The sequence below is a fragment of the Lemur catta genome, chromosome 6 (genome assembly GCF_020740605.2).
Source record: "Lemur catta isolate mLemCat1 chromosome 6, mLemCat1.pri, whole genome shotgun sequence".
In the NCBI taxonomy this organism is placed as follows: Eukaryota; Metazoa; Chordata; class Mammalia; order Primates; family Lemuridae; genus Lemur; species Lemur catta.
Genome location: NC_059133.1, coordinates 54,587,818 through 54,658,626, shown reverse-complemented (window position 1 = coordinate 54,658,626; position 70,809 = coordinate 54,587,818). Strand labels below are relative to the sequence as shown.

At 51.8% G+C, this 70,809-nt stretch overlaps 2 long non-coding RNA genes across 2 annotated transcripts; one reads left to right on the top strand and one right to left on the bottom strand.

Annotated features, from left to right (window-relative positions):
• Positions 1–28,442: 28,442 nt before the first annotated feature.
• Positions 28,443–33,059, bottom strand: LOC123639741. Its single transcript, XR_006735795.1, has 2 exons — positions 32,905–33,059; positions 28,443–28,619 (listed from the first exon to the last, which is right to left on the bottom strand). It is a non-coding gene; the product is annotated as an uncharacterized LOC123639741 (long non-coding RNA).
• Positions 33,060–33,649: 590 nt separating this feature from the next.
• LOC123639742 lies at positions 33,650–47,764 on the top strand. The gene is made up of 3 exons (XR_006735796.1): positions 33,650–33,752; positions 46,114–46,228; positions 47,637–47,764. It is a non-coding gene; the product is annotated as an uncharacterized LOC123639742 (long non-coding RNA).
• Positions 47,765–70,809: the final 23,045 nt, after the last annotated feature.

Here is a 70,809-nt window from a genome sequence, read left to right as displayed (position 1 = left end):
TGTCTCTGGAGAGAGCAGGGAAAGCCCCGCTGGGCCCTAACCCGCAGGCTCTGCGCGTCCCCAACGCCCAGTGAGCTGAGCGCGCCTGGGAGGCAGGCGCTAGCGAGGGAGGGACTCCCCGGCTCGCCAAACAGCGGGGCCTCGGGCGAGAGCGTCGCCAGCGCGTCCTCATTCTGCGATTACTGTCAGGGGACCATCCATCAGCGCCGCCGGGACGCTCGGGCCAGACTGCCCGCCGCCCGCTCGGGTCTCTCCAGATCGCATTAGCGTGGGGCGAGGGCGCAGGGCGGCACCGGCTGCTGAGGCACAGGCGGCTGGCCCCTCTCGGCGGGGGGCGGTGGGGACGTGGGGCTGGGCCGCCGCGGTGAGGCCACTGCAGGGGCAGGGGAGAGGACCCTCCTCCTCTTCTTCCAGTCTCACCCTTCTGGGGTCTAAGGTTGATGAAGGGGAAACTGCGGGGGGCAGGGGGAGGCGCCGCACAGAAGGTACCGGCTGGCGGCCACCAGGGTAGTGGCGGGAGGTGTCACCACAAGCAAGAGAGGAAGAAGCACCTGGAAGGGGAAAGCAAGAGAAAATTGGCTGAGGAGGGGAGAGGCTGAAAAGGGGGTTCAGAGATTGGGGGCTAAGTGGGAGAGGAGGACTTAAAGGGGAAGAAAAAGAGAAGCCGTAGAGGGAAAGAGAATCAGAGAGGGACAGATGAGAGAACAGGGAAACAGAAAACCACAGGTTGTCAGGGGTGGAAAAAACTTTAAAGACAGTCCACTGCAACCCCCTCATTTTACAGATGAAGAAAGGAGGCTCGGAGAGAGGAGTCACTTATTGAAGAAGACCCATTCCAGCTGCTGGCTGGGCCCAGAGACTTATTTATTCATTCAGCTCGTGTATTTTGGGTGTCTGCTCTGTGCTGGGCACCGGGCAGCCGAGATGGTGCAGTATCTCTTCCTGCCCTCCAGAAGCTGCAGTTTTCTTCTCTGACTCCCAGCCGGGAGGCGCTCCCTGAACCCCACCTCTCCTGGCCACTGACCCCCCTTACCCTCTGCTAACCTGCTTGGATCCTCATGGAGTGTGGCAGTTCCATGGGAGGACCTCCCTGCCCTACTTCCCACCGGACTGCCTAGGAGCTGAGACAGGCACTTGAGAGTTTGGCCAACCAACTTGTTCTGCCTCCCACAGACAACATAGGAAAGCAAGCCCCCTTATTTCCTTATCTCCTGCTCAGTTTTTCCTCTAGGGACAGATAAAATCCCACAGGTTGCAGTGAGATCAAATTGTGGTAAGTAGGATTGAGGCTGGACATGAAGAAGTACTTCCAGGTACCACAGTTTGGAACCTTTTTTTTTTTTTTTTGCTGGGGCTTTAAAGCAGCTGTCCTTCCCGGAGCATAGCATTGGCACCATCTTCCAGGGGAGGACTTGTCCTCCTCAGTCACATTCTCCAGTTGGCTGTGGATGAGGCATTGTGTTGGGCATGCTGGGCGTTATTGATACCTGGTCTCTGTCCCTGGGGTTTGTGCTCTAGACGTGGATGAACTGACATCTCCCTGCCTTCCTCCCCAGTCACTGCCAGCTCTGCAACATCATGGAATCCCCGAATCCTTTGGAACTCCCAGATCATCTCATCTTTCCTGCCTTCTCTGGGAGGACCATGTCTGAGTAGTTCCATCTATCCCCTCCCCTTAAACCTGTTTCCTGACAATCAGGAGGTGTCTGCTTATGTCTAGATTTGAACTTTTCTTGCTGCCATGGTCTCTCAGCAGCACCTTGACTTGAGATTGTGTCATGACCAGTACTGAAGCAGCGTGTTTTTTCTACAGACACCCCTCCTTCTGAGTGACGCTCACCTGATCCTCAGTGGTCATGCAGAGAGTAGGGACAACATTCTGCCAAGAACTCTGGAAATATCTCTTTCCTCAATCTGAAACAAGCTCCTGTATACACTGAGGCGGTGGTGTTTGTTCTGATGAAGGCCCTGTCTTTCCACCAGTTTACATTTGGAGGGAGGCAAATCTTAGCCTTTGTACCCATCCCCAAAGAGGCATGGCACTCGGGAAAGGAGAGACGTGAGCAGATTCCATTTCCTGTCCTCTTGTCCCAGTCCCAACTCCCAGGGACAAGGCCCACAGAGGGCAAGAGAGGTAGACACACCTGAAGTCCTAGACTAAAGATCCACAAACAAATAGCATTACTCCTTCTTGCCAGCAAATGGATGCCTCAGGACCTAACCAAACGGAAAAGCCTGGGAAATAGACTATTTCTGCAGCCCTGGCCAATTCCTCCAGAGGAGGATGTCAGCTTCACCTCAGGAGCAGTGCTAGAAGTTGACAGGTTGGGAGTAGACTGTGAAGCAGTTCCTCCAAGGACATGCCAGATAAGGGGGTTGGAGCACCCAGCCTGGAAAAGCATCCAGTGAAGAAGGCCTTGGCAATAACTCTCTGTGTCTCTGCACTAACTTCACATACATTGTATCCTGTGATCCTCGGTGCCAAGTTCAATGCCAGGTACAGAATGCATGCTGGTTATACCAATGGATGAATGAAGAGCCATGAGAGAATGGTCAGGATCCCCAATTATAAATGAAGAAACAGAGGCACAGAAAGTTAAATGACTTGCTGAAGGTCACATGTCTCATCCGGGGCAGGGCCAAGTTTCAGTGGAGAGCCACTTTGGTAGTACAGGGTGGTAGAAAGGAGGGAGACAGGAAGTGGGGGGGGGATAAACTATCAGACATCACATCAGGGGACAGAGGAGAGCTCTGTAAAGTGACTCTCCCTGGGAAAGATGTTATTTAAGACTTTTAAAATAACTCACTGAAGTTTGATTTGTAGCATATACACAGTTCTGCCCATAATATGGAAAGATCAATGGGCAGACCAGGCCATTGAAGACCAGAACAGAAACACTGTGAGTCTGGACAACTAACCCCCAGAACTTTGCTAGTCTTAAATGCTGTGTGACATCAGGCCAACCATGCCCCTCTCTGAGCCCCTAGAAAATGGAGATACCAGATAAGGACGAGGGTGCACTTGGGCAAGAATCACTGGGCAAGGATCATTGTCCTTAGGGTAACAGTCGGAGGCATCAAGTTCCCACTTCCCTAGATCTATCTTTGTTGTTGTTACTTTTGTCAGACTTTAATTATTTTATTTTATTTTTGAATGTACACGGTTCAAAACTCAAAAGGCATCAAAATTTATTCAATGACAAGTAAGTGTCCCCCCATCCACAGGACTCCCAGGCCACCTGGGTCCTCACTCCATTATAACCACAGTAACCACTGTCTTCTACAAACCTCCAAAGATACTTTCTGCTTCTCCTGACTTGTACCCTGAAGTCACCACAAAGCTGAGCTGAGCACTGATATTTTGGGGAGAGGTGGTAAAAAGTGTTTTGGCTTGGACTGAAGGGGCCTTGGAGTACTAATGACTCTCAATTTACCCTTCCCAGCCTGATAAGGTACGGAGATACTAAGGCAGGAGAGAGGGCTTCTGCTGCACCCCCAAAGAGCTCAGAAGCCTTGCAGGTGAGAGGGTGGAGTCAGGAGGCAGGCAGAGGCAAGAACCCCCTCTAGAGCTCTAGTCCCACACACTCTCACCCTAGAGCCTCGAAGGACCCATAGGGCCCTCCTTATTAGCCTGGCTGAGGTGTGCACCCAGTTGGATCATGCTTGAGTTTTCCAGGGAACGAGTCTGCATGCCTGTTCTCTACCACCTGTTGCATTGTTGTGAGGCCTTTCTTGATGTCTAATTCCTGTTCCTTCGAATTTAGGTGTAGCCCATGGCTTTTTATTCTGCCCTCAGTGGAGATGGAACATCTTTGAGATGATAGCTTCCAATGACTTGGTTTCCTCCTCCCACTTGCATACACAGTCTGCCTTCAGGTCCTATAATTCCACCTCAATCTTTTTTTTCAGACTTAGAAGACACACACCTGCTCGTTCAGCTACCCTCCCCCCACCTTGAAGGCTTCTGAATTCTCAGTCTACCCCTGTTTCCAGCCACCTCATTCTTGCCCTGCACATTCCTTTGGTATTATTATTATCCCAAACTATACTTTGGTCATGAAGATAGTGAAATCCCAACCTAAAGCCAAGTCTTCCACCAGATCCAGGAAGTACATCCTGTCTAGTCCTTTCACAAACTGAATCCCCCTATTGTCAGTGATGCCCCAGCCCAACTCTTGTACTTGTGCCCCATACTCTGACTCCCAGATCTTCACACAGGGCCTACTGTGAGACAAGGCACAAGCTAACCCCAAGCCTGGATGGCCTCCCTCTATCCTCCCCTCCAAACCCTGCCATGGTTAACTTCATCCTTTGCATTCGCTAGTTTAAGCAATTCTTATTGAGCACTATTCCAGGTTCTTGGAATACATTGTGATCAAAACAGAGAAAGACCCCTGCCTATGTGGAGTTTACATTCTAACAGGTAAAGACAGATAATGAACAATATACTTACTAAATAAATAAGTTATATTGTATACTAGAAAGTGATGATTGTTACAGAAAAGAAAGAGATCAAGGAAAGAGGAATCAGGACGGGGGCGGGGAAGTCTGAGATTTTAAATATGGTAGTCAAGGAAGTCTCACTGAGAGTACGATATGTCAACAAAGACTTAGAGGTGAGAGAGTAAGCAAGCCCCACAGGTATCTCCCCAAGAGTATTCCAAGAAGAGGAATAGCTGGTGCAAAGGCCCCAAGGCAAGAACATGCCCGGCAAGTTCCTGGGGCCTGAGGCCAGTGTGGCTGTTAGGGAGTGAGCAAGAAGCGTGGGAGGGGGTGACATCAGAGAGGTAATGAGGGGCCAGATGATACAGGGCCTTGGAGGCTAATTTAAAGACTTCACTTTTTACTCTGAGTGAAGTGGGGAGGGAAGACATGATTAGACTTCAGTTTTTAAATCATCCTCTTGTCTTTTGTATTAACAATAGATTGCAGGGGAGCAAGGGAAGATGCAGGGAGGCCTGTTGAAAGGTTCTTGCACTAATCCAGGTGACAGATGAGTGGCTTGGATGGTGTGACAGTAGTGGATGTGGTGAGAGGGGCCCAGGTTCTGGATTTGGTGACAGTTTCCTCTTCCTTGACTTCCATCCTTTTGCTCACTTCACTTTCTCTCTTCTTTTGTAGGTTGTGTGTTCTCTTTCCTCGAAGGCAGAGAGAGCTCTCTGAGGCTGGGGCTCAATCCCTGTCCCGGGGATCTGCCCCAGCATCCAGGGCAGGGCCCCGTGCAAAGGGCAGACAGGCCCCGTGCTGCCTAGGAATAGCTGACAGGCAGCACAGTTCACAGCTTTCCCCAGTCCCAGGCTCCCGGAGCAGAGGGGAGGAGGCTGTTGTCTCTAAAGAGGGTGTGATGGACAGTTATTGAAGGCGCTCAGCTGGGGGCCCCACTCTAGTCTTAATCTGAGCCGCCCTCAAGGAAATCATAACCAGCTCTTAAAAACATGTTAAGACCAAAGCTGGCGTGTGTGTTTGAGCAGAGCTTCAGACAGCTACTTAACACTGGGGGCCTCTGGGCCTCTGATTCCTCGGCTCCTCGCCTTGCCCTCTCCCCCCATCTGGCTGGTGTTTATCGGCCAAGACGTTGTTTAAATCACACTCATTTCCTATAAACATTTCACTTGAAATGCCATCCATGGCTCCAGAAATTCATCTATCACCACCCTGGGGGTGTACTTGAGGAGCCCCGGGGTGATCGTGCCCCATCTCTCTCCCCTGTCCCCAGCCATCCCTCCTCCCCGACCCATATTCTCAAGTTTCATGCTGTAAGAACTAGTTCCCCTCAGTGTAACAGGGCACTTAGTGCCAGGATTATTTATAACGCTGAGATGGCAACAGGCTATGGGGAGCAGCCCAGCCCATGGACACTTTCTCTTTCAAAGCTCAATAAATAGACCTGGATCACTGTTCACCACTTGGTGGCTTGGCCTCCTCTCGTTTCTTGCTGGCTTCAGGGGGACATGGGGGCATGGGGGAACAGGAGTCTGGACCAGGTCAAGGCTGTCCTCAGAGTTTAAGGTGCTTATAAGCCAGGCCCTAAATCAAGTCCCCCCTTCACTGTACCACTATCCCCTGGTCAGGCACTTCCCTGCCTCAGGCAAGCTCTCTCCTTGAAAATGAACTGCTCTTGGGGCTTGTTCTCAGAGAGCCTGCTGCCTCCCCAGGAAAGCTGGCATTGTGCTCCTGTCACAGTGGCAGAGCTAGACCCCGAGCTGAGAAAGTCATCTGGAATGAAGTGGGGGTGCAGGAGATTCTGGGAGGTTCTTCCTAGGAAAGGTTTGAAATGGTTCAACCCAGTCTAGAGTGGAGACAGAAGGATGGAGGAATTCACTTCCTGAGGGCTAAAAACCTTCTTACCATCCTCCTTCTCCCCAGCCACAGCCAATTAATCACCTGTTGTCCTAATTTGAAGGCTCTGCTGGTATCTGGACTGAAGGCTATTAGTCCATTTCCTAGCTCCTCTCATCTCATTTCTTCGGCCAGTGTCACACTAAGGAAAGGCATTGCCAGACCTCCTAGTCTTCCCCAAAGGTCTGATCCAACTCCTCCCCAGACACTGAGGCATCTCCACCTCCTTCCCTCTATACCTGTGCCACTCACCATGCCGAGGAGTCTCCTAGGTGAGTTCTGGAGAAAGCCCAGGTGAGAGACTATAGGAAGGGAGGGAGGGCTCAGAGTCGAACCCAAGGTAGGACAGGCAGGGGAGGCAGTCCTGGTCTTTGGGGGTCAAGTAATGCCCCTTTACAAGCCAAATGAAGAAAAAAAGTTCTAAGGGGAGCATATGACTCCATAAAATAAAGGGACATAATTGGGAGCGATATCTAATTTATCTATTGAATGCCTCCTACGTACTCTTTTATCACTTAGATGGACAGAATATAATTGGTGTGCTGAATGCCATCAATCTCAGGGCCTGGGCTTCCTGTGCTGGCTACACCTATTACTGTCAGATTATGACACTGTAATACCAAGATCAATGACATTTTAAATGTGCTCCAGTTATGGGCAATTGCTGACAATAAAAACAGTGACAAATTGATGAAACTTGGGCAGCGATGATCTGATGTCAAAAATAAACCATAAATAATCTGCTTTCCAAACTGAGGGAGGTGCCTGGGACACCAGCTTAGGGGGGGAAGGCCCAGGGAGAGGAGAGCCTGTCCCACCCAGGCTGTCGTGGACACTAAGGAGCCCACCTGCTTTGGAAAACTCCCTCCAGGCTGGCGTGCAAGGCCCCTATAGGAAGATGGAGAGGCGGTCTTTGGTCAAGCCCGGGGTCCCTTTAGAGAGAATCCCCATCACTGAGACTTTGAAGTATCTGTGGGTGGCTGCCAAGATGGGAGCCACCCAAGTTCACCGAAACACTGGCGGATGATCTTTCATGTCCTGCCCACACTGAGGAATTAGGGCAGACTGGTTGAGTCACAGAATAGGACTTAGCCAACGTTAAAGCTGAGAGAGACCTTGAGAGTTTGTCTTCGTGGAGGGTCAGGCTCTGTCCTCCAAACTGGCTCAGCAGAGGACCTGGAGGATCTGGATCTTCCCTACTTCCACCTCCAGCTGCCTCAGACTATTTCTCCAGGCCGATCCCCCTCCCCACTGGTTGAAGGGAACTCCAAGTCTTCAACCAGCCGAACTATTTTGGTGTACATTAAGGTAGGCCTTCTTCAGCTCCTTATTTTATTTATTTAATTTTTTTGAAACAGGGTCTTGCTCTGTTGCCTGGGCTGGAGTGCACTGGCGTCATTATAGCTCACAGCAGCCTCAAACTCTCAGGCTCAAGAGATCCTCCTGCCTCAGCCTCCTGAGTAGCTGGGACTACAATCACGTGACACCACACCTGGCTTATATTTCTATTTTTGGTAGAGACGAGGTCTCTCTATGTTTCTCAGGCTGGTCTCAAACTCCTGGCCTCAAATGGTCCTCCCACCTCGGCCTCCCAAAATGCTGAGATTACAGGCGTGAGCCACTGTGCCTGGCCCAGCTCCTTATTTTTAAGGGATTGCCTTGCTTTGTAGCATGGCTCTCATAGATTTCTCTCATTTTAATAATCATAATTTTTTAATATGGGTACTATTGCTAATACTACTATCACAAGGGTTACTTCTGTTGGGAAGCATTTATTGAGCAACTACTATGTGTTGAACTCAGTTCCAGGTGTTTCACATATATTGTGTTTAATCTCTAGAGCAGCCTTGTGAAGTGGGTATTATTTTTGACATTTTGGAAGTGAGGAAACCAGGGCTTAGAGCCTTAGCAACTTGCCCAGGGTGGTACAGCTGGTGAGCAGCAGGTCCAGAGAGGAACCTGGGACGTGACTCAACACTCATCTTTTTTCCATTGTCCCTTTCACAGACCTCTTTCATCTCATTTCATAGATGAGGCTAACGGGCTCCCTCAAGTACCTATTGCTAGTCCAGGGCAGAGCTAGACCTAACCTAGCTTTTCTGATGCTTCTTTTATTATACTCATGCTCTTTCTAGATGTGCCCCAACAGTCCTTCCCCAGGAGGTCACTGCTCGCTGGACCAGGTGCTCCAGCCTTGGCCTCCACGAGGCAGCAGGGGCTGCAGTCTGCTTTGGTGCCAAGCAGACAGGTGTTTGCATCCTCACTCTGCCTTTCTACAGCTGTGTGGCCTCAGGCAGGTGATTGTGAGAATTTAAATGATATAACCTAGGATAGTGGCAGGGGAGTTTAACAAATTAAAAAAAAAAATCAGACTGAGAAGAAACTCCTGGAGGGGGAACAGTCTGTAGAAACTCTCACCTGGGTGCAAGTGCTGCAGGGCCACACTGCAGTGGCTGCATGCCCGGGGTGTCACAGGATACATAAGGAGCCTCTCTGAGGACCACAGAGGTTTTCTGATGGCAAATAGTTTAAAACATCATGTATACATTAAAATGCACAAAATATATTATGTAATACAATGTAAAGTTTGCATAATTTTAAAGCTAAAACTTAATGCCTTAAAAGAATCTGCTTCTATTTTCTTATTAATAAAAAAACCTAGTTTTATATCATGTAAATAATAAGTATGAAGCATCCTACTCTCTTTAATTAAACATGTCTTTTTAAAAAAGAAAGAAAGAATTGACTCTTTCTGATGGCCCTTCAAGCTAAGTCCCCAGACTGCTGGGGTCCAAGTTCATGCTCCTCTCCCTAATATCAAACGGACTTTTCCAGAAAAGTTTTAGAATCCCTAAGTCAGGGACAGAGCCTGGACAACAGCCAGCATTTCTGACTTCTTCATCCTTTAAAAGAGCAAAACAAACAAATAACAACACTGTTGTTGCTATCTTCCCACTGTTTCACCTTCAAGTTTAGCATTAAGAACATGAAGCATCTCATTTAAATTTATGATTCTTATTTCAGATTCCTTCCTATTTAATAATTACCAGCTGAATGAATCACTAATCATCAACCGAGTGCACAGTCACATTTTATAGAAGGTTGCAAAGGAGAACACTTGAGATTAGTTGGATTCTTAAAAAAAAAAACCCAAAGGCCACCTGTGATTTAGATGCTTTTACATTTTATGACTGAGACAGGAATTTGACCGTCCAGGCCCTGCTTCTGCTGGGGACCCCCACTCTAATCCTCTACAAGTGCCATCTGTTGGTAGAGCCTTGGGGCTGCCCAGGACTCAAGGCTTCCCTGTTTTTAAAGGGCCCTGCAGTGGCCCTTGACCCTTAGACCCTCCACAAGACACACACCTAGCTGGGGCACTGTTACCTAGCTCAGCAGCATGCACCACCATGGCCCTCCAAAGTTACATTCCTAACTCCTGGTCTTTCTAAGGTTTTATTTTCTTCTTAATAGTACGTGTAGACCTGGTGTCATGGCTCATGCCTGTAATCCTAGCACTCTGGGAGGCCAAGGCAGGAGGATCGTTTGAGCTCAAGAGCTCGATACCAGCCTGAGCAAGAACGAGACCCCGTCTCTACTAAAAATAGAAAGAAATTAGCTGGACAACTAAAAATATATAGAAAAAATTAGCCAGGCATGGTGGCGCATGCCTGTAGTCCCAGCTACTCTGGAGGCCGAGGCAGGAGGATCGCCTGAGCCCAGGAGTTTGAGGCTGCTGTGAGCTAGGCTGATGCCACGGCACTCTACCCCAGGCAACAGAGTGAGACTCTGTCTTAAAAAAAAAAAAAGTACATGTAATACACATTCATATACATTCATTGTAGAGAAATTTAACAATTCAGATAGGTAAAAAGAAGAAAGAAAAGAAGTCCTAGCAGTTTCCCCATTGAGGAAGAACCAGGTTAGCTGGGCAAGTCACATGACTTTTGAGATCATATTGTGTCTACACCTGTTTAAGGTGAACGTCTATGTAGCCTGATTCTCTGGGTTAGAGCTCTGCTCAGCATGGGGTTCAGGGAGGTGGTAAGCTACAGTGTGTATTGCTCTGCTAAAAATTAGAAGCCTGCCCAAGTTCAAGATGCGAGGGACTGGTCACAACCTGGTTTTAGGATCATTAGGTCAGTCCTTTGGTGACTCTAGAAATTGGATCCAGAGGACCAGGGCCTTTCCAATGGATCCCAACACACCTTCAAATAACAGAATCATGGTAAGGTGATTCCAAGATTTTCTCCATTTACTCCATTGTTTTACAATATTTAAAATTGCTTGAATAAAGAACAAGTCTGAATTGCAGGTACTCCTAAGAAAGGGAGCCAAGTGACTTAGATCCATGATAGCTCCATTTCTGAGAGAAGGGCATGCCTTACTCTGCTAGATCCAACAAAACTAAAGTGACACCTCTGCTCCCTCCAGAGAGAGGATGAACAAAAGCATTTCTGCCCCAGAACCCAGGGATAAAATAGGGAAATGTCACTTAGCCATAGCCAGGACCCAAACAGCTCTGAGACCAAGCTATCCAAGGCTCAAGTGAAGGGCTGGAAAGAGGGATAGAGATAGAGAAGGACAGAACTGTGAGCAGCCAGACTTTGCTCATAAATCAGTGCCAGGGATGAAAGGAAGGATTGGGCAGGCTCCCAGGGGGAGTGAGTCAGAGAAGGAGAAGAACAAGGCCAAGTGGGGATGCAAGACAGGAGGCCAGTTATAGGTAAATTAGCATCAGATGATGGGCAGTGGCTAGGCCTGGGGCAGGGGTGGCCGTGGCTTGGAGGGAGCTCTAACTGGGGTAGCCTCTCAAGGCGAAGGGCCAGAGCTCTGGGTCTTAAGAGTTGGAGGGCAGGTTATTTTTCACATCCTTCCCTGAACAGAGAGGTTGGATTGGGTCAAGAACAAGTCCCTAAGAAGCAGTTGGGATCACCCCGTCTGTCCATTTTGTTGATGAATGTGGAATGCGAGCAAAGTTGAAAGTGTGGGCATATGACAAGGTCTTTATGATTCTAGATTCACTTATTACACCTTCTTCCTCCTCTGCCTTGGCTAATGGGCTGCAGGTACCCACCGCACAAAGGGCTGCGGCTAATGCAGGAGCTGGGCCCCACCATCCTGGCCTTTGGAGGAAACTGCTTTTTATATTTTATTCATTTTTCAACTATACCTTTGCCCTCAGCAGGACTGAGCCTTTCCACCTTGCAATCTCTGGGTCCCTTCAAATCCTTCATGACCTTCAACAACTACCTGAGAACGGAAGTATCACCCGCTCCCTACCATCCGTCCCTCTCACACAGCCTAGCCTCATTTGCTCTGGACCAGAAAGATGGTATCTGGATTCATCTTTCCCTGAGATCCAGTTTCTCCTCCTGCGACCCTCGTCTTGAAGACCGGGACCATCGTCCAGGCAGTCATATTGGGCCAGGAACCTGGCAGTCATCCTGGATCCCCCGCCCCCAATCAACTTCTCTCAGTCAACAAACATTCATCAGCCATCTTCAACAAACAACCAGGCCCACTCACGGTGCTGAAGAATGTCGTGTGCAAAACAAATCCCTGACCTCACAGGCTTGCCACCAGTGACCCCTGGTGTGGCTTCTGAGACTCTATTACCTCCGTCTCCTCCTTCCCACTGTCCTCCCCTGCCACCTGGAATCCTCTGCTTGGTAGCCAGCGCGGTCTTATGAATCCAATGATACCCTTGTCAGCACTTTGCCAAAAATCTCAAATAAAGACTTTTTTAAAATGTGGCATGAGAAAATAAGGTTATAAATTATAACAGTTGGATAGCTTTAAAAATGCACTGAAGCAATAGAATATGTTATTCGTGGATATATGTATGTGGTCAAACATGGACTGGAAGAACCACCCAGATTTATGACCGTGGTGCCTCTGGAAGGGAGGGGAGTGGGACTGGGGAAGGGGACAGAGGGAGCTGCAACTTTATCTTTAATAGCCTATTTATTTTATTTTGAAAACTCAAGAGCAAAACTGACAAAAGTTAATAGTAGTTTAACAAAATGTTTAGTCTGGGCTGGGCGCAGGGCTCACGCCTGTAATCCTAGCACCCTGGGAGGCCGAGGTGGGTAGATTGTTTGAGCTCAGGAGTTTGAGACCAGCCTGAGCAAGAGCAAGACCCCATCTCTACTAAAAATAGAAAGAAATTATATGGACAACTAAAAATATATATAGAAAAATTAGCCAGGCATGGTGGCGCATGCCTGTAGTCCCAGCTACTCGGGAGGCTGAGGCAGAAGGATCGCTTGAGCCCAGGAGTTTGAGGTTGCTGTGAGCTAGGCTGACACCATTGTACTCTAGCCTGGGCAACAGAGTGAGACTCTGTCTCAAAAAAAAAAAAAAAATGAAACAAACAAACGAACAAACAAAACCCTTTAGTCTGCATAGTGGGTTACACTATTCTATTGTCTATATTGTGGAAAAACTTGTCACAATTTAAACCATAAATCCTCGGGTGTCCCTCCCTGTCCCCACCCCCTTAGACTGGCATACTGGGCCCTTCATGAGCTTGTGCCAACCTCCTCTACAGACACGTCTCTACACTGAGGGACCTGCAGATTCCCTAGTGCTCTGGCCTCAGGGCCTTTGTCTGTGCTGTTCTGGTCTCCTGAGTGCCCTTTTCATTTTGCTGCTTTGCTCCTGCCCTGCTAGATTCGGCTCCAGGGAGGCAGTGGAGGTGGAGGTGGAATGGCTGGTGTAGGGAGCTGGTTAGGACCCAGAAGATAGAAACATTTTGGGGGCAGACAATTGTTTCTTGTCCTGGTTTGTATTTAGCTGCAACTAGAGAGACAGATCACCTGTTTCTTTTTATTTAAAATCTGGTTTGTTTCAAAACTGTTATCAGTGAGAGGAGGGTGGAAAGAGTAAGACCCTCCACAGTGCCCGCCCAGCCCCCAGCCTCCCCAAACAGCCCAGCCCCGAGGCAGAAGCTTCCTAGCAGAATAAGGACGACTGATAACCTCATTCCCTGGCCTGGCTCTGTTAGGATAATCGTCTGGTTTTCCCTGCTGGTGTGGGAAGAGCTGCATTAGTGCGGGCCAGTGCCATCCCGTGACCAGAGGGAAGAAGCTTGGCCTGGGCCTGATTTGGCCACAAGCTCCTGGTGGGATGCTGCACAGGCACACAAACTCTAAGCTCGTGACACCCGCCCCGTGCCGTCCCATACCTGATTTCCGTGCATCCTCTGAGCAGATCAGATTTGGTGTTGCCTCCTCCACATCATCCTTGCGTCCCCTTTCACAGACTAGGACAAATGCCACTCATGTGCCCACTCCATGGCAGCTGTCCTTTCACCTTCGCAGCACATGTCACCCTGAATTACAATGTCTGCTTATGTACCTGTCTTCTGGTCTCTGATAGGACAGGGATCGGGTCTATCTTGTTCACAGCTGCACTCTAGTGCCTGCAACTCTGACTGGCTCATAGTTAAGTGCTCCATGCTTTTTTGTTTGTTTGTTTTGATCAAATGATAGAATGAATGAGTGAACTATCTCCTTCAGTAGACTATGATAACCTTATTGACAGGGACTATGCCCTGATCATCTCTGGATTCTTAGTGCCTATAGAGTGCTTGCCACATAGTAGGTGCTCAATACATACTTACTGATTTGAGTAAATGGACTTCAGTTTCTCCCCTGACAATCTGGGTAAAAGGGAAAGAATCTTTGCTTCTCTCTCCCTCCTCCCCCAACAGTATCAGTTTTGGTGGTTGATGCAGTGGGGCCCTTCCTGCCTTCAATGACCTACATCCAAATCTAATGGTACGACAGAAAGTGGTGGCCAAATCCCCGAGTCCAGGTATCCCTCCCATAGCCCACAGCCAACCAGGGGAGGACTCTGGCGGAAGGGGTGTTTCAGGGTGGCTCACCATCCACTTTAACCTCCAGCATTATCAGAGGTCCCCCTGCCTACCTGAATTCTTCCTGCTATCACACAGTCTTATTTCATCTTTACTCTAGTGTCAGGGAAAATATGTTGTAACCTGAAGTAAAATATAGAATCTGTCCCACTTTGGAAGCAGTGTTTCCCCATATGGAACTTTCTTTTCAAGCTCATATCACCATTCTACTTCCAGATCCAGTCTCCCCTCCTCCAGGAAGTCCTCCTTGATGAAGCCAAATATGAGTGATTTTAAATCATTCATATTTAATTTTAATTTAATTTTCATGTCTTCTCCTATTCTACATCCCAAAAGCACTTACAGCTTGTACTTGTTCTCTAGACTATTTAAGTGTGTATTCTGCCTTCCTAATCATAGAATGCATTATTTTAAGCAGGCTTGATAGATGATTATCATAAATTGACAAGAAGAAAAAATATACACCAAAAAGACAGTAGAGGCCAGGTGCGGTGGCCCTGTAATGCCAGCACTTTTGAAGGCTGAGACAGGAAGATCACTTGAGGCCAGGAGTTTGAGACCAGGCTGGACAGCATAGTTAGACCATATCTCTAAAAACAAATTTTTTGGGGGGTGTGGTGTTGGTACATGCATGTAGTCCCAGCTACTGAGGAGGCTGAGGCAGGAGGATCCCTTGAGGCCAGGAGTTTAAGGTTGCAGTAAGCTATGATGACACCACTGCACTCTATCCCTAGACAGAGCAAGACCTCGTCTCAAAAGAAAAAAGTTGGAGGATTTTTTTCTTTTTCTGCTTTGACATAGAATTTGTCATCTTGGTGCTTGCAAGCTCTGTAGCAGGAGAAGAGAATTTGATCTCTGTAAAACGTTCGGGAGGCATAAAGTATCTGTAAATACCCAGGAATAAAGACCATGTCTTTTATTTGTATTATTTTTCTAATTTCTCCACTCTATACAGTTTGTCCAAAGGCCTTAGTTTAAATCCTGAGTGTAAGTTGGCTGACTCAGCTTTGGATTGTGGTCCACTGAGATCTCTGGATCCTTTTAAGACAAAGAGTTATGCCCTGCCATGCAGATGTAGGTAGAGGAAGGACTTCTCCGTGAGACCCTTGAGATGAGTGGTTCTCCTGGGCTTCAGGCCCCAGGCTGTATGCAGATGGAGGAGAGGGGAGGGAGGAGACGTAAGTATACATTGAGCTGGCAGTTAGGGGCCGGGTTGGGGGAGTGGGGAGAGGGGAAGAGAGGAGTCTGGGCCAAGGCCAGAGGTGTCTCCCTGGGGAGTCCTCAGAGTGGGCAGCCGGACGTCGCTCCATCCTTCCCGCCTGACGGATGGGTCTGCTGCTCAGGCACAAGCTGTCGGGCCAGGCCGCTGCCAAGGCAGAACAGTGGCGCTTCTGTGCGTGCTACTCCCGGAGAATGGGGCCCGCTGGGCCGGGAAGCCAAGGAAGTGATGGAGAAAGCAGACGTCCCGGAACAGGAGCCCGTGAGGGGCGGGGACCTCGAGCCGCTGGGTGACAGGAAGCACGTCTGCCTCCCCGAAACAAGGGCCACAGGATGCCTGCAAAGGGGACTCGGTGGAGAACCGCGTGGGGCGAGGGGGCGGAAGGGGCGCGGGGGAGCGTCGCGGGGAGCTGTTGGCGGCAACAAGAGAAGCAGAAGGACGGACGCTGAAGGGGCGTTGGGATGAAGAGCTCAGTGTCCTTTAGCCAAAAGCCCCCTCCCCTTCAATAACAATAGCCATCTGCACTAGGCGACACGGGGTTCGTTTCCTGGGCAGACGCTCAGGAACCTTCCAACCACTTCCTCCACCCCTCCTCCTCGCCCATCTCTGCTGACACCCTCGGCGGCCGCACGAGGACCGCCACGGTGCGCCTCTGCCGGGCTGCCCGCCGGGATCCCAGCGGCTCGCCTCGGGACCCGCGATCCGGCAGGCTGAGATCCGTCCCTGGCCCGGCTCCGACCCCGCCCGCAGCCGCCTCCCCCTCAGCGTTAATTAAAACTTGCGAGATGGAGAGGCTGGCGCGGGCGGCTCCGTTTTATTTGCAGCATCTTTCATGCTGCTGACGATCGTAAAGGGCTTTAATATTGAAATATGGGCCATTTTCCCAGCTCCAGCCCTCGCCGCGCGCTCCCCGCACCCCCACACCCAGCCACCCCGCGCTTGATGAAAGAGCCCCTGCAAATCCATTAAGGAGAGATAATTGAAAACTCCGGGGTAATATTTAAGGCCGCGCGCCGACGCAGGGCTGAGGACCCGACTGCGCCCGCTGTGCCCGTCAGTGCCCGAGCCTGCCGGTGCCGAGTGTCCCAGGCCCACCGAGGCCCCGCCAAGGCCTGCAGCCTTTGCCCGGCCTCCTCACTCCCTACTCTCGAAGGGCCGGCTCTGTGCAGCCTTGGCGGTGCAGAAGACCTGCCTGGAGACTCCTAGTTCCAAAAAGGGCGACAAAGCACACTGCCTGAAAGATGGCCCAGGGGCCAGCATGCACAGTGGCCAAAGCATCTTGCCCCACTCCTCCCGGTGGGATTCGGTGCAAAGCAGCAGGCACCGTTTGCGCCTCTGGGCACAGCATTCCCCTCTGCCTGCAAGCGTCTCCCTCCAGCGCTTGTCCACTTGGGGAACCGCAGTTCCTCCCTCAAAACCAAACCAGCCGGCTGGTCGGCTGGTCGAGGGCCTGTAATCCCATCCTCTCCCATCCTCGCACTCTGGGAGGCCGAGGCAGGAAGATGCTTGAGGTCAGGAGTTCAAGACCAGCCTCAGCAAGAGTGAGACCCCCCCTTAACGCCCCTCCCCCAATTAAAAGAAAGTAGAAATTAGCTGGGGATGTGGTAGTCCCAGCTACTCTGGAGGCTGAGGCGGGAGGATCCCTTCTGCCCAGGAGTTTGAGGTTGCTATGAGCTAGGCTGACACGAGGGCACTTTAGCCCTGGCAACAGAGTGAGATTCTGTATCAAGAAAACAAAACAAAACAACAAAACACCAAACCAGCAACATCCGAAGTAATGGTGGGGTGTGGAGAGTGGTGGGATCATAGACACCCACAGGCCAAGATCGACCTGGGGTGAACATGTTGCAGCTGTGTGGTGAAGACATAGGGGTTTATTATACTGTTCTGTTTTTGTACATGTTTTTAACCTTCCACAACAAAAATTTTTAGAAAGCAGCTCAAGGATCTTCTTTTATGCCTCCCTCTCCCGCAAATATGGGCTCCCTGTTATGCTGTACATTAATGTCCCTTAGCACATCGTGTTGTCATTATCTGTTTAAAGTCTTTCTGCCTACTAGGCTGTGACAATTCAAGGACAGGAATCAAATCTAATTTCCCTCCTTAGCCCTTGCTTCTGACCTGGTGCCAGGCACATAATATGTGCTCAGTAAACATCATTGAACAGGCTGCTCTCTGGGTCCCTCTCCAGGGTTTCAAGATTAGGAGCCAGCACCTAGGGAGGTGGGGGGCAGAGTGTGGAAGAGGGGTGGGATCGTGGGGCTGTGCTGAGGGTGATGTTTGTCTCTCACAGTGACTGGCATCAGAATGTTCCCAGAATGGACAGGGCAGAGGCCCCTGATCTACACTGTGGTTTAGGAATCCTTAGGTCGCTACCTGGGCACTTTGTGGGTGTTTTTCTACTGCACTTGGCTCACTCTCCCAACCAAGGCAGACTCCAGGGACATGTTGGGGTGGGGGACGGTATGTACACACACACACACAAATATATATATATATATATCTTTTAGGCTGGGGAGAGGGAGGAAGAGGAAAGCAGAAGACATTATGTGAAGATCCACCTATGCAAAAGTGAATAGTTCAGGCATTTCCATTGATACCCAGCTGGCCCCTTCCTCCTCCCCCAGGCCTTTGCTGATCACCCCTCTTGCCCAACTTCCTCAATACTGTGCCCAACACCCAGCCAGGGGTTGTACTTACAGGATGGCATCATTGAAGGAGGGAGGGGCTGTTCTGACTCGGGTTCCCGTCCCCACATTGGTCCCTGAGGTCACAGTTGCAACGGTGGCCTCTGTATGGCCAGGATGAAGCCCACACCCTTCCAACTCTCCACTTCCAACCCAAGGACTCCTCTCACAAGCACGAAACAGCAGAGCTGGAGGGGGCTGAAAGAACACTGCACCCAGCCCCTCTTGGCATCTATGGGGCAGTTGAGGCCTAGAAAGGATCTGTGATGTGCCCCAGGTCACAAAGCCACTGGTGACAGAGCTGATGCTAGAATCCCAGCAAGTTAGTGGCAGAGCTGGAATTAGAACCCCAATCTCTTGACCCATTTAAATACACACAATTGGTGTTCTAAGTGCCATTCACACACATTGTCCGATTTAATTCTCGTACACCTGTGAGATGGTATTACAATTCCCATCTACAGATAAGGAAAACCAGGCTCAGGGAGATTAGTGACTTGTCCAGTGTCGCATACTGGTAAATGGCACATCCAGAATTTGAACCCAGTTTGACTCCAGTTCCAGTGTCTTACCTGATCTCCCGCCCTAGCCAAGCCGGGCCCTTTTCCTAGACAATCAAGGTTCATCCCTGAGACATCTAGAGCCAGAGATCTTTTTTCTCCTCAGCCCACCTCCCTCAACCCAGGGCAGGGCTCTTTGCTCCAAATTCAGAGAGGGGCAGTAGTCCCACTGCAGTCCGGGGCACGGGCCTCCATGAACTGAAGCCGCGCACAGCCTGGCCTCCTGCACACAGCCCTACTCCTGTTCGTGGCCATGGAGGCCTCAGCCATAAATCCCCAGGTCTCAGCTCATAACCATTAGCAAGCGATTGGGCTCATCAGGACGCCTTTATGAGACTCAGGTCAAATAAATGGATTGCCGGAGGTCAGGAACAAGGGATTCTTCGCCTTGCCTTGCTTTAGAGATGTCTCTACCACCCAGAGGCAGATTCCGTTTGACTCGCAGCTGTAGGTGAAAGTAGGGGCATTGTCACAGTGGGGTAAAGACCTACAGTATGCCCTGGTAATCCACCCCCGTGAAAGGAAAATGGCCCAAAGATGCACAGCCTCAGCTAGCCCACAGTCATCAGGGCTGGAGACACACACACAGAGGCACGTGCACACCCAGACTCCACATCTGATTCAAATCCAAACTCTTCAGCAACCAACCCCATCCACCTCAGGTCCCCTGATGTCCTCAGACTCTGTTCTACCTGTGAGATGTTTTCTAGAACAGTGCTTTTCAAATGCCATCATGCATACAAATGACCTGGGGGTCTGGCTAAAATGTGGATCCTGATTCAGTAGCTCCGGGTGGCACCTGAGATTGTGTTTTTCTAACCAGCTCCCAGGTGGGACTGATGCTGCTGCTTCAAGGATTGCAGAGGATGGTCCTCCCACATTGGAGGGTAGGAGTTTTCAGAATGTGGAAGAGATGGGAGTATGTAGTTTGGAAAAATCTCCTCCCCCCTGCCCCTGCCTGGGAGATTCTGCTATGCACACCCAGGTGACTGAGCCACTTCTAGAATGCTCAGTCCAGATGGAAAGATGTTATCCCATCTTTCACATGGCTCCTTAACCTTCAAATCTCAGCCCAAATGTCACTTCCGCAGAGAAACCTTCTTTGACCACCCAGTTTTATGGGTCCCTACTCCACCCTGTCTGTGATTTCCCTCTTCATAACGGGTGTCACAATTGCACCTTTTGCAAAATGTACCTTTTGTTTGCTTGCCTGTTCCTTTTGTCTGTCTTACCCCTGACATGCAGGGTCCTTGAGTTCAGGGATCATGCCTGTTCTGTTCATTCACAAGTTCTCAACACCCTGCACCTAGCACATAGTAGATACTCAGTAAATATTGCTGAATGAATGAAGCACTTCCATGCTGAGAGAAGTGGTGGAGGAAAGAGTATCCATATCAGGGACTGAGCCCACAGGTAATCTGAGAAAGCTTCTTAAAGGAAGGAAAATGTGCGGAAAAGAACATTGGGTGGAGGACTTGAGAGAGGTGACCCAAGGAAGGGGGGAGGGTATCTGGGTAACAGGATGGCCCCATTGGTCCCCGGTTGATATGACAGGGGTGAGGAAGGGGTCCTGGAGGGAGAGGGCCTGGGGGACCACAGGGTCTTGAAAACCATGGCAAGCAATAGGAAGGTACATGGTCTTCCCTCAAGCTCATGGACAAGGACTTTCATTTATTGATTCTTTCCTACACTTGAAAAATTCTTATTGAGCCTCTATGAGGTGCCAGGCACTGTGCTGGGTGCTGAATATATGGGGATGTTATGCAGTGGGTCTGATTCCTGCCCTCATAGAGCGTACAGTCTATCAGGAGAGACTGACATTAAACAAACTGATTTGTTACAGTTGGGCCAAGTCTACAGAGGGCAGTGTATGCTAACGGGTGTGATGGGTGGTGGAGAAGTTTCCCCAGGGAGCGACCTTTGCCCAGGGTTCTGATGGGTGAGCCAGCCCCCTGCCAGCTTTCATTCTGGACACTCCTGCAGGCCTCTGCACTGCCCCTTTAAGAGGAGCATCTCTTCCCTGAGCAAAGGAGGTTCCGGGCACACAGCCTGAGCCTGCCAAGGTTGTGGGCTATAAATCAACGCTGGCACTCCCTTGGCAGTGGGCTCTCCTCTGAGCTGCCCAGATGGCGGGCAGGCCTGGAGCCCCAGGGGCAGCCAGGCACTCAGGAGGGGGGAGGTGGGCAAGGTGGGGACACAGCTGGGCCTCGGACCCCCAGTGGCAGCTGCCCACCTCTGTCTAAGGACCTTGGGCCAGGGAAAATGCCAAAGTCCTTCTAGTCACAGGGACCTTCTGACTCCTGAGTCACAGGCTGGCATAGGGCTTTTGGAGTCACTGTCCCCACCCCTGCCAGTGATCCAGGCCTCACAGGCATCCTCTGAGATCAAGGATCATGGATGACCGCTTGAGGTCACAGTTTACTCTAGCATCCAACCTGAAAGTTCTGCCTATGGTTTGACCCTCTTCCCTCTTGCTGTAGCTAAAGTGTGTTCTTTTACATTCCATGAAAGACAGTCGCTCCCCATTTAGTGGGGGCTTTGGGGCTGTGGTGCCCCCTCTGCCTTCACTTTAAGCCTCCCAGAAAAGCTGGATAAAAAGATTTCTCAAGGTCGGCTGGAGAGGTGGAACTCTGCCCTCTTGGGGGTTGCCATCCCTCAGCCTCCTTCACAGGTGCTGCAACAGAGGGAACATATGTTGCTCCCCCCCCCAGGGGACAGTGACAACACCGCAGCAGCCACAGCTCAGCAGGCCCTGGCGGAACTGGAAAGGCAGCCTTTCTCCTGGGCCCGGCCAGGTCTGGGCTGTGTGTGGAGAGGTGGGAGCAAAGCCTGTAGACCCCTCCCACAAAGGAAGAGACGGGTTTGGCTGCTTCCCCCACCCTGACTTCCAAACAGCTCACAATGCTTCTAGAACAGTAGAAAATGCATGGGTTAGAGAACAATAGAGATTTCCTGGGCTATCCTTGTCCTCAAATTCTCCTGTGAAAAGTCAGAGCTCACAGGTTCTTAGAAATTCTTTCTCACACATGCATCATACAGATGAGGAAACTGGGACCCAGAGACAGGAACCCGGGTCTTTTAGCATTCAGGCTGCTTCCACTATGCTGCATTTGCCTGCTGAACAGAAACCCCCTGAGCCACCACTAAGCAGGATGTATTAAGCTCTGAGTGTAATAAAGTAGATGGAGGTTAGACAACAAGTAGAACTTTCTCAGAATAGTAGGTCACAGAAGAGGATGAGAGACCAAGTAAAGAAAGTGCTTCCTCCAAAACAGTGAGCTGGGGGTGGGGATGGGGAGGGATGGTGCCAGAAATTCAGCTGGAATTTTGTACAAAGATAGGAACATGGGAGAAGGGGGCTAGCATGGAGCCCAGAGCAAGGCAGCTGGGATGTGGGGCTTCTGGGGTTCTTTATTCAGGACCCCCAACTGTCACCTGCTCCAGGCTTCTGGGTAGCTCTAGTAGTTTAAATTCAAGCCTTATCTCAGCTGATTCTCTTGCTTATTCCTTGTTTTCCTGGGATGGCTTATCTGGCTGCCAGAGTCATTTGCCGTCTCTAATTTGTGTTTAAATTAAAGTTCCCACAAACAGGGGCTTAATGTGCTGTTAAGAGAGCTCCCGGGCCCCCTGCAGCTCTGAGAAGTTGAGACGGCTGAAGAGGCCATTTTGCAAACATCAAGGCTGCTCCCGCTGGCCATCGAGACCTGCAGTGGACGACCCAGCTAGGTGTCTCTGTCCGGATGGCGGCGCCTGGGGGAGGGCAAGGCAAGGCAGGCTCACAGGGGCTTCGAGATCAACATACTTGTTAAGGGGCTCCTGGGTGGCTGTTCGCCCTTTTTCAGGACCTTGGGAGGAAGGCAGGGGAGGTTGGCAATGAGAACAGGGCAGTGGGTGGAAAATAGAGCGAGGGCAGGAGGCTCCAAGTTTTCACATGTCTGTGTAATGCTCGCTGTGCACCAGCGCTGTCCTGAGCACCTCCAAACCATGAACTCAACCTTCTCTACAACCCTGTGAAGCAGGTGTCATTAATATCAGCCCTATTTTTATGGATGGGGAAGCAGGCACAGAGAGGTCAAGTAACATGCCCAAGATCACACAACCAGTAAAAGGTGGATCCAGGAGTCAAGCCGATACAGTCTGGCTCCAGATTCCCAGGGCTCTGCTGACACCTAAGCCAAGATTTGTCTGTCACCCTCCCAATCCCTTGATCACCAGGTGGGACTTCTCTTTGCTGGGCAGCCGAGACAGAGCGAAGCTCCTGTCCTACTCCGGGGTCTTTACCTCTCTGGGCCACAGTCTTCTCATCTGTAAAATGAGGATAAGGTAGTGGAGGGACTGAGGGGCTGGGAAGATTTAATGAGACAGCTTGTCAGTGACCAACACAGGGTAAGTCCTCAGCAGTGGCCGGTTTCCTTTCCTTTGGTCCAACCACGAGACTTCCTGCTGCACCTTATTGCGCTGCCTCTTGGTTCTGCTCAGGGAAGAGTTGTCTTTCATTCATTTGTCCAAATCCTCCCTCTTCCTCTGGGGAACCCCAAAGACGACAGATGTTAAGGCCAAGCTGGAGCCCCAGACTGCTCTGTCCAACCTCCCCTACACCCAGGCGAGCCAGTCAGGGTGCCAACAGGCAACAAATGACACATTCCAAAGGGCTTCACTGAAGAGTTTAAGGACGTGACAATTTTTTAAGGGGTAGGCGGGACTAAGGGAACTGATAAGGGCTGATGCAGGCACCAGGAAGCCCTAAAGAGGCAAGAGATGGAAACAGTACTACGAAAGCCTGATGCGAGCTGGGCTCACGGAGAGGGCTGCTGAGCAACGCTGCGGCCATGGAGGAACCACAACCACTGGCAGGACTTCAGGCAGCAGGGAGGGAGGCAGGCAGGGGACCGGAAACAATGCCCTGACTCCTCTCTCTCCGTCCCCTGCCAGGACTTCTGTTGGCCAAACCCCACTGGAAGCAAGAGGTCAGGGAGCCCTGGCCATACCGTCCACAGAGGTCAGCTCCCAGGGCAGAGCCGCACAGAGAACACAGGGAGGCAAACAGGAAATAACCCCATCCCACCCCACCCCAGGACCCCCTGCTCCCCACCCCACCAAAGCCTCATCTCTACTGCTGTGCTGCCACCTCTGTCACTGCCTGCGGCCAGTGACTAACAGGGAAGGAGATTCAAGACTCCTTCTTTGACACAAATGATCCAGCTCACAAGGAAGGTGGAATTCAGGCAGAAAGCGGCTTGAGGGAAGAGGGCCGCTCTGGCTATGTCTGAATTACACCTGGGCACAGGGCTGCTTGCTCCCTGCACGGAGAGAAAAAGAGAAGGACAGCATCGGGGGTGAGGATGTCAACGGCGACAGTAAATGGCTCTCCTGCCTCAGCATGTGATACAAATCACTGTGAATCTTCCTTCTGCCTCCCCTCTATCTGCCGAGAGCCCCTGTGGGCAGGGATTTTGTCTTGCTCATCCTCAACACTGAACACGGTGCCTCTTAGGGGCACAATCAGAATTTCTTGAATAAGTGAGTAAGCAGATAAGTAAACAAATGGACCAGCTCATGTGCACACCTCTGGGCCTAGGTCAGGGAGCACCAGGAGGGTTGTGTGTTGAATGAATGACACACAACACTCCTACAGAAGTTTTATTCCACTCATCGACCACCTCAGATTTTCCTTGCAGCCATTCAGTCCTGGCCACGCAGTCCGCATTTGTCCCCAGACTGGCCGGAGGCTGTGCTTTGGTAGCGCCCATTCAAATGTGCCGTGACTTCATCTGGCTCCTCTGGAAGGGGGAAGACGGGGAATGGCAGTGAGTGCATTTCTCACAGCAGCCTTCCTGCAAGCTTTCTCTGGAGAAATGTTGATCTATGGCAAACCGTCTGTGGTATTCCCGGCTGGAGCCTTTGGCAAGAGATGGGAGGAGAGAATGACAGTGCCAAGGAGACAGCTGAAGGATCGTCACCGTGGGAGCCACAGCTCCAGCTTGCTTTTTCCAATGGGCCGTAAAGGCTGAGGGAGGCGGCGGGGAAGGGAGGGGCGGCACCAGACAAACAGAGTTCCCAAGTATAGTCCCCGTGCCAGGCCCACCTGGAGAAGCGATTACGCAGCCTCTGGGGCCAGGTGGCTGGGTTCATAATCCCCACTCTATGACTTTGGGCGAGATACTTGATTACTATGCTTCAGTTTCCTCATCTTAAACAATGTGGGTAACACCAATGCCTACTTCATATGGTGATGGAAAAGAGTAGAGAGCCGGGTGTGGTGGTGCACTTGTAGTCCCAGCTACTCAGGAGGCTGAGGCAGGAGGATTGCTTGAGCCCAGGAGTTTGAGGCCAGCCTGGGCAACATAGTAAGACTTTGTCTCTAAAAAAATAAAATAAAAAGATTATGCAATATTTAGCAGAGGACATGGTCCATAGTAAGCCCTACCTAAATTTTATTACATAAAATTAAGTAGGATGTTTGGGTTCCAGCCCCAGAAACTTCCTTTTTCTGTAATAGCCCCAGCTTTGGTTACCTCTCATGTTTATTGTGAGAAGTGAACTAATGCATGTGAAAATTATAACCTGTTACAGTTTGTTATTTCTCACCAAGATCATGTAACACGGCTGATTTAGCAAGGGGTGAAGGGCCACTAAAGGCCTGTCAGTCGTCAGCCTGTGATTATCTGCCTTGTTGAGGTCCTCTTCTTGTCAACATCACCAGCTCTTTGGCTTGTTCAAGTCTTCCGTTGACAACATCCAGGCCTCTCCTGGTCCCTCCCACACACAACGGGCAGCTCAGCAAGGGCTGGGAGGAAAAGGCAAAACGGGCTCTTCCCTTCCTTAGTCATGAAGCGGAATAGCCACTGGACAGCAAGCTGCAAGACAGGAGCCTGGCACCTCACCTCCGTCTGCTTTACCTCTGGGCAGGAGGGGAGGGCTGTCAGCTCCGTCTGTGCTGGGGCCTCAGGAAGAGATGTCAGTGTTTGTCAGGAAGGACTAGAAATGAAAACAAACACATAGCCCGGAGTCCAGTGTCAATGTTCTGCCACTTACTGTTAGGGTATGATTTCAGGTAGCCGCTTCTCTGAGTCTCAGTTTTTCTCATCTTCAAAATGGAAAAAATCAAAGAGGATATAGCTCAGGGATAGAGCATTTGACTGCAAAATGGGAAAAAATTATGCCTACTTCAAAGGGTGAAAATCAATGAGATATATAAATCCTTTGGTATATGGCTGGCCCAATAAATGGTAGCTCTTGTTAGCTAATATTTTGCACTAGCTGCACACTATCTCCTCCAAGGAATACAGAAGAAATGATAACTTCCAGACTGGAAACGGTGGTGGTAGCAGAAAATGATTTATAACTGATTTTTTTCACATTTTCTTTCCAGAGCACATAGTAAGTACTCATTCATTCATTCATTCATTCAACAAGCGTTTACAGAGCTTGTAGAATTTGCCACTATTTTGTTCACTTGTATTTACCTTACTCTCACCACTGGAGCTGCAAGGTTCGTGGGGGCAGAGGCGGTGACTGTTGCTAGGTGAGTGAGTGGGCTGAGTTCAAAGTGGGTCTGCAGACTGAAATGGGCCAGGCAAGGAGAAGGGGGAGGAGGCCTGGATTCTGGGCTCAGTGGCTCCACCAAGAACATAACTTGACCCTGGAGCCTCTGCAGGCCTTCCTCCTGCTGTGAGACACTGGAGCGTCTTCCGAGGCCAGACTCAGGGAACCCTTCCCCAGTGGGAAGGCATCCACTCATCCACTCAGTGTCTCTGAAGCCCCAAGAAAAGGGCTTGCATCCCCCAGTCTGAGGAGTGCAGCAAGTAACCAAAATAGCAATAATGATAGAGAAAAGGAGGGGTAGCCCCACCTCAGTAATGTAGCAGAGGGAGGAAAATTCCAGCTCAGCACATGTACGTAGCACAAAAGAAGGCATGTGCCTAGACCCTGCTTTCAGGGTTGTTGGGTGCTTCTGCGTATAAGACATGCCTGTTTTTGCCCACAGACCTCCTTCTATATGATCCAGGCTGTCTAGTGACATAAGAAGAAAGGAGGGATCATAATATCCAAAAAGCAGAAACAACCCAAGTGTCCATCAACTGACGAATGAATAAACAACATGTGGTATATCCATACAATGGAATATTATTCAGCCATTAAAAGGAAGTACTGATAAAGGCTACAATATGGATGCACATTGAAAACATCACGCTAAATGAAAGCAGCCAATCAAAGATGGTGTATGATGCCATTCATATGGAAGTCCAGAGGAGGGAAATCTGTAGAGACAGAAAGTGAATTGGTGATTGTTTAGGGCAGGAAGGAATATGGGGGGATATAGAGGTGATGAGGTTTCTTTTTGAGGTGATGAAAATGTTCTAAAGTTGACCATGGTGATAGCTGTGCATATCTGTGAATATACTAAAACCACTGAATTGTACATTTCAAGTGGTGAATATGATATGTGAATCCTACCTCAAGAAAGTTGTTTTAAAAAGAGAGTAAAGGGGAAAGGGCGGTTGAGACAAAGCAGGAAGGCTGTGATCAGAAACAAAGCCCAGGCACTGGCTGTCCTGGCTGCCCCCCAAGTCAAAGCCTGCAGCTCACACAGTGTTATGGTAGCCCCGAAGCCCCGACTTGGGAAGATAAATTGACCCCAGAAGGTACGGGGCTGGGTCCCTTCTCCCCTGACAGCTCCCTTTCTGTGTTTTTTCTGGCACAAGAAACATTCTGTCTTCTTGTATAAATAGGAGAAATTTATGACAGTTTTCCCCTTCTCCTCCCTGGTGGGCTACTAGGAAGGGACTAGGGGGAGGAGGGAGCCTTGGATTCCAAATATAAATGTGGAAAGACTAGCAGGAGTTGGAGGATCTCTTTGCCTGCTTTGGCTCTGGCCCCAGCTCTCCTTGCCTTAGCATTTGTGACTGTCTGGGTGATGAGGAGGGTGGAGAAAGGTGCAGCCCATTCTTTCCGCAGGCCCATGTCGGACGGGAGGAGCACAGGGAAATCGAGGAAATGAGGCGTGGCTATCCCAAGGCACTACTGGAGGAAACACAGACCACCACCCCCCACCTGGATTTGGTTATGTTTGTACCTCCCTGTTTGTTGAGGCAGGCTGATATAGTAACAAGAGAACACGTCTTAAAATTGACAGAAAAACTAAGTGTGTGACATTATGCAAGTCACATCCTCTCTGTGGGCCTCATATGTTAAAAAAAGAAAAGTGGTGGGGCAGGGGATAGAACTTAGCGGGTTTTCAACGTGATTTGGGGTCCTTTCTCCAGACAAAATCTTATGTAGCGACCCATGTAACGTGAGTGGCCTGCTGAGCTTCCTGGAGGTGGGAAGGGAGGTCCTGGGGCCCCTATAGTGACCGTCGGGGGCTTGGCCAAGCACAGGGTGAGGTCCACAGTCCCTCCAGCTCTTCCTGAGGAGGGAATTTGCCCCTCGGTGAAGCATGTGGCTCTGCACACTCACTCTACCACCTCCTGTGTGTCCTTTGGCACATCACTTATCTTCTCTGGGCCTCAGTTTCCTCATTTGTAAACTGGAATCGTAGTAACATATCCCAGAGGATTGTCATGAGGATCACACTAAATAACATGCTTCAGAGTCCTTAGCACACTCTCTGGCTCAGTAAGTGTTATTATTGTAGTTATCCCATGATCTGATGTAATCCTTTCCATGGGTTTGAAATGACAAATCTGGTGTGAGAAGGTGTATTAGGAAGGATGATGGCAAAACCGCTACAATAAAAAGGCCCCCAAACACAGTAGCATCTAGAAAACAGAAGTTTATTTCTCACATAGTAGGCTGGAAGGAAGCAGTCACAGACACAGGCAGCTCTGCTCCTCCCGGTCAGCCGCAGACAGGGGTTTCTTCCATGTCTTTTCTTTGTCCTCTCTTAGGGATTGCCCCTCAATGGCCTGGTCAAACCTCAGTCTCAGGCACATCTGTCCAGTTTATGAAAAAGAGAACACAAAGGAGAATTACCCAACGTCCTCAGGCTTTGGTGACATCACTCAGCTCACATTCCCTGGTGGCCACACCTGGCAACAAGGGCGGCTGGGAAATGGAGTGAGCAGCTGGCGGCTCTCTGCTCTCATGCAACAAGGAGAGAAGGGATCCAGGTTCAAACCACACCTGAGCCATCATCCTTTTCCTCTTCTTTTCCCAGAGAAAGGGAAATAGAGTCTATAGCCCAGAAAACAATAGGACCCCCATTAGGTCCCTGCCATTCATCCCAAGATCAGCAGTCCCAGGAAAGTGACTTGAAAGCCTCTCTCTAGAGAGAGCTGCTTTCTATCTGGATGTGAGAAAAGTTTTTGTCCCCACTGCCCACCTGCCACTCCCTCTCTCAGTCTCACCCCACTCCGTAACTCCTGTTCCCAGTCACCAGGTGTGACTACAAATGTGGGGGACAGGACAACCTGAACCAGTGATGGACGACAAGACGGGGACAGGCAGGCCATGCCCGCAAACCCAGCTACCACCTGTGGACCTAAAGTGGGGATTAAGCTCACTGAGCTTAACTGACTGTTTTTGGAAATAGGAATAAGAAACCCACCTGTCAGGATTGTTATGAGCATCAAATGAGATAACATGTACCTGGCACATAGTATGCCCTGAGTAAATGGTAACTAATTTTACTTGCTATCAGCAAGGCAAACCCAAGGCAAATCTATTCATGCCCCCTGCTCTCATCCAGCCTTTGCACAGGTCCTTTTGTCCTCTCCTTCCTTGCCAATGCATGACTCCTTCCCTCTTCCTATCCTTATTCCCTTCCCATCTGAACCTTGATCTATAAGCACCTCTTCCAGGAAGTCTTCCCTGATTGAAAAATTCCCCACTTGGCCTCTTTCCCCTACTCTCTACCCCTCCCCCCATCTCTCATCTGCCCCATGGTTCTGGCCCCATCTTTGTTCCAAGTGTATGTGTGCCCCACCTCTCCCTTCAGAAAGTCCCACCCCCTCCTTCAGAAAGTCCAGCAATGGAAGGGCAGTAAGTTTGTCATCAGGCAGATCAGAGTTCAGATTCCAACTTTGCCACTTTCTAGCTTTACGATTTTGTCAGGTTACTTCATTTCTTTGGAGCTCTGTTTTCCACCACCCTCTCAAATGAGGTCAGGTGTGTGGGGGCTGGCACATAGAGGGTATTTAGCCTCCTCTGCTCTAACCAACCTCCCCCAACCCACACTGCTAGGACTAACTCTCTACCAAAGGGAGATATTAGACCAAGAAATTAATTTAGCCATTAGCAACCCCCACCCCAGGGGAAAAAGTGATTTCCCCTTGAAGTCTGAGGGCACTGGGAGGCAACCACCAACCTGAGAGCCAGAGCAGAGGCCAGGAAAGAACTTGGGCATCCCAGTTTCCAGGGTTACAGGATCTCTCCCAAGCCCTCACCTTATGCAGCCCCAGTTGCAGGACTAGATTCAGGGATGGGGTGAAAGGGTTGACCTGATCATAATCTTAGAGAATCCATGGGCCTCTCAAGCTGTGACAGGTGGCTCATCGTGCCTCCACTTCCAATCTTCCTAGATCAGAAGAGCAACAATATCGATGATTACTAATGCTTATATGGTGTTTCCAATGGGACAGGCATTGTTCCAGGCACTTTACACATCTTGACTCACTTAATTTTCACAACAGCCTTTGAGCTAGATCCTATTAACTTCATTTTACAGGCAAGGAAACTAATGATCAAACAGTTAAGTAACTTGCCCAGGTCATACAACTAGTATAAGGCAGGACTGAGATTCAAAACCAGGCAGTCTGGCCCCAGAATCCATGCTCTTAACCACTATACCACAAAGACAGCTGACATTTATTGACAGTTTCTATGTGCCAAGCAGAGAACACATTACATGTATTTCATCTAATCCCCAACAACCCCCTGAGATAAATTCTATTATTCTTATTCCTGTTTTGCAGGTCAAGAAACTAAGGCAGAGAGAAAAGTTAAGCAACTTACCTAAAGTCACACAGCTAGATGGCTTCAGAACTCCTAGCTGTTTTGCCTCAAATCCCCCCTATGCCCAGCCCCTAGTTTCTCTGGGTAGGTTTTTGAGTTACTAGCACTGTTCACAAATCTGCTTTAGCCCCAGCCTATAACTGTTGTTCTCCAAAACTCCTGCTCCCCTGTGTCCCTTTCCCTTCCTACTTTTCCCTAGTCCCTCCTCTCCTCTACAACGTCTCCCAGGCCCTTCAGTCCCTCTCCATCTGCTCCCCTCTGCCCTCCCCCACAGCTCCTGCAGAAACAGATGAATTTCACCAAAAAAGACTATCAGACTTTCCCCAATCAGGCCCCCACTGTGCCTCATCACAGCCCCTCAGGGGAGGCAATGCAGCGACCAAGCTGGAGAGCCAGAAATAAAATCCTCATTCTACTCCCCGCCCCCTCTTCCCATCACTCATCTGGGAATCCAGGGCTGAGAAGGGAGCTAAAGTGCAGAGCATTCATTTAATATTAACAAATTGAAATGAATTCTTTTAATGCCAATTAACTTGGAGCGGCCCCTTATTAATAGTAATTTAGATTCATACTTGGGAGAAGCAGGGACAGAGGTGGGGGGGGCGGGGAGCTGGGTCAAATGTGCCCAGAATGTCAATGTGACTAAGGGGCTGGAAAACCCAGAGGGGAGGAGCAGCAGTTTTACTTCTGCCCAGTTGGGTTCTGTTTCCCTAAGAGGAGCAGACAGAGTCACAGGAGGTAGATCTTCAGGAAACATGAATTACTGTTGTAATTTTATTTTTGTAGCTGCAATGAATCTGAATAGGTTGAAACCATGTCACATCATTTTAATAGTTTACTGTCACAGTAATGCTAAAATGAAAAATTTTCTCAGAGCTGGGATTTACCCCAAACTCTCTCTCTCCTGAGCCAAACCTTGCTGACCAGAAGATCCCAGGCCAGCTTTCCCTATTGCTTTGTCCAAAGCCAGAGCCACAGATCAAAATGGGGTCCCCCAATCCCTGCCACCTCCACCTTCACCAAAAGTGAAAGAGGGAATAAATATTGCCTGTCTCTCTGAGAATCCTCTACCAGGAGATAAAAGACCTCAAGAGGCTGACCCTGAGCTAACAGCTTACATTTAGCAGAGAAAAAAGAAAATCTGCTTGCATTTTCGTTAGAATTTAGGAGAAAGACAAGAATTAAAAATTTGACTTTATGTATCAGAGAGTCACCCAGAATAGAGCCAAGTGGAAAGAACACAGTCCCAAGCAAAAAAGTTGGACAGAAATTCTGCTCTCCCTGGTTTTGCTGGCTTGGAAGTCAGACTGGAGGTGCCCAGAAGAAGGAACTGAGCATAGATTCTGACCCAAGGAGGACATTTGCTACTTCCCAGCATCCCTCCTGGCTGCCAGGAGAGGGGAGGATGAGTCAGATCTAAGCTGAGCATTGTGGAAGTTGGGATGGGGATTCAGAGATGCAGGAGGCAGAAGTGTAAAAGCAGGTTGGGGAAAGCTAAATAAATCTACAAAATGGGGAATTTTATAAAATAAAAACTTTAAAATGGTTTAACATACAAAAGATTAAATTTAAAGAAGAGGTCAGGTTTTAAAAAGCGGTAAAATCATCAAAATTAAGATAAAAATTTGAAAAATGCATAAAACATTTCAAGCAAGTTGTTCTTCAAAGGAGAAGTTGGAGTTAATCAAAAGAGACCTTGTTCACATCCCCATAGAGTTCCCCAAACAATAAATTCATTTACAATACAAAAAGAAGAATCCACACAAAACTAAACCTCAGTGCACACAGAGAGACAAAAATTGTGGAGATTCTGTAATAGCTGAAAAACTAGTGAGGGAGGAGAAAAACGAATAAACTTGAAATCCGTTAAGTGATATTTATAAATAGTGAAAGTGGAGGATGGGATGGAGGAAGGAGGTGAACTTGGCAGCATTAAAGAAGTAAAACTTGCAAAAACATAAGGTGTAACTCATCCCCAAAGAAAAGTAAACTCTCCATGAGTAGAATGCTCCTCCCCAAGAGAAGGGAGTATAAAATTTATCAAAAAAAAGAAAAGTATCACTCACCCCCCACCAAGAAAAGCATATTAATCTGAACTTAATTTTTCCCCAAATCCGAGATGAATTATGCAAAAGAATACAAAACGATTTTTTCTTTCAACCAAGAGAAAAAATTGTCTAACGGGATAGGAAGGGAGGTGTTGTTTGCAGGTTAGAAGGGGGTGCGCAGGAAGAGTGTTTGAGGGGTGGAGGACCAGTTTCTTACCTTGCTCTGGAGCCGCGGCGGCAGGACCGGAGTGGGCGAGGGATCCTGCCAGTGCCTGCGTGTTAGGGGAAGGAGGATTAGGGGATCCGGGTGCCCCTAGTCGAATGAAGAGGATGGAAGGACTGGGGGTGCCCATCTCCCCACCCCTGCCCGCCTCCCTCCCTACGGTACCCAGGCCTAGAGAGCTACTGAAAGTTACAAATTGCTTCCATTATTAGCTCATCCCGGGCGGCCTGGTCATTGGCCAGCCCCTGGCCACGTGGTCCGTCGTACCAATCGATCGGATTTCTAGTTGCAATTCTCTATCTGTCCCTTGGCTCTGGGGAAAAGGGGGGGGCGGTGGCACGGGGAGGGGCTAAAAGGGGGGTGTATTTTCATCCCCTCACCCTCCCTTTCCGCCATGTGGGGGTCCTGAGCGCCGCCCCAGAAGGGGTCGAGGAGATGTTATGGGCTGGGGCACACCCGGGAGGGCAGAAACTGGAGGAAGCGAGAGACATCGCCAGGGACCCAGGGACCTCTCCTTTCAGTTCCCCAGGCCCGCCCGGTCCTGCTCACCACTCCTTCTATTGTGCCCACTCTATCCGGGTCGTCCCGGGCTAGCAGTCCCCTGCCCCAGGCACTTGAGCGCTTTCTCTCCAGATCACTGCTTCGGTCCCCACTTTGGGGACAGTGCTCCCGAGTCCTGCTTTTCTGGGGCCCGCTCTGGATCAGGCGCCTGCGCCCTCAAGGGTTCCTACCCTGTCTGCCTCCCCCCGACTAAGGGCTGAGTTTTCGCCCCTTCTGGAATCCTTTCAACGAAGGACAAAGTTTAGAGTGGATGAAAATCAAGAGGAGCCCGTCCTGAGCAGGTAAGCTGGGCCCGGGAAGGGTGCGCTTTTGCCTGAGAACAGTCGGTCTCTCCCTGTCCTTCTGACTCCATCCTGAGTCCCCTGCAGGCGGACACTAATCCGCCCGCGCTCGGAGGAATTTGGGCTGGGGCTGGGCGTGTGTCAGATGCTTGGGATCAGAGCAGCTTTCCTCCCCTGAGTTTGGGGACTAAGGTGGCAGCTGGCAGGGGAGAGGGAGGGTTGCTTCTGAAACCGGGAGAGAAGGGAGAAATTAGGGGCTGAGAGACCCAAGAGTCTGAGGGAGATTGCTTCTGTCCCCTAGTGCAACTTGTGGGAACTTCAGAAAAGTTTTTTGAAGGGCGATGGAGAAGGGAGCAGAGTTGGGGTTTTGAGGTTTAAAGTGAGAGGAAGGGGCGTCTGCTTCCCATACTGGAGGAATGATGGGTTCACTTCTTTCCCAGTCAGGATTGAATACCAGCATAGAAGAATCCAGCCGGGTCCCAAACCTGCTCACCCCAGCAAGCCCTTAGGGACGCTTGGAGATCCCCAGGGGTCTCTGTGAAAGTAGCAGTTTCAGACCCTGTGGGATGGGGGGCAGGGTATCAGCCCAGAGCCTGGTCCAGAGCTGCCTAGGCCCCTACTATCCTGGGGCCTTTCACTGATTTTAAGTAAGCAGTGACATGAGAGAGGGAACAACTCCCAAGTATCCCCCCCAATCCAGTTTGACTGAGAGACCTATTTCCCTAAGATGGAGTCAAGGGAGTATCCTCCTCCCGCCCCAGCACAACCTCCCTGCCTTCTACAAGTTCCCAAAGTTGTGCAAGGAATAGAGGTCCCTACTGACCTCCCCAGACTGAGACTATCCCCCTCCAAGAGATATCCCAGGAGGAAGAGGTGGAGAGGCTCTTCAAAAGGGAGTCAAGAGCAGAGAGTGGGTTCAAAGGGCGCGGCTGAACTTGGGGGCCTGGGACAAGGGGGAGTGGGCGGGCGGGGTGGGTGCAGGAGCCGGCCTCCTGGTGGTCTGGGGAGGCGGGCGAGGGCAGAGGCCACAGCAGGTGTTCGGGAGGAGGGGGGTACCCTGGAGCCCGCGGTCTGGCTGGCGCCTACAGCTGCGGCGGAAGGTCGCTGCTGGGCCTTAGTTTTCCAGGTCCCGCCACTCCTGGGAAACCCTGGGCAGGCGGCAGATGGCACATTTGGATCGCTTCTTGGAGAGGGCCTGGAGGGGCTGCGGATCCCAGGAGAGAAAATTCCCACGTCGACCGTGTGGTGTCTCTGGCGGCTCCCGAGCCCACACCTCCAGAGGCCGCTTCGCCCTGGGTCAGGAGCGCGAGTCGGCCCGGGCCTTTGTTTTCGCTATTCCTGAGCTTTTTCTGCCGGTGGCCCTGAGGCTGCCTCGGCACCTGCTCCAGTGCGCGCCAGAATCAAGCCAGCCTAGCTTACAGGTTTAGTACAGTTGCATCTGGCACCGCCTAAAGCGAATTTGGTGTGGTCTCCAAAAAACCAGGCCGCTGAGAGGGACATATCTAGGGGCAGACGTGAAGGCCACTGACATTCAAAGCAAACCTAAGCCTTTTTCTTTCCTCCCAGTCCGTAGCCCTTCACGGCTCTGCAGCCCAGAGGATTTGGATGGAAGGCCTCAACACCCCCCTCCCAAACTAATGTGGGAGCCGGCTTTTCTCTTCAGGCTGCCTGGGCTCAGGGTGCTCTGGGAGAGGACATCTGGTCCTGGGCTCCCCCCCCCCTTTGATGAATCCGATCCTTTTTTCTCTTGCTTCCTCAGTACTCCCCCACCCCAGATTGGTGGGGCTGTCCCTCTTTTTCTCTTTCCTTTCTTCTCTTCCTCTTTCTTCTTAGGATTGATGGAGTGAAGACAGTTTAGCAAGGCTTCCCTAAGACTGTAGTTGGGTCCCAGCCCCAACATCTCAAGTAAGGGAAACAGCCTTATTGCTGGGCCCTTGAAACCGAGTGCCAAGTTGAGAGAGTTAAGAAAGAATGGCATGGAGGATGCTGGGCTGACACAGGACAGAGACCTTGACTGGCCAGGGGGCAGTTTTATGCCATATGCCTGCTGCAGAGAGAGGATTCAGAAACAAAGGAAGATAGAATGAAGTTCTAGGAAAACAGCACAGAGGCCTGGAAAAAAATCAGAACAACAAAGAGAAAAGACTGGGAGAGAGGAAAAGATACGAGAGGGCCCCAATGCTGTAGAGGAGGGTGGATGGGAAAGACACGAACATGGAAGGAATATTGAAAAAGGGCAGAATGAAGAATCAGGACTAGGTTTGTTTGGGTTTTTAAAATGAGATACAATCAGGAAAAAAGGAAAGAGAAAAGAAAGAAAAATAAAGACAGAGAAAGCAAATGAAAGTAAGGAGGGAGCTAAAGACTAAAGAAAAGGGAAGGAAAAGAAAGAGAAGGTAAAAGTGAGAAAAAAAGAAATGGAAAGGAGCAAGAGAAAGGAAGAAAGGTAGAAAAGGAGAAAAGAGGAAATAGAGGAAAGACAGAGAAAGAGGGAAGGAAAGGCGAAGGAAGGGAAGAACATCAAGAGAAAGTGAAGGTAGGGCAGAAAGAAAGAAAAAGAAGGAAAGAACAAGGAGAAACAAAGATACGGAGAGATAAAGAGGAAAGAAGGGAGGAGGGGAGAGAACAGGAAAGGAAACCAGGACTCGGTATACAGAAGGGGATCCCGGTTCCTGAGGAGCAGAGGGAGGGAAGCGGGTGGAGAGGCCGGCGGCGCTTGGGCTGCGGAGCCCCTGGCCCAGCACCACTCCTGTCTCCAGCGCCCTGCCGGGGGATGCGGGCCTGCGCGACGACGCAGGAGGCAGAGGCACAGGCCGGCCGCCTGCGGACCAGCTGCGTGGAGAAGCGGCTGAGCGAGCTGGAGAAGCTTCCTGCAGCCTGTCCGCCCCTGGCCTCCGCGCGCCCCGCCGACCTGGACGCGTGGCCTTGAGGCTCTGAGACACGCACGCGCGCAGGTCAAGATCTGGTTGCAAAACGCGCTTGAAGCAGAAGAGGCCAGCTAGGCAGAGACCCCTCGTGGGTTCCCGCCCTGGCGGCCCCTCCCCCGGGCTCAATCCTCTCATCGGGGGACCCTAGCGCCTCCATTCCCACCCTGCTGGCAGAGGCTGTCGGGAGACTGGGCCGCTTTGTGCTGGGCTCTGCTGTGCTCTTGCTCTGTGACCTTGGGCCTCAGTTTGATCATCTGTCAAATGAGCCCTTTGCACTGGAGGAATTTTCTGTAATTTTGGTTAGCCTGCCTGAATACCTGCAGGTGAGAGAGGGATGAAGATAAGGCCTGGACTGCTTTTTTGGGTGGGGGAGTGGAATTCTTCATTTTCTTCCACTGGTGAGAAGAAAAATCTTCCTGCTTTGCTATTCTTATCTCATCCCTGCCACAGATAACTACCTTCCAGGTCAAGGGGTTTCCCATGCCAGGGAGGTCAGATTCATCTGTAGAGCTTAGCATGAGATTTGCAAACCTTGGAGGAACCAGGGAAAAAACCTCATATGTGAAAGAGAATGAAGACATTCTCTGCCGGGGCAAGTGGACCTTAAGTTTACAGTACATTTCACTGAACTCACACACACAAAGAGATGAATTGGTAAGGTTACCTTAGAGTCAGCCTGTAGAGGGGCATCAACTTGGGTTGATCCCCCCATTGGGGTCGTAGGCTATCTGCAGCCTGTCAGGCCTGAACTCCCTGTGCCCTGCTCACGTGCTCTAGTGGCAACTGCTCAGTTTGATTCAGAAGGTTTCTTAGAGCTAATTAAATAATTCCCTTGTCTCCCAAAAGTGGGATGGGGCAGGTCACTAAGGTCAGCCAGGTCTTCCAACAGTAGTGCAAGCTTTGAGGATGGGCTGGGGCACCCCCAGACACTGGCTAGAAAGGTATATTCACGTATACTTTGCAACACCCTCTTCGGGAGGCCTCTGTCCAGCACTGCCCAGCGTTGCTCTTTAAGCTTTTCCTCCCCTCTTTTCTCTACCTTCATCTTTCCTTCACTTCTCCTTCTTTATCTCCCTTCCTGCCTTCCTGATTTCTCTCTCGTTTTTCATCTAGTCCAAGCCGAGGCTCTTGTACTATCATTGCATCCCGCATGGCTCTGCTCTGAGACCTGTAGGCTAGCTACCATGCACGCTGCCCTCGAGGGTTCATTATGTGGTGTATATTTGTATAATATTGGGACAAGATGAGGGCTGAGATGGGGAGTAAGCTCTGCTAACCAGTTGTGGGATGAATCCACTTGTTTTCTATATCAGTCATGATTATGACCTTCGTATCCCTTTGGCTCACCCCAGACAATCCTTCCCGCCCCCAGCCATCTGCAAGCCACAGTCAGTCTGTCCCTGCTCCTGAAAGTGGAATGGCTGGTGGCCCTAGGGCTGTTGCTCTCCCAGGGTGAGTGAGAGTGAGGTCAGTGATGCCAGGTCCAAGTCTCAAACACTTAAATAAGCAAAGCATATTTCCCTAATCTTGATGCATTTAGGGATCTTTTCTCCCTTGGAATGGAAAAGTCAGTCCCCTCTGGCTCTTGGCCATCTCTCCACGGAACACCCCTGATTAGCCAGGCCCACCGCCATCCACATCTGCTCGGTAAACAAGGAAGGCAGCTTGTTCCAGGCCTTGGTAAGGGGTTGCAGACTGCGCAAAACAACCTTCTTGGCCCAACCTGGCAGGGAAGCAGGGAATCCAACTCACTTTGCAGGATCCGGAATCTAAGTGGGCAGAGCTGACAGCCACGGCTGCATCCTGGAGCCTGACACCAGAAGCAGCCTTGTCTTCGGGTTCTCTTTGCTGCCTAGGCCTCTGCTCTGTTCAGTTTGCTGTTGTGTTTCTCTCCCCCACTTGGGAGTGGCGGGGGACAGAGAAATAAAATGTGTCTCCCATTCCCCTAACCCTTCCCCATGCTCCCACCAACCTCAAAGCTGCTGATAGTAATGAACTGTAGCTTCCAGCCCTGCCCATAAACGACTCAAAGCAAATTCAAATTCTCTTCTGGGCAGGAGGAAAGGGCAGATGCTCCTTTCTCAATCCTCCCTTGCTCGTTGATCCATATTGAGGGCATTTGGGGATCAAAATTGAGGCCAGATTGTTTCCATTGGTATAACATTAGCATTTCATATTACACCAGCCCAGATTGCTCACATCAAGGAATAGGAGGTCTTCACCCAGATCCATACTTGTTCTCTGGGCTCTCAAACCAGTGATGTAAAGGTTTGTTGAGGTGGAAAAAGGGCAATTTTTTCCATTTATTAGTATCTTCAGCTGTTTATTCCACTAATATTTATTTAGTTCCCATCATGTGCGAAGCATTGTCTCTAACTCAGTTTGCCTTGACTATCGAAGAAAGGTTTTTGCCACTGAGGCGTCAATGTATTGTGGACAAATACACAAATAAACCGGTGGAAAAAAAGTTTGTTTTGCATTCAGCTGATTTTCACCCCTGACTTCCCAGCTCCAGCTCCCCAGCCCCCGTCTGTCCACAAGGCAGGACTGCCCTGGGCACATTTGTTTTCCCTCCTGGAAAGATGTTTGGATGGGAGCAAGAGACATGCACCGGGACCGGCAGCCATGCAAGCCCTGCAATAAAGGGCGATTTGCAGAGGGACCCTCCAAAGCTTGCTCGGGAAGGTTGGGGGGCAGGGGTGATACGTTTCTCCAGGTTGCTGAGCAGGTCTGTGAGTTTGCATTGGCCCATCATGTGCCTGAAGGTGACAGCAAGGGTGTGCATGTGCGAGGGAGCTGAAGGGGAGTGGACAAGTGTGCCTGTGCTGGGCTTGTGTGCACTGGGCCCAAAGCCTGCACAGGTGCGGGGGTGTGTATGTATGGAGGGGGATGGGGTGCATGCAAATCTGAACATATCTCTGCATACATGACCCTCTGTGTATGCAGGAGTGTGTGTACCCTCTGAATTATTATAAAATTACACTGACCCTTACAGAAAATCTATACCAGCCTCGGCCTTTCTCCCCCGACCTCTCGACCTCTGGGGTGCCTGAGGAAAGAGCTGACCCGGTCACTGCCTCCCCCTAGTCAATGAGTCTCTCTCCATTAGCATAAAACATGAATCTGCTGGCAGCTTGACAAATTATAACTAGCAGCCAGAGTTTTGCCAACTGGCTGGCTTGGGCGCTGTCTATTTATCATTGAAAATGGTAAATCATAAGAATCCAGATGACTTAATTATTCAAATCCACCCAGGACCCAGAGAAGCTGCAGTCCTGTCAATCTCAGCCCTGGGCTCAGGGAGAAAAAGGGGTGGGGGTGAGCCTGTGAGCTGGGAGAAGCAGGTTCAACCTCCGCCCTCTCCTCTGCCCAGAGTGCAGGCTCTTTCTCTGCAGCTCCGTCCCCTCCCCACCACCCTGTCCACCTTTCCAGGCACAAGCCGAGTCAACTGCTTTGGCTGCTGGGCCCCCCTGAGGCTTTCCCACCTCCGACTGCCCACCACCCGAGCTGCAAACTCAGGCGGTGTTTCTCAGCCTTTGTGTGGTTCTCTCTGTTAGCTCTGTCTCTCTTTCTGTTTCAGTGCCTTCATTTTTACTTCTCTTTCTCCTATTCCTTTCACCATTTCTCTTCCTCTCCCTTCCCTACAGATGGACACTGACCCCGCACATGGCCTCTCCGATGGAGTTTTGCCTGTTTTCCTGGCCCCTTTGCCCTCACTGTCCCAGAGGTGTCAAGCTCAGGCCCCATACACACAACCTTTCTGTCCCTTTCTTCTGTGGATTTGCAAATACCACTTTGCACAACTTGGGAGGAGTGGACAGACTATCAGAGGTGTGGCCCCCACCACTGAGGCAGGACTTTGTGCCAAGAAGGCCCATCCTTGGGCTGTCCCCTCACTCCCAGTGTAGAACCACCTCAAGCCCCAGCAGAGAAATTGCTCAGTGTAAGCTTTCCCAGAAGGAGCTGAAACCCTGTTTACAGAACAAATCCTTCCTCCAGAGGTCTATACACTGAGCACCTGGGGTCCCTTTGATCTTTGGGCCCTTTTATCTTTGTGTCCCTTACAGTCCAATGTAAATATGGGCCACTACCTCTTGCAGTCCTGGACCCCACTGGAAATGTATGCTCTCTCAGACCTGCAACGGCAGGAGGAGGGCTACGCATCCACCAGTGCCGATGTTGCCTTGACTCTAGAGGAGAATGTAGGCAGCAAGGAGGGTCACCAGAGCCCCTCTTTGAATGGCATCCTCCTTTATTCTTTTGGTGGGCTGGCTTTACCTGCAAGGACTCCTCAGAGCCTACTTCTGTATCAGCAGATGCTCCTCGGTTTGGTTCTAACGGATTGCGTTTGATTCTGTTGGGGTGCGTGTGCATGCTCACATCCCTTCCTGTGGATGACCTGGAGCGTTGGCATAGCGAGGGGGCGTGCGTGGTGGTGTGCATGCCTGCACACATACACCAGGGCCCCCAGCGTGTGTGTGTGTGTGTGTGTGTGTGTGTGCGCGCGCGCGCGCGTATGTATGCACTCACACACTTCCAGAAAGAGCCCTGTGCTGAAACAACAAGTGACAATGTCCCCACCAACAGGACACCTGAGGAAACAGCCCTCTTCCTCCATTCCATTTTAAGTCCTCTGAGCAATGTTGCTCTCAATAAAATATTGGACTTGCCATAGCATAGAACTCTAAAGGAGGAGCTACCTGTTTCTGCTACACAAAGTAAGTTCTTCCTGGAGTCTCGCCTTCCTTTCCTTTCAGGGTGGGACACAAGCATGGTTGGGAATCTTGGGAGGAGACCCTCCTTCCTAGAGAACATATGTGACATATAGGGTCCCCTTCCACACCCAGGCCCATCCCCACTGCTAAAACGCTGCATCACCTCCCTCGTTTCTTCCTCCCCACCCTTCCAGCCAGGGTGATTTTGACAAGGGTGGTGGTGCAGGGTGAAGCCCAGGTGGAGAGGATCTAGATTCAAAAGCAGGCCAAGCAGCTGAAGGCAGGAGATCAATAAGGGGAGACGACTGGAGACAGGTTTCTCTCACTGCCCCCCACCCCCGCTGGCTCAGAGCCCCCACCCAGCTCCTGAAAGCAGGTGGAGGGCAGAGTGGAGCCCTGGCCTCTCTCTGCCCTTCTAACTCAAACAGGTTCCTAATCCCTGGGAGAGGGTAAACAGCTCCCAAGCACGGCCAGGATTAACCATAGAAATGCCGCTAATGTATCTGGGGGCACCGTTCCCTGCCCTACTCCCATCCTGTGTTACTAATTAGCGCAGCAGCTTGCGAGAAGCTTGGGAGGAGTAGCTAAGAATGCCCTTGCGCAGGCTCTGTGAGCCCAGGTCTGAGCTCTGGACAGTGTCTCTGGTGCTAGACAAGCTGAGGGTGGCAGAGGGATTCCCGCCCCCTCCCCCTCACCGACTCCTAAATCAGCTCAAAGGCAGACAGGGGATTTTTTCTCTGCACCTCTCCTGAATCCCTGTCTCCCCTTGGCTATTCACAGCTGGAGGCAGGTGGGGGACAAGAGGGAGAGTGGAATCGGCTCTGGAAATCAAACGACCCAATAAAAAATTAATTGTCTAATTAAAACCATGAGGAAGCCCCTTGCCAGAGTTTGGCTCTGAGTCATCAGGGCTATAAAGGGTGGGAAAATGAGTCTCAGCTCCTAATAAATTCCTGATTTGCAGCTTGGTCTATCGGCAAAGGAGCAGTGAGTGTTCCGCCTGGCTAGGCCTCCTGGAGGTCATTCCACCCCTCCCTCTGCCCCCAGACCAAGCCGTCACACCCACCCCCAACACACACCCAACTCAAACTGAGACAGAGTTTCCCCAAAAGGGACAGAGAAGCCACTACTCAAGGCAGCCAATGTTCCTGAGACTGAACCTCAGTCTCCCTGATCTAATGCTCACCCATTTCTTCCTGGTCTTTCCTCAGGAAAGGAAAGTTCTGGAAACTTCCTCAACTGGAGAGTTCTTCATATAGGTTAACTAATAACTGTTTTATATAAACGAGTTTGCTGTGTAGGTTCATTTTGACCTCACCCTCTCCATTTTTGTGAAAAATACATGATTACAGATTCCCTCTTACACTTAGTACTGATTCTTGCAGGTGAATGGCAGAGAACCAAGCTAAGAAATTAATCTCCCCCCTAAAAAAGGGCTGCTCAGTTGACCAAATCCTCTGGAAGGAGGAACACAGAGCTAGTTCAGAAAGGAATGCAGAGTTAGGCAACTCTCAAGTGTAGATGGAGGCCCAAACCTTCTCCCTCAACTATACCATTCTTGGGTCTGCCTGTGTAGACACAAATCCATGCCTCTACTCCCTCCCTTCCTTGGCAAAACCAAATGCCTTATACGTGATCAGAGGTAGCAATCCATAATAGCAGGAGGAGGAGGTGGTTAGCGTAACACGTTTAACATCATATTACATTACTTTATTAAATAGAATACAATATGGAAACTTTTTTTTTTCTAAGAGACAGGGCTCTTGTTCTATTGCCCAGGTTTTGCGATTATAGTTCACTGCAACCTCGAACTTCTGGGCTCAAGCGATCCTCCTGGCTCAGCATCCCATAGCTAGGACTACAGGCAAACACCATTATGCCTGGCTAATTTTTTTTTTTTTTTTTTTTTTTGGTAGAGACGGGGTTTTGCTATATTGCCAAGGCTGGTCTCAAATTCCTAGGCTCAAGCAATCCCCTTGCCTCAGCCTACCAAAGCACTGAGATTACAGGCATGAGTCATCACACCTGGCCCCAATATAGAATCTGTATCTGTGATCAGCTTCTTTAAACAAACATGGCAGAACAAACAAGGGTTGTCCTTCAAAATAGTCACCTGAAGAGGACACACATTCATTCCACACGTACCTCTGTTGATTAAAACATTTCTGCAAAGTCTCCATTCAAAATTGACTTAAGGGGCTGGGTGAGGTGGCTCACACCTGTAATCCTAGGACTCTGGGAGGCTGAGGTGGGAGGATCACTTGAGCCCAGGAGTTTGAGGTTACTGTGAGCTAGGCTGACACCACTGCACTGTAGCCTGGGCAACAGAGTGAGACTCTGTCTCAAAAAAAAAAAAAAAAAAATTGACTTTAGGCCAGGCACAGTGGCTCATGCCTATAATTCTAATACTTTGGGAGGCTGAGACAGGAGGATTGCTTGAGCCCAGGAGTTTGAGACCAACCTGAGCAACATAGCAAGACCCCGTCTCTGCCAAAAAAAAAAAAAATTTTAACTGACTTTAAAATCAGTTTATGAAATATTCAAGACAACCGTTAACTGAACTTTTTTTTTTTTTTTGGCTGATCCCAAAAAAGCAAAAGATAACAATTTGTCACCAATAAGGACAATCAAAAAACTGAGTCACATACCCTGAAGACAATTCCAAAAGAAGAGCTACAAAAAATTGTTGTGTCACCGCAGCCTTGTTGGAATGAGGGGATCTCCCCACCAGGTGACTACTCAGAGGAACGGTGCTCATTCAGGGCCACATCTGGAGTGTGTTATTTATCATTTCTGATGACCCTTCTTTCGTTCATCTGGTTGTTATTTTTCATCTCAAACAATAAACTAAGCTTTCCGTAAAAAGCATAAAAAGGGAAGGAAACAAATTCCTGACCCCCATCTGGGTCAGGATCCCGTCTCTGACTTTAGCAAATCAGCACATTCCCACGCACAAGGTAACCAGCGCGGCTGGGCCATTCTGCTTCTAAGAACCCCAGATCTAGAGACTGGAATGTAGACTCTGGTCCTGGTTCACCTCGTGTTAACTGCATACATACTAAGTGTCAGGCCCCACTGGATGCTGACACATGGGTTGTCCTTTACAATTTGGGGTTGTTCACACAGTTTTCCTTCCCTGACGGTGGACTTTATCATTTCTTTTCCCTGCCTATGTGGTCTAAGGTCACACACTGCCCCATAGTCCTGATGTTCTGGGAGAGCTCCCCTTCCTGGTGCCTGCTTCTCATGAGGACTAAACTTTGTAAATCATTTTGTGCACCCCTCTCTGTCTTTGGGCAAAACCTCACTTGAGTATTGCTAGTTCTCAGGTTGACCAGCTTGGGCTCACAGAGCCCTGACCCCCAAAAAGGCCATCATCATGGCACCTCACTGTCACACAACTGCAGGTGGGGGAGGGGGGCATCTTGCATATTGAATTCTATGTGGATGGCACCACCTGGAGCTCTGCTCCACGAGTGCAGTGACTGGTGTTCTCTGGAGCCGAGCAGGGCTGCCACCCTGCCACCCCGACAAGCCTGGCAATGCAGTCGGCCTCACCAGCACTCAAGGACGAGAACACTAAGTCTTGACGACTAAGGCGTCAACACCTCAGGCCCCCAAACAAGGGCTCAAAGTAGAGGTCCTCTCCACCTCATTGACAGGCGAGAGATCTCAGCTCAGCATGCAGCTCACCAATCTTCTCTCCACCAACTTCAAAAGCAGCTCCAGCCTCAGGGAGGACCCCGAGGGTATGAGGCAAAGCTGGTTTGACCTAGCTCGGTGTTGGGTGATGTTGCCAGAGCACAGGTCAGGCCGGGCCTATCACCGGGAGACATCAGGCCCCATCTGGCCTAGAGTCTGGGGAGGGATGGGAGTGGGTAATGGAGGGGTGGGTACAATCTCCTCAGAGTGCAGAGGGAATGTGTACAGCCGCCCAGACCCCTCCTAGACACGAGGCCTGCCAGGCTCACACGTGGCTCCTCACTTGCAGACAAAGACCTCTGAGGTCTATCCCAACTGGACAACCTCCTTCATCCTCCACCCAGCCCTCCCTTCCCCTCCTCTCAACCCCGGCCATACTTTCCTCTCCCAAAGACTGAATAAAACCCACTGACCTCTGCAATCCCCTCAACATTCCCCTCGAGCCTGGACTCTCTCAGCTTACAGAGCCACGCAGGCCCCTGTGTCCTTCCTTACCTCACTGCGACAGGGGCCTCTTCGTGTGTCCTATTCACCCTGTTATATCGGGACATCCCTGACTCAGTAGCTCTGGGAAGCTCAGCCGTCAGAGCCCCAGACAAAGCTCCCACACCACAGGCTGAGACACGAGCACCCTCGGAGGGGTCAGCCGTCCCCAGCCGGCCTGCCTTGACTGAACCCTCCCTTTGTGCCGGCCCTGTGGGCTGTATAACGAATGGGGTAGTCTGGCCCCAAAGAGCATTTGGTCTCAAGTGACCAAAAAACAAAGCAAACCAAAACAAAAACCCTACGTTCATCCCAGATTTGGAAACAGTAATAATAAACTCGACCATGAAAGTGAGCCTTATGGACAATAAGTTTCAAGGGCAGGAGAAAGTGCTATCAGTCTAGGGTCCTCCCAAAAGACTCCCAGAAGAGGTCTGATAGGAGCTACCCTTGCGGTTTTAGAAAGCTGAGAGCCCATCACGGGCCTCCAGGCTGCTGAAGGATCATCACGTGGGTTGTCCTTTGTTTCCCCAGAACACTGGTCGTGGGAGAACGGGCTCCAGCAGGGTAGCATCGCGGAGCACCTACTCGCTGCTAGGCGCTGTGCCAGGCACTAGGAACACGGAAAAGAGCAACTGTCCGTGTCAAGGTATGGACAGTTTAGATGAGGAAAAAAACTGTAAGTAGATGTTTATAAAGCAACGTGGGAAGGACCAACACTAGGGGTACACCCAGGCACCCTGGGAGCACCTGTACACACCTAGACCTCTCTAGGGGAATGGAGAAAGGAAAGGGTCAGGAAGGCTTCCTGAAGGGGGGCATACGAAAACTGTAAGCCAAATGGCATGCAAATGGTGCCCTTTCCTCCCCCCACACCCCTCCCACTTGAGGGTCACCTTCCCTTCCAGGAATAAACCAAGGTCACAGTGCGGGTGTCAACATCCCAGCCCATGATCGCTCATCCTTGGGGCAGATGATCCAAATCTGAGCTGGGATTCCAGCTGGATCCAGGTGCCTCCCTAACTCACCTGTCCCACAGCCCATCCCACTGTGCCAGCACAATCACCACGTGCTCTCTGATTCCTGAGACCAGACAGAGCCTGGGGGACCGGCAGGGGGGACTTCACTGTCTCCTAGGATTCACATAGGCTACCTTCTTCCTCTCTCATGCCTGTGGGGAAAATGCCCCTGCTGCCCCCATTCTCCATCCCCAATCCGGCTCCCACCCTCCCACTGCTGCAGCTGCTCCCTCCTCCCCCACCTTGGAAGAATATACCCTCCCCTCCAGCTTTCCCTCCAGAGGGGGCAGAGTGGGAGGGAGGCCGCATATGGCCCCATTTTCCTTGGCCTGGATAGGCTACTTTGGAAATGAGAAACCCCCTTGCCCTTTCCTCCCCTCTGGGGAGCACCCTCCCTCCCCTCTCCACATTCCCCACAAGTTCTCAGACTAAGATCCGCCCTACGTGCAGTTATGTGGTGAAATCACCGCTTTCCTCCCCCAGAGGCGCCAAAGCTGGAAGGGAGCATACTCAAACCTTTGATGTAGGCACGTTTTAAAAGGCCCACCTGTCCCCTCTCTCCCCAGACCCCAGCCTGAACTGCTGGAGCCCCTCACCACAGCTTTAAATCCCAGGCTACTCCTGCCTGGATCAGGTGGGGGTAGGATCAGGTCACACACACTCTACCCACGCCCCCCCCCCCGGCCCCCGCCCGCTGGGGTAATCAAGCCCAACCATGCTCACTCAGGGACATCTGTCTCTGGCGAATAAGAAGCAATCCCAAACTCGGGGGTTTTGTGACACTTAAAAGCTTCAAGCAGGAAGATCTGCAATTTCTCTTGAACCAGGGCCTGTGGGGAGGGTCGCTTGGAAACCCTCGTTTGATGTTGCGCTTTCATGGCTGTGGTTTGATCCAGATGTTCCCCAGTTGTGGGATTTTCTCACTGGGAGGGAGGGGCCCTTGGCTGTGAAGACATTTCCATCATGTGCACATCTGGATCCCAACCTGCTGGGCAGGGGTGCTCTTCCAGGTCTCGAGGACCCTGCCCTTCCCCCTAGGAGCACATTCCAAGAAGAGAAGAGGATCCATAAGGGGGCATTCCCAACTCCTTGCTGGTTTGCTGTGTGACTGTCCGGAAATAGCTCTACCTCTCTGTTCTTCTGGCACCATAAGATGAAGCTGGATTTCGTTCCCAAAGATGGTTCCCAGATCACAGGAAGAATAGGAGAGGGAGGTCAAGAACGAGATTTCTAGCCAAGAAACAATCATCTAAGAAATTGTGAATGGAATTGGACCGGAAGTGGATGAGTCTCGGCTCTTGGAAAAGAAAGTAGTTGTCCCTCTTTTGAGTCAGTCCTGTACAGGTGGAAGTAAACCTTTCCAGACTCACAGGCCTCTCTGCTCTCAGAGCTTGAAAAGATCAAAGTCATCCCTCTTCAAGGTCTTCACTAAAATCCTGGAAATCATTCCTTTAACTTCAAGGGACTCTAGTTCTTTCTGTAGTCTGGCTTCCAGTCACTTCTTGCTGGAGCATGAGGTGGCTTCCCGGGGCAAGTGCATCAGTCCCACATACTGCCTCTGAGGCCTCTCGGCATCCCTCGAGACACTTCTGCTTCATGAAGTCAGGGCTGTCAACTATATGAAAAATCAGATTGCTCCTAGAGCTGTGCTGTTGACCCCTAGACAGTTGGGTTTCTAGATTCTGACCCAAATTCTCTACTTGCCTGCATTGTGGATGTCACAGCCTGAATTGGACATGTGGACATTGAGCAATAGAGGACAGATAGACAAAAGAATCTCCAAACCCTGCAAGACCAAGGCACCAGCCCACAAGTGGATCCTAAAGGTCTTTCATCAGCCACAAGTGTGGGTAAGTGGACTTTTTTTAGGGGGAAGGGCCTGTATGGGGAGAGAAGCAACCTGGGTCACTTCTTGCAGGAAGGGCAGTTTCAGAAGATAAAAGAGAAGCTGGGAGCCACTGGTCTGAGCGGCTCAAGAGGCTGGGGAGAGCCATGAGAGGCAGGGTAATGGGAGAATACGGGCTGGGTCCCTCAGTGGACTGGCTAGAAGGAAGAGTTGCAGAGACAGGCGGGCACAAGGAAGGAAGGAGAAAAAGCACCATGTGGCTGTTGCACCTCAAGATTTTGAGCAGCTGTTCCCAGCTCTCCTCGCTCTGGGTAACATCGGGCAAATGCACGTTTTGGGGATTAGCTTTTCCTCTGAAGGCCTGAGGGCCAGTTCTCAGGCCTCCCCCTCCCTGCAGACTTTAATCCAGGCCAGCACAGATGGGGTCAGGCCATGATGGCGATGGCAGGGGGGTGGCATGGGGTCTCCTTGGCTTGAATTTTTTCTTAGTCCCCCACGTCCTCTGTTTCTTAGGTAATAATTCCTCATTTTGCCTGGTCTTGTATACCCCATATGTCTATAGCTCAGAGAACTAAGAAACACTCCATCATTCTTAAGCTGGGCCTTGCCACCTGCAGGCCCCTCCCCTCCCACACATATGTTCACACAACTGGGGCGAGTGGTTAGCTTCCCCACGGCCCCTCTGGCCCTGCTCTCCTCCACTCCACCCTTCTCAGCTTTCTGACTACAGTTAGAGCCTTCTCTCCCTGTAGGGGGGTGGGAAGGGCAAGGTCAGGGATCTTCACAGCTGGATAGCAGCTGCAAGAGCCCCAACTATCCTGTGCACTCACAGTGACTCCCTGGAGGGGGCCAATGAGAAGGGGGAAAGGTGCCAGGAAACTGTGGGGAGAGGGAAGAATTGCTTCAGGATTGTCTGCCTGGTCCACTCCGGTCTGAGGGCAGAGCGGATGCTCAACAAGGTGTCCTAGGTCTCAGGGAGGGGCTGGTCGGGGGCGAGGCACCAGCCCGCTCAGGGAGTCTGAAGGCTCATGTTCCCCCCTCCGTCTCCTCTGCCTCTCCCGCTCGCCATTACTGTGGAATCCAGGTAAGGACACACCTGTCACACGTTATCCTCCTGCAGGGCTACTAGAGTCTGACTCAAATTCTCTGCTCCAGAGGCAGCCCTGTTCTCCACCTCCTGCTGGTGCTGTGCATGAAGACACTGAGAGGGGACAGAAGAACTGCTCCTGTCTTTCCTTCTGAGGGCTCGCCGCTGCCCAGCCCTTTCTCAGAAGCACCACTGCCAGGCTGAGATGAGGAGCCTGCGGGGAAGGGCCATGGTGCACAGCGCTGGGGCGGGGGCAGCCACACCCTCTCCTTGTCGGTGCACGCAAACATAAGGTTCCCCCAAATGTGAGGGGTCTGCTTCAGTGCCAGGGAGGGCTCCACCAGCACTGCTGCTCCTCCTCCTCCACCCCACAATTACCAGAGTTGTTTGGGCAAGCTCTACCCCCCGGTTGGGGTTAAGACGTTTGGGTGGGAGAACAGAAGTGAGAGATACTTCCTTAGTGTCTCCTGCAAACCCTGCCAGGCTAGAGGGGCCGTGATCGGGCCTTTCTGAGCCCTGTATCAGATCCACAGGGTCATTCCACCAAAACCTCCCCAGGATGTATGTAAGGCCACTGGACTCATTGGAGCTGACAAATAAGGTCACGGTCGGCAAGCAGTCAACACTGGGGGCGCGCACCCACTGCATGCTTTGCGCTGCGCTGGACTCAGCTGGGAGAGTCGGGGAAAGGACCGCTTCACTGCTCTTGCACCCCACACGCAACATTAGCCCGAGAGGTACATATTGCAAGTGCTGCAGACTCATCCTGAAACAGAATCCTGTAACCTTACCCTCAGTCCCATTCAGACAGGTGATCACATGTGCACTCAAGCACACAAGCTACGCAGGAGAAAGAACTTCCCTGGAATTCAGTGAAATCATCAGGCTTGAAGGCCTCTCTTCCTGGAAGGTGATGAACCAAGACAGGCCCCACCTTGCTGAGCCAGGGGTAAGGGAAGGCTCCTGTCGAAAGGCAGAGGGATGGCTGAGATGACCCCTCAAGATCCTACCCAGGACAAGGCAGAGGGGTACGAGGAGGAGGGTGCTGACACTGAGGGGCAGACAGATGGATGGAGGGCTGGGGGCCTGGGGAGAGCAGGGCTGGAGAGATGGGTGGTCCTGGCTGAACTGATGGAGGAGGCCAGGATGGATGGATGGCGGCTGAGGTTTGTTTACCGGCAGCCCCCAGCCCGCAATCGCCTGGGAGAGAGGAATGGCGGCTGGCACATCAGAGGGCTCTTAGGGAAGCTCATGGAGATGATTTAGATGGGAATGAATCAGCTCCATATGGATTAAGTGTCCCTGCAAATCCCAGGATCTTACAGATGAGGGGACGGGGCAAGGGCACTGAGGGGAGGGGAGAGAGGGAGGGGGGGCAGCGTGGAGCAGGCACAAGGAAACGCAGGCCTGGAGCCTGTGGAGGAGCACCTCAGGGGGCACGGGGCAGGTCGGCCGGGCACAGACCCAGCCCTCCCGTCTGTCGAGACCACCGCTCCTATTCCACTCTCCTCTTGCTTGGTGCCAGGCCTCAGGATAGCCCTCCACACCGAGCCCTGTGTGTTGGGATGTCCTTTCCGAGTGAGCTTCTGTCTCCCCTTGCCTGTGCCTCTCTCTTCCTATGTCTCCATATGTCTTCCCACTTTCATGTTTCTGGCCCTCTCATTACCCAGCCTTCTCCCTGGGTTTCTGTCTCTCTCCTTCCATACTGCTCCCACCTCTCTGTCTCTTTCCCCAGAGGCATAAATGGCACAGGGACGTGGCCCAGTCTCTATTAACCAGCCTCAGCTCTGCCCTCTGCTCCAGGGCCCGGCGAACACGGCCCACCCTCTGGCTGTTTTCTCATGGGATCCTCGGGTTTGGAGGTGGTTGGGAGAACTGGGAAGGTGGTCTGAAAAGTGACTTTTTGGCTACAGAAAGTTCTTTCTCTTCCTCTCCGCCACCCTGCCCTCAGCTGTTCCTTCTCCCAGTGCCAGAGGAGGCTTGGATTGGGGCACCGATGCTCCGCAGACAGTGGCAAGTTGAGCAGACCACGAATTATTCCCAGGCCACGGAAGGTGACAAGTCATCTGTGGGCTGGGGGTTATTGGAGGCACCATCTCCCACCCCCCTCCATGCCCCATGTGGAGGGCCCCGGAGTCGGCTGTGGTTATGAAGCCAGCTGCCATGTGGGCGACCCGGAGTCGGAGCACGGGGTAGTCACATATGACAATCGGTTGAAATATCACAGCCACTCTCCCCCCACCCCCACTGGTGATCTATGGGCTGCGTGCCCTGTAAAAATTATTTATCGGGGCCTCAGAGTGTCCTGATTTAGTGCCGCTGCCTCTGGGGCCGAGGGGCCTGCCTGTCCGCCAGAGTCTAAGCGTTAAACGACGCTAAAAAGTTAAACAGCCAACGTTGGGGGCTCACTCGAGGAGGCGCCATAAAGCTGTCGGAGCTGCTTAAATCAGGAGCGAGGATTCCCCGGGACATCTTCTCTCCATATGCCGCAAGCCAGGAAGGCTCTCCTCGCCCCTCTGCCGCTCACCCATGCCCAGCAGCCCACACAGGGCAGGGACACGTGGGCTGGGGACTTGGGACAGAGCTGGAAAGGAGGTCAAGGATGACCTCCCCTGCAGGGCTTTCTCCAGGTCATATTGTCCAGCTCTCTGTCTCTGGGTCTCCCTGTTCAAATGCAGTTTTTAAGGACTTCCAGGGAAAGGCAATGCCACAGTCTCTTCCAGCAGTCCATGGGGAGCAGTTCTTTCCCAGGTTTGTCTCATTTCCATCCATGTTTCCGTGTATGGAATCCACGGGAACGCTGAGACTTCCTGCTCTGGTTGGGAGAGGGTGTCCTGTCCATGCCAGCCCGTGACCTCTGGCCTCCCCGGCAGCCCCCACCCACCCACTCGCATAGCTCTCTGAGGAGCAGAGCCCCGCCCTTTAGTCACCACCCTCCCCGGTGCACCCCTGGATGCCAGCATGACACTCAAGCTTCACACAGGGCTTTTCTCAGCCGAAGCCCAGTCCGTGCTGCCACCGCCCGGCCGCGCGGCGAGAGGGAAGGTGGGTCTCCGCGGGCTGTCCATCACGCCTTCTTTCAGCAGCAATAAAACCCGCTCTTAAAACCTCCGTTTGGGTCCCTAATATTTGCCTGGCTATATATCTACGGTGATATATGGACAGAAATTGCTCATAAACGGCTATAAAACCTCTTAGTTGAGCTGGGGAGGAGGTGCATGAGGGTGGGCACGGCCCAGGCTGCAGGAGGATCGGAAGCTGAGCCACTGCGCTGAGCAGCCCAACTCGACCCTGGATCCCAGGCAGGAGCGGCTGGGTGTGGGGCTGGGTAAGGGTGGAGGAAGAAGACCCAAAGGAAGATCTTCAATCTCCTCATGTGACATTATGGAGCTGTCTCACCCGGCTGCTCCAGGGATGTGCTATGTGGCCTTGGGGGAGTCACAAGTCATGCTCTGCACCATGGTTTCCATCACTAGCATGAGGATAATGACACGTACCCGGGCTCTCTTATTAAGTTGTCACGAGTATCAAATAAGGAAACATACAAAGGATTCATCAATGCTTTGTAAGACAGAGAGGTTGCACATAATGGGTGCTACCCTCAGATGGGCATGGTGTATTTTGAAGGCCTACTATGTGCTGCATACTTAATAATCTCTAATCCTGACAACACCCTGCCATGCAGATAGTACCATCGTCGCGTTGTACATGCAAAACTTGAGGTTCGGAGAGGTGTGCACAGGTGGTCAGTGCCAGACATGGGATTCAGGCCTGATTCCAGAGCTGGTGCCCTTTCCACACCTCAGAAATGAAATCCTGGCAACAGGACGGATACCAGGTAAGACACTAGGGGGACTTCCAAACAGGGCAGGAGGCTGAAGGAGGCCTCCTGTCTCGGATCCCTCCCCCTCCCCAGAGTACAGGACTGTCTCTCCCTCTGACACTTCTGTTCCAGTCCCTGAAGGGCCCTAATAGTCAGGGGGTCCCCTTAGCATATTCCCAATCACTATACCTGATCACCCAGGGAAATGGCTCCCAGAGTGGAAGGCAAACACCTGGGGCTTTGTGGGAGGCCAGAGCCCTCCACCCCAGACACCAGGAGACATGGGTCCTGGGTGGGCCAGGGGAGGAGAGGCCCTCGTGGGAGAAAGTACAGACTGAGAAGGCCACAGTTCCAGGGTCCCCGGTCCAACCCCTGACAAACCCCAGCCCCCGCTATCCCTTCTGGTCACCTTGTCTCTCCTGCCCCTTCCCTCTGTGAGCCCGCACCCCTCTGCTTCCCCACACTCTCCCTCCTTCCCACAGCACCCCCTGGCCAACACCCACCCCTGCAGTCCTTCCAGTGCCTGGCCGCCCCTTCCCTCCTTCATCAGTCCTGGTTCTCTTCTCTCCCCTTCAAGCCCCAGCTGTCCCTTCTGTGTGCCCACCCCATCCCTGCCTCCTGGCAACCCCCAGCTCCTTGATGCCCTTCCTTTCCTAACCCCCTGGTCCCACCCTCCCCATCTATCCTGTCCCCTGGTCTCTTCTCACTTGCCCTCTGGGACCTCCCGCCTCTTCCTGCCCTTTACCCCCTTCTAGTGACAAACCAGGACAAACAGTAGGAAGGCCATCCTTCTGCCCCACACCTCCCCTTCCCTGGTGGCTCCCACCACCAACCCCACTTTTCTTTAAGTTTCCAAATCAACCTTCCTCCAATAATAATGATAAAGCAGGAAGCCGGGCCGGAGGACAGTGCAGATTTTTCTTCTTGACATGGAGTTTCCGATTAAAGGCAAGGGGACATAAATCCTCCCGCATAATTGCTGTGCTCCAGCTCTGAGCCACTTGGAAGGGAGGCTCCCACCCCCTCTGCCCCTGCCCCGGGGAGTCCCATCCCCAATCTGAGCAGGGCTTGGTCCCCAGAGCCTGGGGGTGGGCTGGGAAGGGGGAAGGGGATGTTGCTGGTGTGGGCAAGGCTGTGGGAAGGGAGTGGACTAACTTGAGCAGGGCTCCCTGCGTTTCCTTCCAGGGGTCCCAGCCTAAGACAGACCACAGCCCATGGCCCATCTCCTTCCCCCCTGCCCCTGCCCAGGGAGCCCCTCAACCCCTCATGCTGAGAACATGCTTTACACTTTACAAAGCTTCTTGGCATTTATTATCTCATTTGATTCTTGTAAGGACCTTGAAAATTGTTAAACAGATACCAGATGCGGGGAGAGACCACAAGAAATGAACCAGTGCAACTCCCTTTGTTTTACAGATGGGGAAACTGAGGCCTATAAAAGAGATCTGCTGGTGGCAGAGCTGGAACTAGCCCCATCAGAAGTTGACTTCTCATTCACCAGGGAGGGGCTGACACTCTTTAAATCTATTCAGTCATGAGCCTCCTCCCAACTGCTTTTCTCACCCACCAGAGAAGCTTTTAAAAAATCAAGAATGCTCAATGTTCTTAGTCCTCTTTACAAATTAGAGAAAGATGACATTAGAAATGTGTGTGTATTACCCAAGGTCGAGGGTTAAGGGCAGAGCCTCAGGACCCTCAGCCTCCTGACTCCGCGTTTACACTCTTCCCTTCTTCTCAGAATGTTGCACCCGAGAGTCCAACCTCTGGTGGCTCCCCAGGTTGAACTCAGCCTGGCCTGGAACCCTCCACATGAGGGCCACAGAGTCCTTACCCAGCCCCCTCCCCAACACTACCCCTCCCTTCTTTCCCAGCCCACTGCCCACGTTCCTCCTCCATAAAGCCCTCTGGATCTGAAAGCCTTGGTTCCACTTTCTTTGTTTCTCCCGGCCCTGAACAACCGCCTCCAGCTATTATGAAATCAGGTCCTATGTGTGCGTCTCTTCTCTCTTGTCAGACCGGGGAATGGGCCTGCATCTCTTCCCTCTGTCCTGCCACCTCCTAACCCTGCGCCCCACCCACCATCCTCATACCATCTCCCATCCGCCAGGCTCAGCCACAGAAGCCCCAGGACCCCCATTTCAGGTGCAAACTGCCGTGGCCTCTTGGTTTGCATGGCCCTCCAGCGGTCATCTGGCTTCTTGTCCTCCCAGTCCCCTCCCTTTAGCATCTCAGGTGAGAGGAGCCCTCAGCTGGGACCAAGTGGGACCAAGTGAAAGATACGTCTCATCCTCATTCTGCTTACCCAATTCTAAATAAAACTCGAACCCAACCAATTCCTGCTCAAGCTCCTCAGACATTCTGATGAGGTGGCAGACAACTGGGTCCTGCTGTGGACCCCTGCTGAAGTCCCCCATGCTCCACCCAACCCAGAGCCATGCCCTGTGCATCCACCCTTCCCTCTACCTCAGCAAAGCTTAGTGGAGAGGAAGGTCCAACGAGAGCTTTGGAGTCTTTGAGAAGAACATTCTGGCTGGGCCAGGAAAGAAGGCACGGGCTGGGGGAGCTCGAAGACCAACCCAGAAGGCTCAGATGCTCCTGCAGGGGCCTATGTTATGGTTCCTGTGCCAAGTTTGGGGTAGCGCTACCTGGGCCGGGTAGTTCTGGATGTTACTATGCAGTTTTGGGGGTGTTATTCTGGACGATGTTATAGAGTTTGGGGTATAACTGGAGTTGCCCTGGAGATTATGGTGGAGTTTTTCTGGGTTTCACACTGGGGTTGTTCTGGGTTTCTACAAGGGTACTCCAAAAGGCTGCAAGCCCGTGCTACTGCCTCGGCCCAGAGGAAGGGAGGGAGCTAAGTCTGTAAAAGAGAGCTGGGAGTTTGGAGGGGGAAGGACAGAGGTGGCCCAGGTTCCCAGAAGATGGGATATTTCAAGGTTGCAGGACAGTGAGGTCCTTCTCTATCCCATCTTGGTATTCAAGTCCCAAACCCTGGCCAGCAGCCTCATTTGTTGGTGACAATGGGCTGGGAATGGAGAGGGATTGCAGGCCAGACACTGTACATGCTCCCAGCTTTCTGTAGGAGGACAAACCAAGAAGAGTGGTCCCCAGTGGTTCTCCTGGGTATGTGTCCCCCACAACAACCAAGCTCTGAGCTCCCACCTCATCCTTAGAGCCCTGCCCTGGGTGTTGCAGAGGCAGGGGAGAGTCTAGAGGAAAAAAAATACAGACCCCTCTCCCTGGAAACCCCAAAGTTACAGGGATGACAGACCCTTATCTTGGACCCAGGTGAGTAAATAGAGAACTCTTCTTGCAGCTTAATCCTGGAAAACTTCTTGAGAGTCAGAAGTATGCAGTCAGGATTGGGAAGACAGGTGGGAAGGGAGGGGGTCAGAAATAGGAAGAGGCTGTGGGCAGTTTCAGAGGTGAGCAAGGATGAGGGTGAGTTCTAGCCCCAGACTTGGAGGTAGGGGAAGAAGAATCATTCCCTCTCGTATCCATCATTCCCTTAGCAAACAGTTGTGAGGGCAGCTATGTATCAGGCATGGTACCAGGAAACACAGAGAGGAATTAGAGAGGCAGGGACAGCCACTGGAGAGACTTCTAGAAGCTCAGTTCCTCCTCCAAAATACTAGCGTCGGTTTCAGAGTTCTCTGGGTATGGCAGCGGAGCTGCTGCCTCCCTGCCTCTCCAATCCAAAGAAATCTATTCTCCATAATTCTAGCTGCTTTCTTCCCCAGGGTCCCATATACCATGCTCCTCCCCTCTAGGCCAACATTGGAGCATCTTCTGGGCCACAGCTACAGCAGGAAAGACTGGGCTACCTCCCCAGTGGTGCTGAGGAGCCCAGCAGGAGGTCAAGGAAGGGGTGTGCGCTTATGAGTCCAGGCCCAAGATCCTCAGCCCGACTTTGCATCTTGCTGGAAGAGGCATCATTCATCCACCCAGGGGTGGAGACGGGGCAGGGGGCGGGGAATGAAAAACACCCACAGGCCATTAACCTACTTTTGCAACTTCATTAAAACAGAGTCTCCGACATGTTGCCATAAATTGTCTACTGAGGAGGAAGCCAGATCCAACATCGAGTTCCAGTAGCAAAGTCTCTGAGAGGAGGCTGGAATAACCAGAATGGAAGGGACACTGTGTGTGTGTGAGGGGGTGGGAGGGGTTGTCACTGAGAGGGCTTGCAGGCTGAGCAGTCAAGCTGCCTGTCCCAGGATCTCCTAGGTGGGCAGGGGCAGGGAGGGGATTTTATATAATATCGTATAGTTGCTGCCCAGATTAAAAACCCTCATGGCTTCCTGGAGTCCTGCATAACAAAGCTAAAAGCTCTCCTCACCCTTTCGAGGCCCCCTTCAAAGAGCCCTGTTCTGCCCTGAAGCCCCTTTGCAAGTGTGCGTTGAGCATTATGCCTCACAGCCCCGAGTACAGAAGACCCCAGCAGGCTCCAGGGAGCCCCCGACCAGCACTGTCCTGGCTGGGCAGGTGGCCTGGTACAGTAGAAGGAGCACTGGGCCACAGGTCCCCAGGGCTGGGTTCCCAGTCCCCTTATGTGAGTAGTGACTGAGTGCCCAGGGCCTAAAGAGGGACTGCCAGGGTTCCAATACTGCCTCTGCCATTTAAGGACCTAACCAAGCTTTTTAACATCTCTGAGCCTTGGTTTCCTCACGGGAATAACATTATCTCATAAAGTTGCTGAGTTTTAAATGGGATGACCAGTGGAAAAGGAGTAGCGCTTAGGACCTGGCACATGCTAGGGTCAAAACCCATGAGCTGTTGTATTATTATGGACTTATTTATCTAGGGTTTCACAGGCCTGCAAAGGACCTTTGAAGTTCACAGAATCTGGTCATCTGGTTCTACACTTGAGGAAACTGAGGCCCAGAGAAGGGAAGTGACTTGGATCAGAACCAGACTTCCTTTGACCCAATCCAAGGATCTTTCCCCAAGAGGTCCCCTCTGGGCCGTAGTTTCTTCAACTGTCCAATGAAGAGATTAGAGTAGATCAGTGGCTTCCCTCTTCATCATCATTGTTATCGCCTTGGAACCTCTTTTCAAACAAACCTCACTCAGAGTCCCACTACGCAAAGGTGGACAAGGTCTGGAGAAAACAGTGCAGGGCAGGGTGGGGTAGTCTGGACCCTGCGCAGCAGCCCCCCCTTCCTCTAGCCCAGCAGCAACCTCAGAAGCCTGTCAGAGAAACCCCAGGGGGACAAAGATCCCCAGGTCAAGCCTCAGGGCTTCCACCACTGGCTCTCTAGGAGGCTGGTGTCCCCCAAAGAGCAAGAACTCTCCAACGCCACATTAGGAAAAGCAGAAAAGCCTTCAGGAAGACTTCCTGGCTACAGGATTATTGTGACACCCTCTGTACATGGAAAAGGGGTGGAGGAGGGTGGCGTGGAGGGGAACGGACCACAGGGCCCGTGGGTAGCGCGGCCTGCTCTGTCTGTCTCGGTATCCCACCCCAACATGCCTCCACCTTCTCTCCACTTCCCAGTTCTGAGCCGCCCACACTCCCACCATAGCTGCAGCCCAAGAAAACACGGCCATAAAACAGACATTTGCTTTAATTTTCACTTGAAGGGGCAATTTAGCACAGGCCATTTGCAAGCTGTCGGAGTTCTTTATGAGGTTCTATCATGTTTTCCCAAAGTGCTCCCCTCAAAGCAGATTCCCTGGGTCAAAGTTCACACATAACTATTTAGGGGGAAGAGGGAGCATGGGAGATTGTGGAGAGTGGAGAATACATATGTTTTCTAAGTCAGGTCAATAGTGGCTGAGAAAATAAGAGCAAGAGAAGGCCAGACCAGTATCACTAGCCCCTGTTTAAGTGCTGTGTGACTTTGCCCAGACCTTACCCCCTCTCTGGGCCTCCTGCAAGCAAAGGCCAGTCCAGGCACAAAAATGAAACCTGTGACTCAGTCCCAGCCTCTGGCACCCTCAGGCTTACGCGCAATGATTCAGAGACCCATGCTCACAGCCGAACAGTCTCAGGGCATCCTGACCTGCACTCTCTGCCTTTGGATGTCTCTAGCTCTCTCTCACAGCAGCTTCAGCCCCCAACAAGCTGCTGACCCCTCTCTGCCCTCAATTTCCCCTTCTTGGTTTCTTCACTTCTTTTCTCTTGGGTCCTCCTTCCCTAGGAGGTCCTTCTTCCCTAAATTTTACAAGATCCTCCCAGCTGCTCCAAGGAGGGGAAAAGTCACCAAGGCCACCTCCCTCCAAATCTTGCATGGTTTCCTCTTCCTCGATTTTCCCACAGTCCTTCCCCACTTCCCTCCAGAGCCCTAGGCAGAGAGGTGTCAGTGGGAACAAACCTCCCACACTGTGAACAGAGCAGCTGCTCCCAGGTTTGGCTGCACCCCAGGTCCTCAGAGATCACCGAGTGGGTACTGGGAAGTTCCCCTTCAGCTCCCTGCAAAGAAAGCTTCCTGCCCTGCAGTCTTGTGGAGGCTGGGACACAGGGGTTTGGGGGTGCACTCTGGGGCCTCCATCCAACCCTCTCCCAAGGGTGATGTGGGAAGTGAGGCTGAGTCAGAGTCCCTAATGTAGGACAGGAGTCTTCCCTCACTCAAGACCACCCCTCCCCATTCCTCACATTTCTGAGGAATTTTCCTGGCCTCTCTGGGCAATTCCAGCCTCAGTATTCCCAGGGTAAGGTAATGAGGCAAGGGGGACATTTCTCAGGCTGGGAGAGATCCCAAAGGTCAGGGTCAGATGGAAGGCAGTAATGTGGGAGGCAGGGGAGGCAGAAATATGGGAATCTGGGGCGGTGGGAAACCCTGTGATTCCTGCAGGAGCGGCAGCATTTGCAAAGGAGACTCCACCGGAGGAGCTGACTGGAAGCTCACTGAGGTGCTCTGCAGCCCAGACCCCCCACCCCCATAGGCTGCCAGGCAGGGACCCCACTTAGGTCCAAAGCCAAGCCACCAGGGCTGACATGAGGGGCAGTAAGTATGGGTTCTCCCCGGCAATTATCAAGAGGAAAAGAAACAGCAGAGCCCACAAGAGGAGAAATGAGAAGGACCCATACATAACCCCCCAAATAATCGAGTCCTTTTGTGTACTGTGTGTGAATTAATCTTCCATCTACTTAACCTTCTCTAAAGTCCAAAAGAAGCCTGTAACATTAATCCCACTTTTCATATAAATAAACGGAGGGTGTAAGAGGTAAAGGAAGCAGCCAAGATCACATAGATCAGCCTGACCCGACACCAATCTGCTTTCTTCCTGAGTCGGGAACTCTTCAAACGTTTGAGCTCAGTGGCCATTGATCTAGTCCCCACCCCCAGCCTCCTTACCTTGTATTGAAAGGGGCTGTCTGTGCATCTCCCTGTGTCTGAGCGTCTGTCTCCACCCTTACCCCACAGAAGCAGGATCTTAGAGTAGGGAGGTCCAGCCTCCTCATGGTGCAATTAAGGAACGGGTGCCCAGAGAAGGGAAGCTGCTTGCTCAGGGTCACAGAGCCAGGAAGAACCAGAGCAGAGACTTACTCCAATTCAGGATACTGTTCCCTGGAGCCAGGTGCTCAGCTACTTACTCATGCAGATGCCAGGCATCATCTTAGGTACGGGGAAAATAAAGATGGGTAAATACAGGCCCTGCCTTGGGAGGCCCAGAAGTTAGGAGACAGTGCCCTCCCACCCCAACCTGTAGAAAGACTTATCCTCCAAATGCCACAGGTAAGCGCCATGCTCAGGAAGAAGTTGCTATAGGCCGGGGCAGTCAGAAAGGTCTCCTGGAGGTGGTGGGCCTGCACCATTAGAGATGCGAGCGGGAGGAGGGCACTTGCTCTGGTGCCCGGGGCAGGAGGAGGAAGTGTAGGTGCACATGAACTGTCTTCTGGAGGAAGATACTCCTGTTGAAGGAATGCGGGAGACAAGGCTGGAAAGGCGGTTGAGACTAGATCGGGGAAGGCCCTGAGTGCTGGCTGGAGAGTCTGAGCTTCATTCCCCAGGCACTGGAGAGTTATGGAAGGTTTCTGTCTTGGGTAGCGGGGGACCCAGGCGAAAGGATTTATTAGGAAATTTACCCTAGGAGCAGCTCACAGGGCAGACTGCCTGGGAGAAAACCTGAGGCACCAAGCACGTCAGCGTCAGTATGTGTGTGTTGTCTCTAGGGGTGCGTGTGTGTTGTATGTGCGCATGCGTGCACGTGTGAGCGTGGCACTAAGACCAGGAAAGCCTGCTTTCACAGAACTGCCCTGGTCTGCTCTGGTGGGGAGATGATGGATCGCCAGTTCCCCACCCCTTCTGTCTCTCCCTCATAACCATCCTGAGCGGGCAAGAGCACAGCCACCTCCCTCAGACACTCCGTATGCCCGGCACCCCTGGCACACACATGGAGAAACTGTCGTAGAAGCAGAGGCAGGGACATGTCCACACACCTGGGAGCAGAGTGAGCATCTCTCTACCCGACACTTGCCCCAACTCTCATGGCAATAGTGAAGGACACCTAAGGCAAGCATGAGGGGCACTGGGGCAAGGGCTGACCATCCCATGGCCTGGTGAGCTCAGAAGGGCACAGAGGAGTCAGGTAATGGGGGACAGAAGAGACAATGCTGGGGAGGACAGCCCAACCAGTTGAGACCCATGTTAACTTGGAGAGGGGGCTAACTGGGGAAAAGGCCCTGGAGAGACGTAAGTAGAGATGGGAAAGGGGGGCCATCCAGAAGAGGACTTGCTGGGGAGCACCGGGAGTCTACCTGCCCTGCCTTCCTGCCCACTGCCCTCCTCACCAGAGATACTGTCTGAAGTCAAGGGGGCCCTGCCTTACCTGGACAGCTGTTTTATTTTTCCTCTGTTGGGACCAGGGGTGCAAAGGGGCTCAGGCCACCCCTCCTCCCTCTTCCCCCAGCCAAGAGACCCCTCAAAATGGGAGGACTATGACTGAGGAATCTTGGTAGGGTTGTCACTACTGTGACATACAGTATCAATTAACAGTGATTAGCAAGTATCATAGCTGCGTCATTGTATCCACTGCCACCCAGGGAGAAGGGACTGGCAGCCAGGATGCCTGGCACTGTTCACCAGCTCTCTGCCTATTGTTCACTGGTTTCCCTTCTTGAAACCTGTGGAGAATCCTAATTTGGGGGTTCAAAGGATCTCAGAATCAGAACAAATCTTGTGGGGGTTCCATTCCCATTCCCTCACCTGCAGCGCAGCACACTCTCCCCGCCGGGCATCCCATTGCACTGGGGAACTGTTGAACACATGCCTCTGCCCTCAGAGATCCTGGTGTCCCCACGGAGGAGTCTGGAGGAGTTCTGTCATCTTTACAATCCCAAGGTCTTCCCCATCCCTCCCCAAGCCAGCCCAGATCTGGAGCATCCCACACTGATATGTGACAACCTCTTCAAATGTCCATTTCAATGTCACCCAACCCACCTCTCGAAGAAATCATTCCAAGTTCTACCTCCAGCCCCCCTGCTCTAACTCCAGCCTGCTGCTTCTGCAGCTGTTTGCCATGAGCCAACAACTGGGCAGAAAAAGGGTGATCTGATACGCCTGCTAAGCAGCCTTCCAAACCTCTATCCCCAAATTTCTGTCTTCTGCTCAAGTGTATCTCATCCTGACTGCCAGGAAGTTCTCCCTGACATTTAAGCTGAATCTTGCCCTCTGTGGGAAGAACTTGGAGAAAGGTCATTTATCTAATGTCCTATCCCAGCTTCCTAGGTCACTGGTATTGTGGCTGTGCTGTGCTTTCATTCCCTCCATCAGCCTTCCAGAAGTGCGCCGCCCACTCCACACCCAGGCCAGTGCCCCACATCCCCATCACCCCATGGCAGCTCAGGGGATGCCTGCCTCCAGGCCCGGCTGCAGCTCAGGATGTCAGCCCCAGCCCCAGGGAGGAGAGGGGGCCTCATACAGCCCAGTGCCCAGCCCCCAGCCCGCAGCCCCCACTGGAGAAGAAGGTAATTAGGAGCTGCGCGGTCCTGTCCCCCAACAGGTACAGCTGAGCAGCTGCATCCATCATCGGGGCAGCTGCCAGAGAGGGGGAGAGTCACATGGCTCAGCAGGACCAACAGGAGGGTGTGGGGAGGCCTCAGGGCCGGGGATTGGCTGGTCTGCAGCAGGAGAGTCCAGGGCTCTGGGATAACCTGAGAATGACCTTGTGGGGACTTCAGCGCCCCTGGCGCTGCTCCTCCCCAGACATCTCTCCGCCTGCCCTCAGTTCCTAACCTGAGCCCCACCTGCCACCCTGGCCCTGGCACTTTCTCTTCCCCTTCAATGTCATTTATCTGGGTGTAAGCACCCCTCTAACTCTTCTTTAAAAGGGAAAATGGCCTCTTGTGTACTTAATAGGTCTGAATGGGGGGAAGGCAGGGTAGGGGGAGTTCTCTGGCCTGGATAAGGGCTAATGACTGCATGAGGAAGAAAGGGAAGGAGGGAGGGAGGCCGCCCTGTTTGGAGGAGAAGGTGTTGGTGCAGGTGCATTTTTCTCTAATTGCCTCCACCAGTGCCAGGATGTGAGCGTGAAGGAGCATGTGCTGGCAGCCGTGTGCATGGCGCATTGGAGCGTCGGCGTGGGTGCAGCCTGGGACGTGCTTTGCATACTTGCACTGACCAGGGTGTGCTACCACGTGCTGCAGTGCATTTGGGCAGAGATAAGCGTGTTGACCTTGTGCCTTCTTTCTGTGCGTGTGCACAGGCTCATGCTCACACGTGTACACATATTGCTGGGCTAGTCCGTGCACGCTGACACAATGGGCTTTCACCTTGACTGTTTCTGACCCAGGGAGGGGAGCCTCTGCAACTCACCTGTGCCTAGGACCCCCCAGCACATCTCCCAGCTGGGTAGGCAGGGACCCCCCCACTCCAAGAGCCACAGGTCAGAGTAGCAGCTGGCTGGAAAGGAGAAAAGGAAAAGAGGAGGGGTGGTTTTGCCAACACCTGTGAAGGTTCTTCGTTATATATGCAAATGTCCTCATTATAGATGCAGAGCACTTCCCAGAGCTAATCGCACTGCACCAGTTCTGTGTGGTGCACTGAGCAGAAGGAGACTGCGGGCAGAGGGACAGGGAGAAGGCAGGACCACTGCCCTCCGGCCAGGCAGTGCCCATTCCCTGAGATCTACCCTGGACAGTCCTGGGGGAGTGGGTGAGGAGCCTATGGCGGGGACAAAGGCCTGCTATGGGCAGCACAGTGCAATCAGCAGGCCACAGCACTGGACACTTGTCTTTGCCTGGGCAGACAGGCCTAAGGGAGCCCCCACTCCCACCCCAGGTCAGGGTCCTATGAGGAGTGCTGCAGACAACTGCATACCCCACCCCCCGCCACTGCCTATCCATCCACCAAGCCCAAAAGCCAGGGTCCCTTTGGGTCCTGGAGCAGGTGACCCTGACCCCTGCTCCAAGACAGCTGGGAGCCTTTTCACTGCCACTGGCCCAGCTGACACACAGACAGACAGACTTATACACAGCCTGCTTCCTCAGGCCCCATTTCTTCATCTTGTCACCTCTGTCATCAAACACCCAGAAAAACAGTCTCACTGTAGTCTTTTTCTGTCACCCCAACAACAGAGAAAGGATCCTGGACTCTAGCCAAGCCCCCTCCCTCACCTCTGCCTCCCAGCCCCCCTGGACATCCACTTACACAGACTAGCCACTTCTTTTTCAACCTCACTGCCACCAATGTGGCACCAGAGACAAACACAAACAGTAACACAGAGTCAACTCACACATGCCCTCAGAAACAAGCAAACAGTCATGCTCCTCCTCACAGGAGCACACGCTGTCCTGTTTATATTAGCTTGCACTTAGACACACACCCACACTGGAACAGTCCTGCCAGCCTCCGCTGTCCTTGTGCATCACATCACCCCATTTTGGGGACAGTGTCCACAGAGACCTCCCCTGCCCTACCCCCCACCTCTCCTTTCTTCCCTTCTCCCTCCTCCTCCCACCCTCCTCCCTGGGCACCCGTTTGCCAGGGTTATTTATAGAAGCAAGCGATAAATTCAGTGTGTTTCTCGGCGCGCAAAGCTATAAATAATGGCACAGATCATTAAACCCCGAGAGCAGGCCCAGCCGCCCCGCAAACAAGATGAAGTACAAACCACCACGTGAGAGGGAGAGAGGGGGGCGCAAGGCAGAGCCCCAGACCCAGGGCCAGAGGGCCCAGCCTGCACCCCTCAGCCGAGTCCCAGGGAACTTGGGCCTCCAAGGGGCCTGCCCGGGCACAGGGGAGGGGAGAGAGCAGGGCCGCGGCCTGGGTTTGCCTTGTACAAACCCTTGTGCTCCTTCCCGGCTCCCTACCCGCTGCTTTTATCTCCACTTCCCTCACTGTTCTTCCATCTTTCCTATATGGTCTTCTTCTGATTCCCCCCTGCACCTCGCCCTTTACCTCTCCATATTGCCTCTTCTCTCCTTTACCTTCTGCCTTCATGTCCCTCTCCATTTACTCGTTCTTCTCCCCAGCCCTGACTTTCCCCCACCCCAAATCCCCAGGCCCCAGGAAGGGCCCTGGTCCCACCAAGGAGCCCTCAGAGGCAGAAAGTCCCCTGTCAGCAGAACGCGGGAGCTGGCTGCTGACTCAGTGTCTGTAATCTCCCAGGCGGAGGCAGCCGTGGGGGGCGGGGGGAACGGGGAAGATAAATGAGGAGTAGAAGAACAAAATGGCACGGACACTAGGGACAGGCTCCAGGCCAAACGAGGTTCCGGGGAGCAGAACCAGAGCCCCGAGCTTCAGCCCAATCCCACCACCGCTGGCTGGTCAGTGGAGTGAAAGAAGTGCTCTGTGGGTATGGGGAGACAGCACTGTGGGAGAGAGAATGGCAAACAGAAAGGAGCAGAGGGGACGGGCGGGCGGTGGGCGGCAGGAGAAGCCTTGAAGGAGTCAAAGAGGGCTTGGCAGGGGGTCAGGGAAACAAGGAGCAGTGACAGGACAATGACCCCCCCGCCAGCCCCACCTCACCCTAAGATCCAGTGTAGACCCTTGAGCAGCCATATCCTGCCCCTGAGCCACATGTGAAAGGCTTTGGGGTCCAACCATGGCTACCACAACTCTCCCTCCTTCCCTTCTAGGAAGTAGCACTACTATCCTTTGGGGTTCATTCACCCTGACTCTGGAGGTTTTCTTCAGCCCTCACTCCAGGTCTCCCACATTCTAGGGTCTTCTAATCCTTCCCACTGAGAAGCCCTTAGTACTTCCTGCTTCCATTTGACCGTCTCTCAGGAGAGCAGAACCTACCTATGTCCAATATGTGCAGTGCAGGTTCCCGGAAAACCGAGCAGTGCTCAACTCTTGGAAACTTGCTCAAACCCAGGATAGCAGTCAGTTCTCTCCTCTCTGGTGCTGTCAGAGGCAAATAGACTTCAAATGGGTTAGCAGGGATAAGACTACATCCAAGGTGGGGTGGCGGCTCACGCCTGTAATCCTAGCACTCTGGGAGGCTGAGGCAGGATCGCTTGAGCTCAGGAGTTTGAGACCAGCCTGAGCAAGAGCGAGACCCCGTCTCTACTAAAAATAGAAAAATTAGCCAGGCGTGGTGGCGGGCGCCTGTAGTCCCAACTACTCGGGAGGCTGAGGCAGGAGGATCCCTTGAGTCCAGGAGTCTGAGGTTGCAGTGAGCAACAGTGATGCCACTGCACTTTACCCAGGGTGACAGAGTGAGACTCTGTCTCAAAAAAATAAAAATAAAAAACTAAAAAAAAGACTTGACATCCACCAGAACCTGCTGGTGCCTAGGGTTAGGAGATGCCAGGATAGGGCAGTTATAATAAATCCTCTGAAAGTTGAGGGGCAACTCCATGGGCCTGAACAAGGCGCAGCCTGGCTTTGTGGCCAGGGTGAACAAGAAAGCCTTGGAGCCTTCCCCAACTGCCCCTGCCCTTCCCACCCCACGGCCAAAGTGGCCATCTGCTTCTACTCGCTCCCCTGTCGGCAGCTTTGATGCAGAGCTCAGTTATTTGCCCGGGAATTTATAGTAGGAGCCAGGACACAGCAGCTAAATCCCCCAGCCACGGAGGTAAATCAGCTGCTGTGATGGGCCGGAACGAGGGAGCTGTCGGGCTGGAAGGCTGCACAGCAGAGCTGGAAAGGAAAACACTTGTCCCTGCTCCCTGGGGGCAGCCGCCTATAAATCCCCTCAGGCACCGATTAGGGCCGGTGGCCTGACCAGATCTTGAGGGCCGTCAGTGCTGGTGGCAGAGTTTATACCATAGTGGCTGTGCCCACAAAAATAGGCTACAGCCAAGGGCTTGAGGATGGCCCACAAGTGTGGCTCAAAGCAACTGGGCTAGTAACCATGGGTGACAGACCAAAACCTGTTTCCCCAGGAGCTGCAGGAATCAGTGTCACTAACAGGAGGGCAGGCTCCCTGGAGCCAAAATGCCTGGGCTCAAATCCTGGCTCTCCCACTTATTAACTGTGTGACTATGGGCAAGTTGCTTGACTTCCCTGTGCCTCAGTTTTTTCATCTGTAAAATGGGGATGAGAACAGTAGCTACCTCATACAGTTATTAAGATGATTACATGAGATAATATATATAAAGTGCTTAAATCCATTCCTGGCAATATGTAATTGGTAGCACTGTCACACAGAATGAGCTCTCGAGGCTAGGTTGGATCTGGTCTCGTGCAGAGAAAGGAGAAGGGGCCAAATGACCTTTGGAGGAATCCGGGGGTACCAAGATGATGTTTAAAGAAACAGGGGGGGCCCTCTTAGTCTCACTGGGCGAGAAAGTGAGACCAGCTTCTCCAGGGGCCAGTGTGGATCCCTGTGGTTAACAGCGCAGGCTTCTTAGGTCAGGAAGGCCTGCATTCAGGTCCCAATGCTGATTAACCCAGAGACCTTCAGCAAATCATTTAACTTCTCTAAGCCTGACTCTCCTCATCATCTGTAAAATGGGGATAATAACATTCACCTCGCTATTGAGAGAATAACATGAGAGCATACACAGATAAAGTATTTAGTGGTGCCTTGTTCACAGGAAGCGCTCATTAAATTTTAATCTCATTATTACTATTATTTCATCAAGTGAACCAACAAGGGCTGTGCAGCGGACCCTGGATCTAGGCACTAAGTCCTCGGAATCGGAGCAGTGCAGCTGACAGGCAAGTCTATCTCCAAACACAGGCAGGAGGGGAGGAGGGCAGGGCGAAGGCTGCCCGGGGAAGACAGAGGGGTCAGTAAGGAGAGAGGGAGCCAGAACACATTAAGAGGAAGCTAGAAGCTGTGGGAAGAGAAAAGATGGGAGAATTGCAGCCAAAAAAAAAAAAAAAAGAGGAAAGGGGGATAGCATGGAAATGAGGCAAAGGGGGAGCCGGGGAGAGGGGTGGAGGGGAACCTACCGGGGCAGAAATGGACAGCAGAGAAGGGGACATGCAAGGAGATGGAGGATGCAGGACACAAGAAGAAAAATGAACGAAGCTCAGAGCAGAAGTCAGGGATGTGGAAGAGGGAGAAGGGAGCCCAGGGGAATGCAGGGAGTATTAAGGGGCAAAAGAAATAAGAGGCAGCGGCCAGGAGAGAAAAAGGAAGGCAAGAGACCTGAGCACAGGCTAAGAGACAAAGGAGGAAGATCCCTGTCTGGAAGAACAGCGAGTCAGAGCCGCAAGGCTGGGCTCTTTATGCAAACGCGATTCCAGGCGCGCTCTGCTGCCCTCTCCCCAGCTTTCATTTTCAGCTTGGCTTCCCCCTGGCCTCCCTCCTGCGCCCCTCCTGCCAGCCTCTACCTTCTCTCAGGCAAGCCTGAGGGCACATGAGGCAGCAGGGAGGGTGAAGGGTTTGGACTCTGTTCACCAGGCGGTGAGAGGGGGAGGAAGGAAACCCAGGGGTCCACACCTCCTTTTGGCAGCTCCCCCTTCATCCGCATGAAGACAGGACAGTGGCTGAAAGAACTGCAAGAGTGGAATAATAATAATAGCAGCGAAAGCATTTTGCAGTCTACAAAGTGTTTGAGAAGCCCCAGTCTCAACACACCCCTTGTGCAGTAGGCAGTATCACCCCCACTCAGTATTATCAAACAGTTATATATTTATTACCTGCTAAGCACTTCACATGTCTTAACTCTCTCATTCCTAACAACAACCCTATTATCCCCATTTTCCAGATGACAAGCTGAGGCCCAGAATCATAGGTACGTTGGCTCCTATGCCCCGCCCTCCTCACCCCTTCTCTGATCCCTCCTGTCTTGCCATGACTCTGTTTCTATCCTCTCATCTGCTCAAGTCCTCCCTAATTCCTCTCTTTCAGACCTGCTGCCTCATCAAACTTCACGCTGGCTTTTGGTTCGCTCTCCAGGCACACTCACCACCACCCCCGCCCGGCCCAGTGACCAACAGGACCTAGTGTGATTGCGGATGATCAGCTGCTCCTTCACCCAGGGGCCAGTTGGAAGGTAGCGACCCGAGAGAAATCAGCCAGGAGCTGATGTGAAATGTGACGATAACTTCGGAGCTGCTGTTTTTTTCCCACACTCTTTCCAAAAAGATCTGAAATGACCTGCTATATAAGACACAGATATAACAGAACCATTAAAATACCTATAAAAGAACAGGAACAAAGAAGTGGGGGTGAGAAAATGTCCCTGGAAAGGAAACCTAAGAATGGACAGTTACTGCAGAGGAAGCTAAAACTTAGCCCTCGGCTTCCTAGCACTGAAAATAAATGAAACCAGGCAGTAGCTAAAAACCTCACCTACAGCAAAAGGACACTGAGTACCTACTATGTGTCATACATCAAAGACGTGATCAAGGTGGATGCTTTTTTTGGCCTACACTGATCGGCACCCAGATGCTCAAAATAAACAGCTAAATATTAAAATTAAAGTAAAAAAAAAAAGACGTGATCAATATTAAGGACACAGACTTTTCTATTCACTCTACAAGTTTGAGAAGACTTTGCCTGAGATGTACTTGCTACAGAAAAACTGGAAGCACTCTGGGCTGAAAGAGCTTATGGGCACCGAAGAATATCAAAGTCAGAGGCCATGAGACCCAGGGAAAGGAAGGGCCCACACGACGTTGTCCCAGAGCTGAGAAACTGAGTCTGAGGTGGCAGTGACAGCCCTGGGCCTGTTTTCAGCCCTCCTCCCACTCCTAAGTCACCTGTCTGGGACTGAGTCCCTGCCAGCCAGTCTACCCACCTTCCATGCACTACTGGTGATGGCCGCTCCTGGCGGCTTCTGCTTGTTAGCACATCAGCACAGGGATCATCAGGAACCAAAATAAATCAAATGAAAATAATATCCTACACTCTCCCACAGAAACGAAATCTGCCCTCCCTGTTGGCACAATGTCAGGGCTGCAGGAAGAACGAGTGTAAGTAAGAGAGTGACCTCAGGCACCAGGGATAGGGGACATATTAGGAGGAAAGAGACGGATCCTTGCCAGGGAAAACCCCAGACTTGTAAGCTAGGCTCCCTTCCACAGATAATCACAAAAATGCTGCCCCTTCCTCAGTGACCAGCAAAAAAAGGTCTACACCCATACATGCCTGTGTGTGAAATACA